The following is a 71,622-nucleotide window of genomic DNA, read 5'->3' as shown; positions in this document are numbered from 1 at the left end:
TTGCCCACCCTCTGACCTAAATCCCTCTCTCAATTTGCCTCGATCGTGATCGAGGCCAAGTTCTCATTCCCAGGACCCGGGGTTTTCCAAAAGAAACGGTATTTGCGCCGATTTCAAAAACACTGTGCTAGGGGCCATTTACCACGGAACGGGTGTGCAAGCCTCGAATTCACTTGTGTGAGATTCGGGGTGAGTATGAACTTCACGTGATTGAATCGGTTTGAGAACCGATTTTTTTGGTAGTGTGAATGGGCCCATAGATTTCCCATTTCTTTTTCCTCCTCTTCTTCTCTTCAGTAAAAATAAAACCAGCATTTTTCACAATGCATCTTAAGTGTCAAAATGCTTCGAATACTAGAATGCAGAGAAATATCTTCAGGGAACATTACATGCAGTACCAAATCTGGATGTAATAATAGGCTGCCTAGCAAAGCTTGTTCCTAGATTATGGCCTGTATTACTATAACCAACATTATTGCAGGCTCTCAGCATGGATAAGTGTATGGGTAATTGCAAACCTCTATGGCCTCATAATAATTTTTGAGCTTAGTGACAGGCTGGTTTTTTAAAAAGTATCATTTACATATAATGTGTGTGTAGGCGAACATAAGTTCATTTTCACCCAGATTTAACACTGCTTTTGTAATCTGGAGCATTTAGGACCCAAACAGCTTGTTCTTCCAAATGTTGTCATTTGTCACCCTTTGCTTCTGCAACCAGCTGTAGGATGAGCAAACTCCTTTAATTAAAAAGTGCATCTGCAGACGTATTTCACTATTTATGTGTGACAAATCATGCCACTAGCCCTGTGGGTTTCTCATGCTACTGAATAAAAGTGGTTTTTTTTTGGGGGGGGTGGCATATTTTGATGTGAAAAGTACGTACAGGGAAAATCAAGCAGGAATTCATTTTACACAGCTGTTCGCTGTCTTTTAGGGAAAGTGGAGAAGCTACTTTAAGTGCCAGTTTGTTAGCATTTATACAGCCTAGATGATTTTGTTGGTCTTTGCCAAGTTGATACCCTCCAGATATGTTGTAACTACAACTTCCATCTTTCCCAACCAGGCATGGCCAATGGTGGTGTTCCATGACATCTAGAGGATATCAGATTGATAAAGGCTATTTTATCTAGGCCTCAACCCTTGAAATCCTATCACATACTTCAGGAAATGTTCCTCCACTTTGTGAGTATCAGATGACTCCTGAGACATCAATGGGGAGCATGAATGGAGCTGGAAGGAGAGCAAAACTTCAGTTAGTTAATTCTTATCCAACCCAGAAGATTTTATCAATATTTACCAAATTAATATCCTCCAAATATGTCACAACTCAATCAGTTGTCCATCATCCCCAATCAGTTTGACCAATGCTATTAAGAGACTGTAGTTCCCCACAAGTGAAGGGTTGCACATTAGCAAAGTTTGTCTTGTATAAGCATTGATACTGTGACTAAGACAACTGATCCCAAATTCAAAGTAAATTCAAAGTTGGACACTTGATATACTGATGGTATACCACTTCAGAAATCAAGATGACTGTTGAAAAGTTCAGTATGTTAAATATACAACACAATAAGGGGAAAGTATGGTTTAACGTTTATGGATTTATAGGCATCTTGGAAGAGCCAATATGGTGTAGTGTTGGATGACAGGGTTCAAATCTCAGCTGAGCCATGGAAACCCACTGGATGACCTTGGGCAAGTTGCATGCTCTCGGCCTCAAAAGATGGCAAAGGCAAACCCACCCTTTGAACAAATTTTGCCAAAAAAACTCCATGACAGGTTTGCCTTAGGGGTGCCAAAAATCAGAAACAAATTGAATATATACAACAACAAAAACAACAATAATCTTGGGATTTCATTATTATCTGTTTTCGTATTTTATTTGAGTCTAGTAGAAAAACTTTAAGACATTACAATTTTTTTTCTTTTTTTAAAAAAAGTGGAAAATATTCCAAAGGGCTGTCATCATTTCTCTCAGTGCAATTAGAGAAGCGAATGTTGAAGTGACAGGTGATTGAATGCAGTGCCTACAAACTGTGAATGCAAAAGCAATGAAACTGAGGATGTAATGAGGTGGTAAGAAACCATTAATGAATTGCCCATGAGTTTTTAAAAGTGCAAAGGCAGGTATGAACTGCCTGCCCCCTGAATCAGGGCTATGACAGTGGATAAGGTTTAATTCAAAACTGGGCATCTGGTAAGGAGGAGTATCCCTCTTTCCATAATCCCCCCGACAGTCACACTGCAACTGGACGTGATGCCATGTAATTTCCCATCTTGTTTTTGGCTGATTTATGGCTTTTTGTATGAGGTTTGGATGTATGTTTTGAGGCTGTTTTTTGGGGGGGGGTGGGGGGTGGGAACGATCACATTGGTAACTTTGAGGTGTTTGGGGTCATTTCAGGTAAAAAAAAAATCACCCACAACTAAAAAAATAATAATAAAAGAATGGAGCCAAGGGGTCTTCAGGAGAACTTACAGAGACTTACATGAGGTCCCAAAAGCCACATGTACCTCATAGACTGCACTTTTCCCATACCTAGTTTAACTCTTTCCTACATTACCTTTTCAAGAAAATTTCTGACGTTCTGGGCAAAACACACAGGTATTAAAGAGCTGGTGTTTTAGTTCCAACTGCATTTTTAAAAAGAAAAATCTGGGAGAATAGGTTCTAGTGTGCATATTCTAGTGTCCAGTATAAGATTGCTTTCACATTGAGGCCTTGCAGTGGAAAGGATATCTCCAGTATCAGGCAGTATTTATTGTGGAAGAGCCAGACACCATCCCTCTCATATTGGGTTGTTTTCCCTTGCATTTCTGACTTTTTACAGATCTGATTTACAGTCATTGTTCTAAGTAAACAGAATGAACATGTGTCAGTCAAAACAGAGACTTTCTCTGTAGGTGTCACATTCTTCTCTCTATTTTGGCTAAGCCTTGGGAAAAAGCATCCAATTGTAATATACAAACCACAACCTTTCCATAGTTCAGTTAAGTGGAATTCTTAATCATATTCAAGCCACAATCCATTACCAAGTTGAACCTCACTTGGAACATAATCTTCAGATTTTGTCAGGATCACTGGCGGGAATGGATGTGTGCTGCATTTTCAGACTTTATGCCTTGAATTCTTGTAGGTTATTCTGGGATTGCAGTAGTGCTTAGCGTCTTTGATTCTAGAGCCGCTGACATGTCGGTTTCATTTCTCAGCCTTTTTATTTCCATGCTTAAATCCAGCAGAGTTCTGGCAAGTTTGCGGTTCTGGGACTTCATCTCTAGCTATGAGGAAACAAAAGATTATAATGGTTTGTAACATGAAATCATCATCCAGAAGGACTTAATTAGTACCAGAGATTAGCCCTGGCACATTTTCAGTGTTGTGACTGAATGAAATGATTGTAGTAAGAAAAGATAAAAGCACTCCTGAATAAGAGCAGACTGCATCTCCCTCATCACTGCGTCCAAAAAAACCCAAAACAAGGCCTGTAGAGACAGGTCAGATCTGGTAATTTTTCTGATGCTCTACCCTAGAAAATAAGTGACGTATGGCTTGTTTCCAAAGAAATTTTCCCACATTAACATGTGAGCCAATGTGATAGCTATGAAATCCAGAGAGCTTTCACAATTACTGTTTAAAAAGGAGTTTGTTCCTCTTATCATTCCAGGATCCCAAACAAAGTAGTTCATTATTATCACAATTAAATGTTTTAAAGGTTTATTGTTTATTTCCTTCTTTCCCAAATTTGGCTGAAGAATCATGAGCTGTTAATGTGAGACAATCTTATAGAACCTTAAAGACTAACAAGTTTATTCTTCAGAGTACATTCCATGAAAGTTTATGACAATACAAATTTGTTGGCTGCCACAAGATTCTTTGTTGGTTTTGATTCAGCAAAACTACTAACCAAGCTACTGCTCTGGAAATTGTTTTCATATAAGATATATTACTGTAGACCATCCTACTGAGGGACATCCCAATGAATTTTGCTGCCTGAAAAAGAGCAGCAATGAAGGCAGTGGAGAATAATTGTTTCCATGCTTATGGGACAGGAAATCTGCTCCCAGTTTTAGCTCAACATTTCAAGGAACTAATAATAATAATAATAATAATAAATTTTATTTGTATGCCGCCCTTCCTTCGATCAGGGCGGCTCACAACAGTAAAAGCAAACAATTTCAATAAAAATTACAATAAGAATACAATAAAAACATCCAATACACAATCCTACAGTAGAGGAAAAAAATTAAAAAATTAAAAAAGCCCCATGACCCAACCTCTTGGCCACGAAAAGAGGAGGGAGGCCCACAGGATATCTATTTGGGGAATGCCTGTTGAAAAAGGAAGGTTTTTAAGTCCTTCCTAAATTGGGCCAGGGTGGTAGACGAGCGGAGCTCAATGGGCAGCGCATTCCAAAGGGCTGGGGCAGCTGTGGAGAACGTCCTCCGCGAAGTGGAGGCTAACCTAGCCCCAGGCACCTTCAATAGCTGCTGCCCAGTCGATCTGAGGGTGCGAGGCAGAATATACGGGGAGAGGCGGTCCTTTAGGTATCCTGGGCCCAAGCCATTTAGGGCTTTATAGGTAATTACCAACGCCTTATATTGAGCTCGGAAACAGATGGGCAGCCAATGGAGGTCCTTTAAGACCGGTGTTATATGGCTGGTCCTGGGAGCACCAGTGACCAGCCGGGCTGCCATGTTCTGCACCATCTGCAGTTTCCGAGTTTGGTATAAGGGTTGCCCCATGTAGAGTGCGTTGCAGAAGTCCAATCTCGAAGTTACCAGAGCGCGTACAACAGTTTCTAGATCCCTCTGGGCCAGGTATGGGCGCAGCTGGCGAATCAGCCGGAGCTGATAACAGGTGCTCTTGACCGTCGCGTTCACCTGAGCAGTCAGGTGAAGCGACGAATCAAGGAGCACCCCCAGACTGCGCACAGAGTCCTTCACAGGGAGCGTGACCCCGTTCAGGACAGGTGGAACCACCGCCATTCCTGGGCCAGGGGAACCTATCACTAGTACCTCCGTTTTCTCTGGATTCAGCTTGAGTCGGTTTTCCCTCATCCAGCCCATTACTGACTCCAGACAGGCCGCGAGAGGAGAGACGCCATCCCCAGTCACTGCATCAGTCGGAGACATAGAGAAAATGATTTGGGTGTCATCAGCGTACTGATAACCCCGCGCCCCATGTCTCCGGATGATCTCTCCCAGCGGTTTCATGTAAATGTTAAATAGCATGGGAGACAGAATAGCTCCTTGAGGGACCCCAGTTTATCCAAGGTGCTGAAGCTATTTGGGGAGCTGAATACAGCCCTTTGGATAGCTCTGTTGAAGTTCAGACTAAAATCCAGAGTGGATTCACCATCCCATTGACATGGAAGCCATCAGGTGCCATTGCACTCAGGTCAAGATGATTAGTAACCAAAGCCAGCCAGGTACTTTTGGCACATAACACCCAAAATCCCACAAGCCCCTTTTCTTCATAGTGAAAATATAGTGATAACAAATTTAATGACTAACTAAATGCTGTCCTTACATGACACCCCAGTTTGGTTGCATGATGTGCTATCTCTCTTTGCCCAGTGGTTGTTGTTTTGTTGTCTGCCTTGAAGTCATTTCCAATTTATGGCAACTCTAAGGTGAACATATGGAGACCAACCTGTGTTCCTTCTTAGGCCAGAGAAAGAGTTACTGCTCCAGGGCTTGCTTTCCTTGCCTTGCCTTTCCCCTCCTCATTCCTTTTCCCTTTAATATTGTATCTATTATCAGTCACCCTATCATGAACAGCCATGCTCAGGTCTTGTACTCAGGACTGGGCTTCCATGATTGAATCTGTATGTAATATGGTCTTCCTCGTTTCCTATTGCCTTCTGCCTTGCCAGGCATTATTGACTTTTCTAGTGAGTCATTTCTTCACATGATATGACCAAAGTATGACAGTCTGAGTTTACTCATCTTGCTTTCTAGGGAGAGTTCGGGCTTGATTTGCTTTAGAAGCCATTTATTTGTCTTTTTAGCAGTCCACAGTATCCACAGAACTTTCCTCCAGTACCACATTCCAAATGAGTTGATTTTCTTCCTATCACTTTTCATCACTGTCCAAAAGGGAAATAACATGGTGCAGACAATCCTAACTTTAGTATTCAATGATATATTCCTACACTTCAAGATCTTATCTAGTTACTTCATAGCTGTCCTTCCAAATCCTAATCTTCTATTTTTGACTGCAGTCTCTATTCATATTAATGACTGAGCCAAGTTATGGAGAATCTTTAACTATTTCAATGGCTTCATCATCTGCTTTAAAGCTGACAACCCTACCCATAGACCAAAAAGAGATGCTAACGCTGCCACTCATAGAATCATAGAGTTGGAATAGATCACAAGAACCATCCAATCCAACCCCCTGCCTTACAGGAATACACAATCAAAGCACCTTTGACAGATGGCCATCCAGCCCTTGTTGAAAAACTTTCAAAGAAGAAGACTCCACCACACTCCGAGGGAGTGCGTTCCGCTGGTGAACAGCTCTTACTGTTAGGAAGTTCTTCCTAAGGTTAAGGTGGAATCTCTTTTCCTGTAGTTTCAATCCATTGCTCCTGGAGACTTGAATTCACTCCAACTACCCAACTTGCCCAAGCCACTCACCAGTTCCACACGAAGCCAGGCAATGGCTCCCTCTATATGCACCCTCTGCAGTTCCTCCTGGGCAACCTGTGCAGCGTTGCCACTGCCTGAGTGTTCAACTGCTCCAGGCAGTTGGGCAGTGGCAACTTCCCTTGATCCCTGTTCCCGGAAAGCTTGGAGAAGCCTCAGTTTTATGTCCTCCAGCAGCAGGCTGGAGAAACTCTCCTCACAGTGGCTCTTCTCCATGCTCATGCTTGCCCAGGCCTCATCAGACAAGGAGGCTGGGAGGTGGATGAGATGGAGAGAGGTAGGAGGGAGGGAGCCTAGTCTGCTCTCATCTGCCTTTCTCTCTTCCCCATCTCTTTTGTTTTCTGTCCCTGTGGTTCCCTTGTGCAGAAAATCTCCACCACCCCCCTTCCTCTTCCCTCTCTATCATGCCAAAGAAAGTGGGAAGCAGGAGAGGGAGGGAGCAACATTTCTGACTGTGGGAACTCCCCCCCACAGACACACACCACACACACATCCTATGCTTTGCTTGAAGGAACTCCACAAGCAAGTGAGCGTCTAAGGATGCCATGAGTTATTTTAAAGAATTGTTATAGTTATTATTATTATTATTATTATTATTATTATTATTATTATTATTATTTTAAAAAGCCCTTCCCTCTAGCCCTGTTCTTTGCTAACGTGCTCAACATTTCCAAAGTTCAGAATAGTGGTGATCAAAGCAGTAGCATGTTCCAAAATGTATAATCTATTAAAACGCAAGGGATTTCCAGAGCAGTAAAAATGTTCTCTGTGATGTTGTTGATGCTGCTGTTGTTAATATAATTCAGAAAGTAAAATAACAACAATAACAAAACAGCAAGATTTGCCAAAGGCATACAATCTAAATATATATATACACAGAGAGAGAAAGGAAAGAGAAATATGAACAGAAAGCTAATGCAATACAATTGTAAAACAAATGAGCTGGAAAGAAATGCAAAAACTAATGCAATGCAATATAAAGCAAGCTGACAAATATTTATAATCGAATCACAAGATTCTAAAATAATCTGAAACTAACATTTCAAACGCTTTGGGGAACAAGGAAGTCTTCCACAGATATTCAAAAACAGTGAGGGTAGGAGCAGTCCACAAATGTTCAAGGAGGCAATTCCAGGAGTAAGGAGCCGCAAGTGAAAAGAGATGAAGAGTTCCTTTGTTGGACTGCAATTCCCCAGAATCTCCCAGCCAGAAAAGATTCTGGAAGTTGTAGTCCAAAAAAGGAACTGATCCAGCCTGTGATCTTAAAGTAGTTCTCACTACTCAGTAGCACTAGCCACTCTTTATTTGTTCTTATTTGCCATCAAAGTTGACTTTGATTTACAGAGATCCTAAGAATAAAAGACTTTCAAGAGTCCTGGCCATCAAATGCTTTTGAACTTGCAGCAACACAGGATGTTGTTAACAAATTTTGTAAGAAATGGAGCTGAAGGGGAAAAGATGAAACAATCCACATTTTGGACTGTTGCTCCCAGCATTCCTCACCATTAGCTATGCTGGTTAGGCTTGCTGGAAACTGCAGTCCAACAACACTTGAAAGACCATATCAACCTTCTAGAACTAGAACTAGAAGATTTGATATTGTGTACCTTCAAGTCATTTTCAATGTATGGCAACCCTAAGGCAAACCTATCATGGGGTTTTCTTGGCAAGATTTGCTCAGAGGAGGCTTGCCATTATCTTCCCCAGAGGCTGAGAGCATGTGACAATGGGTTTCATGGCCAGCTGGGAATCACACCCTGGTTTTCAGAGTCTCAGTTCAGCACTCAAACCACTACACCATGCTGGCTCTCAGAAGCTTTGGTGAATCCCCCTTAAGAGAACAGGTGAAGTAGCTCCTTCCACTGAAGCATAGTTATTCAAAGTAGGTTTATCATTGCATTCCTTTGAGGCTGAGATAGTATGACTTGCCCAAGGTCACCCAGTGGGTTTCCATGACCGAGCAGGGATTCAAACCTTGATCTTCTGAGTCATAGTCCAGTGCTCAAACCACTACTCCACCCTGTCTCCATTTATTGTTGACGTTGCTGCCTTCAAGTAGTTTCCAACTTATGGCAATCCTAAAACAAACCTGTCATGGGGTTTTCTTGGCAAGATTTGTTCAGAGGGGGTTTTGCCATTGCCTTCTTCTGAAGCTGAGAAAGTGTGCTCCATTACAAGACCACAAAAGAAACTATGGTAACGTCTCACACATTTGTCCTCTTTCATGGAGCACCTCAGATAGCCTGGAGCTAATAAAAAAAAGGGCTGACAAGTACACAAATGGAATTGTGATGCAAAATGCCAAGGCCAGCCAAATCTGTTAAGGGAGGAACTAAGCCCTTGTTTTGTTGTGGAAATTAAGTGGCGATAAAGTTCCTTGTGACTATAAACTAGAAGAAAGGCATGGCACAGACTGTAGGAGCTGTACTCAAATTCTTTATCAATGTCAGCAGATTTTTCTCCTCTTCTTGCAGTAGTTTGGGGTGGATAGGAGTGGAGTGGAAGAATGTTGAAGTGTGTGAACAAACGGTTTCTGGTTAATCTGATAGGCAAAGGTTTAATTAGATTTTCCTTCTAAAATTAACTTTGTGATACGGGAGATATTCTGTACATTTAAGGCTGCCACCTGAAGATAACCCCAGGCCTTGGAGTTTGTGGTCCAAAACCGGAGACCTAGGGATGGCCCATGCCATGGTGATATCCTTAAAGGGACTGTTCCTAGATCAAGGAGAATGAAATGAGGGAATTATTCCTTCTCACCAATTTAAGGAGACAGCATAAAGAAGATTTAATCTAGGTCCAAAACACACTGCAGAAATAATCCAGTTTGAGATCGCTAAACTGCCCAGGCTCAGTGCTAGGGAATCTGGGAACTGTAATTTTGTGAGGCATTTAGCCTTCTCCATCAGAGAGCTCTGGTGTCAAAATTAACCACAGTTCCCAGGATCCCATAGTATTCAGCCAGGGAAATTAAAGTGGTCTCAAACTGGATTATTTCTGCAGTGTGTCTTGGGCCCTATCCTACTTGCTTGGAGAGAGAGCCAGTTTGGTGTAGTACTTTGAACATTGTACTACAACTCTGGAGATCATGGTTCAAGTCCTTGCTCAGCCATGGACCTTGGGCAAATCACACACTCTCAGCCTCAGGAGAAGGCAACGACAAACCTCTTCTGAGTAACCTTGCCAAATAAACCTTGTGATAGGCTTGCCACAAGTCAGAAATGACTTGAAGATACATAAAACAACAAGATAAGATTAATAATTTGTGGTTCTTTTGTGGCTTCAAGTCATCTGTGACTTATAGTGACCTTATCATAGATTTCCTTGATAAGATTTGCTCACAGCCAGTGTTGTGTAGTAGTTTGAGTGTTGGGCTAAGAGACCAGCTCCACCATGGAAAACCTTGGTGACCTTGAGAAAGACACTCTCTCTCAGCATGAGAAGAAAGGGATGGTAAACCTTCTCTGAACAAATCTTGCCAAGAAACCCCCCATGATACCTTAGGGTTGCCATAAGTCAGAATGACTTGAAGGCACACAAACTAAATTTGCTAGATTCCATCAAGGGGCCATTTCTCTCAGAGTTTGGGACAGGTATTATTATTATTATTACTACTACTACTACTACTATTAAAAAGGTAAAGGTTTCCCCTTGACATGAATGTCTAGTGGTAACCAACTCTAGGGGGCAGTGCTCATCTCCAGTATTAAACTGAAGAACCAACATTGTCCAGAGATTACCCTGGTAGTCATGTGGCCAGCATGACTGCACAGAATGCTGTATTATTAACCTTCAAAGTGATACCTATTCATCTACTTGCATTGGCCTGCTTTTGAACTGCTAGGTTGGCAGAAGCTGTGACTAGTGACAGCAGCTCACCCCGTCATGCAGAACTAGGGCCTCGAACTGCCAACCTTCCAACCTAATGATAATCAAAATTGGCATCTTAACCACTAAGCCACCATATCCTTTTATTATTATTACAGCTCCCATAATCCCCAAGACTCTGCCAGTAGCTGACCAGATCTGGAATGGTTGTGGCTGCTTATGTGCTGCCAAAAATGAGAGAAAGCTTGAATAGCTTTGCATAAAACCAGACCTCCAGAGCAGGCCTCGGACAACCCTGGCTCTTTGACTTAGAAACGGAGATGAGCACCACCCCCTACAGTCGGTTACGACTAGACAAACGTGTCAAGGGACTACCTTTACCTGTTTATCAAACGCTGCATCTACACTACAGTATTAATGCAGTTTGAGACCACTTTGGCTGTCATGGCTCAGTGCTAGGGAATTTGTAGTTTTGTGAAATATTTAGCCTTCTCTGTCAGAGAGCTCTGGTACCACAGCAAACTACAAATCCCAGGATCCCATAGGCAGTTAATACAGAGTCAAACTGCACTAATTCTGCAGTGTGGTGGCAGTCTTTGTCTGTGTATGTGGAAGTTCAATCTAAAGCATTCACTAAGTTGGAAACACAAGTGCAGCGGAGGAGTCAAACCCTGGGCACTGCCCATAGAAAGTGAGACATTTACATGGACATGGTACATTCTGACACTTTGCTTTTCATGTGCAAATGTGCAAAACCAGAAACAGAGATGGGCAGTTGCCAGATAACCAAGCGAGAAAACTTCCTCCAAATTTTGCTGCAACGAATAAACAGCACAAGCAGAGAATGCAAGAACAGAATCCCCGGGTGCTGTGTGAATCAGCATAGCTCATTTTGACTGGTCTGGCCTCTTTAATAATCTATGCAAAGATATGGCTTGGCAGACGTATCATTTGTTAAACAGAGGAAAAATGCTTGACCTTGCTTCTAGAAGGAGAGATAATGGATTATGACACATGGAAAGATGCCAGGCATACAGAAAAAGAATAGGGTTTCAAGACAAAATACCATAAAATCAGTCAAAGCTATGGGACAGTCTGGCCATTAACAGAGAAAAGAAAATATCAGAGGAAATTATTCAGACTGATTAATGATTCTTCATTCTTCTTGTGGTAGTAAACATGAAGCAGGGCATTGCCACAGCTAAGTTTCTTAACTCCCTTCCCTGGCACTAGGATAGAAAGGAGACTCATCATGCACACACAGCACTGCCCATGGGTACCGAGAGTTAAGACTGGAACAAATGCCTACTAATTAAGAAGTTGGCAAAATCTGGCTCTGTCTCATGGTGGCACTGATATACAAAATGCCAAAGCAAGAGCTTGACATTTTCTTCAGTATCTTGACTTCCTGGCATTTGGATACCACTGATGTCATAACAAGTGTTGTAGCTGCTCTATAGGCTACATACACAAAGGAGAGCAATGCAAGCTGCAGCTGGATTGCTCTGGGCACCAGAAGAAAGAGGTGGTGGACTTAGCTTCCCGTAATCAAGACAAAATAAAAACAGTAGCAGCAATAACAGCAATAGGAATAGGAGTAACAGCAATAGGAATTCTTCTGGTTACACAATGCTAGAGAGCAAGGGGAATCTGTATTTTGCTCTAACTCTTATAGTTTCTGTTCAAGATAATTTGTTGTTGTTGTTGTTGTTGTTGTTGTTGTGTGCCTTCAAGTCATTTCTGACTTACTGCAACTCTAAGGCGAACCCATCAGGGGATTTTCTTGGTCTATAGAGTCATAGGCCAACACTCAAAGCATTAAGCTCTGCTGGGTCTCCTAAGATAAACAGTGCATATTGTTTTCTTTCTCCAAGCACAGAGCAGTTTTCAAACTGTTTTTAAAAAACTTGCTGCAAATGCATTTAAGAATTTATATTTATCTACTCATACATGCATGCATGTGCCTTCAAGTTGCCTGCTGCCTTATGGTGACCCTATGAATTTCATAGGGTTTTCTTAGACAAAGAATACTCAAAGGTGTGTTTGCCAGTTCCTTCCTTCCTCTGGAATACCAGCAGCTGGTATTCATTGGTGGTCTCCCATCCAAGTACTAACCAGAGCTGTCCCTGCTCATCTTCCAAGATCAGATTGGATCTGGTGCCTTTAGGCTATGTAGGTGACCATATGAACTTTTTTTAACATGTGAACTTTTAAATGCCTTACTAAACAAACAAACAAATTCCCTTTCTGCACTATTCCACCAAAGAACTTTTTTTCCCTTTAACATTTCCATCTGTTCTCCAAAACTGAAATGGATCAGGAGGTAGGAAACCTTTGTCCTTCACATGTTATGGTCTACAACTCCCATAACCCCTTACCATTGGCCGTGCTAGGTAGCACATAGGCGATATGTAGATCAAAGCATCTAGGTTTCCACATTTGTGAATTATATTTAAAGTAAATGCTTGCCATCTGATCCAGTCAATTTTACAACTGCCTTATGTGAATAGGAAAATAGGAGTGTAGCTATGGGGGCAGAGCTGTGGGGGCAGGGGGGGGGGCCAAATGAGAACACTGATTCCCCAAATAGGAATTCTACCCACTCAAATGAATTTTTCCTTTCTTTAGAATTCTAGCATTGCAAAGACTGACACAGTGAAAATGGTTCACTGTAAGTTAGCAGTGCTGGAAACATGGGGATTGAAGGAAATTTTCATTTGGAGAAGTGGGCAGAACTCATGTAAGGGACAACAATACCCTCATTTTGCCACATTTGCTACACTCCTGAAGGTAGCTGCAATTAGGACCAATGAAGACCAGGAAAACATACCCCCCAACTGTCCTGATTTGGCAGGGACAGTCCCAGGTAATGATCTGTCATCCCACTTTTTCATCTGCTTCTAAAATGTTCCTCTTTCCCCCTTTGTTCTCAACTTATTTCAGTTGCTACAAATTGAGTTCAAAGTGCAAAAGTCCTTTGCTGTCCCTCTCAGCATATTGCCCACACACTGATGTTGCATGGCTATACATGTCCCAGTTCTCATCTGTGAAATGTTGGAGGGTACAGAAACAGAAGGTATTTCCACCTGCATAAAGACTTCCTCTCCATTTGGTTTTAATTGACAACCTATCAATGCTACACCAGACACAATCCAACATACTCCAATAGCCCCACAGATGAAAGACATTCCCTAGTTTTTCCCTTCCACTTCACCTTTTAATATCCTTTTCAGAGAAGTTTTGAGGCTGCTGTTACATTGCAGAAATAAAGCAGTTTGACATCACTTTAAGTCCTATGGCTCAATGCTGTGGAATTATAGGATTTGTTGTTTGAGGTGGCACCAGAGCTCTCTGATGAGCCTAAATAACTCACAAAATACAAATCCCAGAATTCCATAGCATTCAGCAATGGCAGTTAAAGAGATGTCAAACTGCAGTAATTCTGCAGTGCAGGTGCAGCCTGATGGGTGGCTAAGCCCATCTTGACTCTGATCCACATGCACATAGATGTATGAACATAGGGATTTAATTCATGCCCATTTAACATAGCTGTTCAAACCATAGCTTCCAACATTTTGCAGATGAAAACCAGTATGAATGGGACAAAACAACATTAGTGTGGTCAAACTGGCAAAAATTATGACTGTAATGAGAAAGAACACAAACTACTGCAGTAGTTTGTTTTTGCTTGACTCTACAGGGAAAGGCAAGTTTTCCCTTTGTCCTCTCCCACCCCAAGTTAACTGATTACCAACTAGATTTGCATTTTGAACTCAGTTTGCAGCAACTGAAGTAAACTAAAGGAATAGCAGTGAGATTGAGAGTTTATTGACAGGTTTTGCCCATCAATGTAAAGCAGCACTACAGTAACAAATGGAATACAAGACAGCAGCAGGATGGAGATGATGTTTTTATGGTAAGTACTGGGCAATGATGCCCCTGTTCTGTCAATACAGATGGCTAGCCCTCCATATCGTCAAGCTAGCTATCTGGGGATTTATGCATCATTGGATGGCCTTGCCCCATTATCATCAATGGTGGTATGAGCATGCAGCTTCACGGATATGACTATGTGCAGTTCATCCGTTGATACAATCATCCGTTGATAGTAACAGGACTTGGGGTTCCACATTTTTTTGTTTCTTCAACATCTCTCAAAATGTTCCCTTAAACTGAGAGCTCATCCAAGTTTAGCAGATGTTTTGGGACATGGCAGTTTTTCCTGTTGTTGTTGTGTACCTTCTGACTTATGGCAGCCCTAAGGCAAACTATCACAGGGGTTTCTTGGCAACTTTTGTTCATAGAAGGTTTGTCATTTTCCTCCTCTGAAGCCGAGAGAATGGCACTTGCCTAGATCACCCAGTGGGTATCCATGACCAGTTTCACTGCTGTACTTATCACTTTTATTTCCAAGATCCAAAGAACATTTATTTTGTCCCGTTTCATTTCTTGCTACTTCCTACATTACTACCACCTTAGCTGAATGAGGTATCTTCTCCAACCATGGCACATTTCAGTACATTTTGAATTCCAAACCCACATTCATGTTGATTGTTATGATTCATTTCATTTTGACTTTGGTCTGTACCTTCTTTATGCAATGATGTTGGCTGTGGGAATGAACTTTTTATGTTCTCCATTTGAAAAATTTAAGTTTCCTACTTGCTACAGCCAACTTCCCTTTTTTTTTTCCTTTTGGTGTAGCAGTAAAAGTCCAAGATTGAATAAAAATGTTAAAGAGCCTCTTCTGCTAGAGCACTTAAGTTTTATTTATTTTTAAAGTCCATTTTCCCCTTGTGCTAAAATCAATTTCCCTTTTCTCTCTCTTCAAAATGGAGGTGGACACACTGGTTTCACTTGTGTCCCAGTTTCAGAGGTGGATGTTCAAAGTTCCACTAAGATGTAAAATAATCTTCCTGCTCTTTAAATATATTTTAAATACTTTGTTGTTGTTGTTGTAACTTACATACTTTGTTGTGTTTTCCAACTTACGGCAATCCTAAAGTGAACGTACCATGAGGTTTTCTTGGCAGGATTTGTACAGAGGAGGTTTGCCATTGCCTCTCCCTGAGGCTGAGAGCATGTGACGTAACCAAGGTTTCATGGCTGACCCAGCAATCGAACCCAGGCCTCTAGAGTCATAGTCCAACACTTACACCACTACATCAAGCTGGACTTTTTTTTTAATAATAATATTTATTTCAGTTTTTCCATACCATATGAGAAAAGATTTTCACTTTTGAGCTTAATACAGATTATGTTTCTTCTATAGATTTATACATCCTATTCTTATTGACTGCTGTTACTACAAAAATGTTATTTTCCCCTCAAAACTGACTTTGTAGAAAAAAATGTAGAAACAGACTACTGGTAGACAGCCAACAGATCATGCATTTATGGAACCAAAGAAAAATTAAGATGAAAAGATGTATTGTAGTAGAACATAAACTCATAAGTCATATTCTGCTGCGATAAATGTCACATTACAATTTCACTCTACAATCAAGGGGAGAGATAGAAAACCAAAAAATAATTCCCTTTGCTGTAGTGTGCATTATTTAACATTGCAAATCCACCTTTCGTGCTTTTTATGTTTCTGCTTGTCTAATTAGATGGAAATATGTGCATTTTATAACACTCTTGGTACCACTTTACTGTATGAAATAAAACACTAGGTTTTGCATTTTTATCTCTTTGCATTAACAACTCCCAATTAATTTCAGTAAAAGGTTGAACACTTTTTTCATTAACAATTTTATGGGCATTTTCAGAGTTTCAGAACAATTTTGTTTTTCATTGATGACAAATACTTTAAGATCCAGTAAGCCCTCCCCCCAAGTCGCCAAACCCTGAAGACCTGAATGAGACAGCAGCTAAGAAAGAAAGAAAAGTCATCTCCATACACACACAGAGAACATGGATAAATAGTTGTTGGACCACAATCTCCATAGTTCCCCAGGCAGTATTGCCACTGGGAGCTACAGTTTTATTTTTACTAAGCTATGATAATTTTCACTGCCTCTCCTCGAAGTCATATGTGTCAGCATTAGATCTTGGCGGCCACAATCCGTGTTGCCAAAAAGCTTTGAAGATATTCCCTGGAATATTTTACCAAAATCCAAATTCCTCAAAATCCTCCAATATTTATTATTATTATTATTATTATTATTATTCAGTCAAAATACAAGGAAAGAAATTAATTAAATTCACTGGATTCCAGGGAATTCCCCAGAAATTGGCAACACTGCCCACGATGGCTTAGTAATAACTGCTTTGCTACTTTGCATTTATATATGAAATTGGAGGTGGTTGACCAAACTTTCGTTTGCCTCAGGCAGCAAAACATTTGAATGAGGCTGGTTGTGATCTCAGGATGGTGTGACAGATTCCAGGTGATATGTCTATCAAACTGTTTACATATTTATTTTCTTATCCCCTGAATTTGAATAGGCATAAAATTTCACAGCTTGTTTATATTTTTCTCCATTAAAATGTTATTAAAATATGAAATGTACACAGTCTTTTGGTCATAAGATCTTAAAATTCAAATAGCTCCAAAGGCAAGGGGGACTTCTTTCTGTGAAAGCAAACTTTAGAGAAAGGTATTTAGGCTCTGGTCTGTTGGTGTTTTTATGTTCCATTAAGGTTGTATCTGCACTGCAGCAATAATCCAGTTTGACACCACTTTAACTGCCATGGCTCAATGGTATGGAATTCTGGGAATTGCAGTTTGTTGTGGCACCAGAACTGGTGCCAACAGCATTCCATACCATTGAGCCATGGCAGTTAAAGTGGTGTCAAACTGGGTTATTGCTTCAGTGTAGATGCAGCCTAAATTATCTTGAATTTATTATAATCCCATGAATGAGAGACCTCCATAAGCACCCTGCGTAGGCCTTGCAAACTCAAGGCTGTGGCTTTCTTGACACAGTCAGTCCATCCGTGTGCTTCTTCTTATCCTACTATCTTCAGCTGTACCTAACGTTATTTTTTCCCAATGAGAATGGCTCATATGTCCAAAGTATGATAGCCTTAGTTTAGTCATTTTGGCTTCAAGTGAGAGAGTTCAGATTTTCAGTTAGGGAAAATATGCTTGCTTTATTTATTTATTTATTTATTTATTTATTTATTTATTTATTTTAGCCACTTTGCTGAGCCTTTATATAGGATTTTGGTAGGAAGGCTTCTCAAGCTGAGTGCCCCTTGCTTTTTGACAGTTCTCTAAGTTACTCTTATTGACATCCAAAATCCACAAAATGGTGGTACCTTTATTGGGCCAACTGAGATGTACATTATACATTTTGCAAATTTTCAAAGCTCCACTGGTTTCTTTATCAGGCAAGCTGTTAAAAATCATACAGGAGGGGTAAAAAAATTGACAATGTTAGTCATAGACCTGCATTTTGTCAAGATGTTGTTAGTGCTGTTTAGAGTATAGAGTGATGGAGGGATATCTGGCAGGCAGGCAGACGTGGCCTGTAAAAAAACAAACCCATAAATAACAATCATATTAAAACATTAACTTTAAACAGTTAAAAATGCAATTAAAACACAATGATAATCATAATTTAAAACACACACACACACAAGTTAGAAGACTCCCTATTATGGACAGTTAACCATCAAAGGTCTGGGTAAACAATTTTGCTTGGGATATAGCACCATAGAAATGTGATATTTTATATAGTTTTAAAGCACAGTTTTATCCCTTAAGGCTATAAAGATAGTTTTAAACAGATATGGACAATGCGAGGCAGGAATCTCTGTGTGTAGCAGTTATGAATAGACTATCTATGATTGCTTCCTGATTTTCTTCTAGGTTAACATGAGACTCAATTTTACTTGTTTTCTGGAGGTATGCATGCATGCACCATCTATTTTTATTTATATACTTTGCTGTTCTACTATGTTGTGACCAGCAGACCATAAATAAAAGATCAATCAATACTCTTTGAAGAGGTAGACCTGAGTGATCCAAATCTATCAAGCGTTTTAGCAAACACGGGTATTTGAAACCTCCAACTGAACCCCAAATGGTAGCAAACAATCAATCGATAGATTTAAATCAAGATATAACTGACAATTTATAGGGCAACAAGCAATTGATGAAGTCACCGGACTGACTTTGATTGTTACAGCACAAACCATTGGGGGACTAAGACAGCCACCTTTTCTCCACATCACTACTGTATTACAATTCTTTCCAAAGATTTTTTGTCATACCAGCATCACTTGTCATCTATCATTAATAATCTTTCATTGAGCTATGAGACAATAAAGGGCTCTTGTGCAAAAGTTATCATGTGAACCAGTTACTTTACTTTCATCCAAACAGCAAAACAAGAAGTGAGTGAAGATATGCAGCAAAATATAACAAAATCCAGATGTAACAGTACAGGGACTCCTTGAGAAATTCAATGTTCCCTACCTAAGAAAAGGGTTAGTTAGCTTTATACAGAACATGAACAGTCTAGATCTCAAGAGAAGCTATTTTTCTGTTGTTAATGGAGTTGAAATGTTATTTCCAGACTTTTATTGACCCTTATCCCCACATGGCTAAGAAGAGAGTGGGTTCTGCCTGCATGGATTCTCAAATACCTGGTCCTCCAGGTATTTTGGACATCAGCTCCTGGAAGCCCTCCAGTGGTTCTCAACCTTCCTAATGCCACAACCCTTTAATACAGTTCCTCATGTTGTAGTGACCCCTCAACCTTAAAATTGCGGTTCCTAAGACCATCGGAAATATGTGTTTTCCTATGGTCTTAGGCGACTCCTGTGAAAGGGTCATTTGACCCCCAAAGGGGTCGTGACTCAGAGGTTGAGAACCGCTGCCCTAGACAGTTGGCCAGCAGTAAGGAGTAGCAGTCTAAAACATCTAGAGGACTAAAGTTTGGGAACCACTCCTTTATATCACCCTGTCAACAGAAGTAACATTTCAGACATAGGAGCTTATTCCATTAACAAATAAGCCGGTTTACCTCTTCCAGTTTGAATGCAGGATCCGGGATGCCCCCAGTGTTATCATACCTAAATCAACATCTATCTAGTCGGGATGCCACCGCCTGGATGCATCCCAGGTCAAAGCCTTCGTCAGCCAGCACTTTTTCAAAGAAGGTTATCGCACCAGTGCGTGAAACGTTTCTATTCTGTTCCCAAAACGTTTCAAGATGTAACGTTATGGGAACGGATATTATCGCATTCGAAAATGTAAAGCGTTCCGAGAACGTAACGGGAACACAATTTACCGCATTTGTCCTTATAGGAAGCGTGATAAGTATGAGAACGTTTCAATATTCGCGCATGCGTATTTATTTCGGAGGACCTTGTAATGATGACGTAATCACTCTAATAATAATAATAATAATATGTTTTATTTTTATACCGCTTTTCCGAGGTGATCAAAGCGGTTCACAGAATCAATAAAAATTAACATATCATAAAAACAACATGCAATAAGACAAGCAAGATGGTGGTCGGGAGGAGGGCTTGTCTTCTTAGCAGGCCGAGGCCTGTTGTTGCTGGCCTGCTTCTCTCCCCCTCAAGATGGTGGTCGGGAGGAGGGCTTGTCTTCTTAGCAGGCCGAGGCCTGTTGTTGCTGGCCTGCTTCTCTCCCCCTCAAGATGGTGGTCGGGAGGAGGGCTTGTCTTCTTAGCAGGCCGAGGCCTGTTGTTGCTGGCCTGCTTCTCTCCCCCTCAAGATGGTGGTCGGGAGGAGGGCTTGTCTTCTTAGCAGGCAGAGGCCTGTTGTTGCTGGCCTGCTTCTCTCCCCCTCAAGATGGTGGTCGGGAGGAGGGCTTGTCTTCTTAGCAGGCCTAGGCCTGTTGTTGCTGGCCTGCTTCTCTCCCCCTCAAGATGGTGGTCAGGAGGAGGGCTTGTCTTCTTAGCAGGCAGAGGCCTGTTGTTGCTGGCCTGCTTCTCTCCCCCTCAAGATGGTGGTCGGGAGGAGGGCTTGTCTTCTTAGCAGGCAGAGGCCTGTTGTTGCTGGCCTGCTTCTCTCCCCCTCAAGATGGTGGTCGGGAGGAGGGCTTGTCTTCTTAGCAGGCCGAGGCCTGTTGTTGCTGGCCTGCTTCTCTCCCCCTCAAGATGGTGGTCGGGAGGAGGGCTTGTCTTCTTAGCAGGCAGAGGCCTGTTGTTGCTGGCCTGCTTCTCTCCCCCTCAAGATGGTGGTCAGGAGGAGGGCTTGTCTTCTTAGCAGGCAGAGGCCTGTTGTTGCTGGCCTGCTTCTCTCCCCCTCAAGATGGTGGTCGGGAGGAGGGCTTGTCTTCTTAGCAGGCAGAGGCCTGTTGTTGCTGGCCTGCTTCTCTCCCCCTCAAGATGGTGGTCAGGAGGAGGGCTTGTCTTCTTAGCAGGCAGAGGCCTGTTGTTGCTGGCCTGCTTCTCTCCCCCTCAAGATGGTGGTCGGGAGGAGGGCTTGTCTTCTTAGCAGGCCGAGGCCTGTTGTTGCTGGCCTGCTTCTCTCCCCCTCAAGATGGTGGTTGGGAGGAGGGCTTGTCTTCTTAGCAGGCCTAGGCCTGTTGTTGCTGGCCTGCTTCTCTCCCCCTCAAGATGGTGGTCAGGAGGAGGGCTTGTCTTCTTAGCAGGCCTAGGCCTGTTGTTGCTGGCCTGCTTCTCTCCCCCTCAAGATGGTGGTCAGGAGGAGGGCTTGTCTTCTTAGCAGGCCTAGGCCTGTTGTTGCTGGCCTGCTTCTCTCCCCCTCAAGATGGTGGTCAGGAGGAGGGCTTGTCTTCTTAGCAGGCCTAGGCCTGTTGTTGCTGGCCTGCTTCTCTCCCCCTCAAGATGGTGGTTGGGAGGAGGGCTTGTCTTCTTAGCAGGCCTAGGCCTGTTGTTGCTGGCCTGCTTCTCTCCCCCTCAAGATGGTGGTCAGGAGGAGGGCTTGTCTTCTTAGCAGGCCTAGGCCTGTTGTTGCTGGCCTGCTTCTCTCCCCCTCAAGATGGTGGTTGGGAGGAGGGCTTGTCTTCTTAGCAGGCCTAGGCCTGTTGTTGCTGGCCTGCTTCTCTCCCCCTCAAGATGGTGGTCAGGAGGAGGGCTTGTCTTCTTAGCAGGCCTAGGCCTGTTGTTGCTGGCCTGCTTCTCTCCCCCTCAAGATGGTGGTTGGGAGGAGGGCTTGTCTTCTTAGCAGGCCTAGGCCTGTTGTTGCTGGCCTGCTTCTCTCCCCCTCAAGATGGTGGTCAGGAGGAGGGCTTGTCTTCTTAGCAGGCCTAGGCCTGTTGTTGCTGGCCTGCTTCTCTCCCCCTCAAGATGGTGGTCAGGAGGAGGGCTTTACTTCATAGCAGGCAGAGGCCTCTACTGTTCCTTTTCACCCGGAACTGAATCGGGTGACCTTTTGCGGGGTGTAAAGATGGCGTCTAAGGAAGTGTTTTTGGAGCTACTGTGCAGTATTATAAAGATTGATGAAGAGCAAAGACGGAGGAGAAGAAGTCACACTGCAAAAACTCTATTTCTCTTGAAGCAACGAAAAGCTGCTTTAAGAAAATTGTTAATTTTAGCTGGCGGTGGAAATGTAAATATTACCGCTTGTCTCGCATGGATGTCCACCTGGCCACCTAAACATTGGGAGTAACTTCATGACGATAAGGGCTGTCATACTCCCATGAAGTGTGGTGGACTCTCCTTAAAGTTCTTCCCACAGAGACTGGATGGCCATGTGTCAGGGTTGCTTGGATTGTGATTTCCTGCATGGCATGGTGTTGGACTGGATGGCCCTTGTGGACTCTTCCTACTCCACGATGCTAGAAAATGCTTCATTATGAATGTGAAGAAAGAATTAAAAAGACACAAAATATAACGTCCCCATACAATTTTGTTATAACCGGCCTCTGCTGGCTCATGTTTTTTCAACCTTACATTATTATATTCCCTCCTCGACATGCAAAAATCTCCATTTTTAAAATGAAAGCATAGTATTCTGATCCATGTCATCAGGGAATACCGTGGTCAAGACCATCAATTAACACACAATTCATCTTGAGGATTGTTGTGATAAATTTAGTTAATTTCACTTTCCTAACAAAAAGCTCCATGTCAGGATCTTTTTAACTACTAAGATAAGGTTACATATTATGGATGACATGAAAATCTAAGAAAGGTGCAAGATAAGAAGTCAACAATCATCAACACTTTACGTATTTTACGCACCACGTACAACATACCAGTAATACAGGTTTTGATCGTATTGGACCTATTTGCTGCAGTACTAAGTTTTGGCCCATTGTTACTGAAATGATACCTCAACCACATTGTTTTATTTATTATCTCATCCATCATGTATTGTGACAACTAATCATTAATGCAAAAAAACTACTACAATCATCTTTATGACCATACATAAAGATGACATACAGTGTATTATTGCCCATGAGTACCACATGCACAGAAGGAAAGGATTTCCCAGAAAAAAATTGTTTTCAAACACTGCCTTGATTTTTTATATACACATATAGACAAACACACACACACACACACATATATATATATATGTAATATAGATATAATATATAAATATAAATATATATTGCCAGTTATCTATATATACAAACATTGATATTACTAATCTATATACAGTGCTACCTCGGGTTACGAAATTAATTCGTTCCGCGGCGCCGTTCGTAACCCGATACATTTCGCAACCCGAAAAGGCTTTCCGTTAGCACTGGAAAGCTGCTAGCCGCGCTTCGCATTTGAATTTCGCGCCGAAACGCGCCGAAATGAATTTCGTAACCCGAAAAATCTTTCGTTACCCGGAACAGTTTTTTCCAATCTAACTTTTTCGTACCCCGGAAATTTCGTAACGCGATCAATTCGTATCCCGGGGTACCACTGTAGATGTCATTTGTGTGTGTGTGTGTGTGTGTGTGTGTGTGTATATATATATATATATATATAGCATGTTTTCTATTTATTACATATTTCACATGTTTCTTATAGATATATATATATGTTGTATATACGTATGTATGTATATGTATATATAGAGAGAGAGAGAGTTTTCCATATACATATATATAATACCATAATTATACACACATCTATCTACACATAGCCCTCACAAATGGTGGGGCTTGATTTTTTTTCTCTATTTATTTTACTCGATGAGTCCCAGGGAGAGCAAGAAAACCGACGCTCTAGGAATGGGGAGGAATGCAGGGAGGGAAGTCCGTTCAGCCAATCAAAACAAGGCAGATCATGAGAACGGAAGTAAGAACGGTTACATTACCGCTCTCACATTTCTTGGACCGTTTTAAAAACGTTTCCACAAGCTTGGATCACTTTCTCATCCGTTCCCTCCGAGGAACACATATGGAACGCTTTGAGGGGTATGTAGAACGCGATGGGAACCCAATGGGGACATAAACGTGCGGTAAAGTTAAAAGTGTTCTGTTCCAATCGGGTTCCAATAACGTTCTCGGAACACGATGCGATAAGCTTCAAAGTCAAGGAGATTCTGAGTTCAAAAATTGGATGGCTGAGCAAGGCTTCCAACAGGGATGCATCCGGGCAGCAGCATCCCAACTAGATAGGCTGCGATTTAGGTATGATAACATCCGGGGGCACTGTGAATCCTGAACTGAAGTCAGAAGAGGCAAGCCGGCTTATTTGTTAATGGGATAAGCTCCCCATATATGCTAAAACATGGAGACTTCTTGAGGAATCCATTGTTCTCTGCCTACAAAGAGGCCTGTGACCTCACTGGAATAGAGACATATTGAATTGCAATAGAGGAATTCCTGTTGAGATGCAAATGGCCTTTAAATTTCCTGGACTTTGAAATTCTCCCTATTGCCCCATGGCCAGAAGGAGGAGGAGCCTGCCTGCAAAAGATATCCTCCTAAATTCAAAGTCATTGCTGTTCCAGTAAGAGGTTTGAAAAATAGTAATAATAGCAAGACTTTATTTAGCAATAGCATTAGCAGCTTCATTTATATACCACTTCATGCCACACTAAGCAGTCTCTAAGTAGTTTACAACTGTAGGCTAATTTATTTAATTAATTTTAATTAAATATTTAATTAAAGTTTATATATATATATATATATATGTTTAGATATATTTATTTAATAATATATGTTTATATAATAAGAATAATAAATTTAAAAGTTCTTTAAAAAATAAATTTGGTTTAAAACCAGCCAGCTCTTCATATTTGTTGAACAGTCTTGACTTTATTTATTTATTTATTTATTTAATATGTCACCATTCTCCCCAAAAAAGGGACCCACAAGTAAAGGCATTTTCCAATTTTCATCAAATTCCTTTTTTTCCCTTTTCAGACAAAAAAAAAACCCCAATTAAGAATCTGTAAACTCTACAAATTGTTATTAACTTTTGATATGGAAGAAGAAACAATCAAACATTACATGATCATCTGGGCACAAGATATAGGCAGACCTATCCTCCTGGAAGAATGGGAAAAGAACTGGAAAACCAGAGTAAGACTATTAAGTTTATCGCACGGGGCTTGAACCGTTCCCCAGTGCGTTCTAACGGGGGCGCGCAGGAGCGTGCACGGAACGCGATGGGCACCGGATGGGGCCCAGAACGCGACTTTATCGCACGGGGGGACGCCGCCGCCGCGCGTTCCCATCACGTCCCAATTCGGTTCCAGAGGGCGCCATTTCTGGGGACGCTTGGAATACACTAAGCTATGATATAAAAGAGAACCATTATAAAATCCAGTATCGCTGGTATCTCACCCCAGAAAAATGATCAAAAGTTTATAATAATAATAATAATTGTTGGAGCTGAATTAACAAAATAGGAACAATGTTGTATATGTGGTGGGACTTCAAATCGGCAAAAAAAATGTTGGCTTGAAATTCACACTGAGATAGCGAAACCTATTGATACTAAATTTAACATGGACCCAACTATGTATCTAGAGCTTGAAAAAAGGTCAGGAAAGGTTTTATTTTATTTGACAGCAGCAGCTAGATCAACATCCGCAAGGAAACGGGAAAGCACAGGAAACCCAGCTACGCAAGAACGGACAATGCAAACGTATGAATACATAGAAACGGATAAAGTTACCTGCTGCGTGAAAAATGAGAATGCTAGGAAATGCAAGAAAGATTGGTAACCAGTGACTGAGTATCTATCTAGCTGAAAGATTAGGAAGAAAGAGTACAGTGGCCTTTACAGTGTAAGAAACATGACAAACTGTTTTAACAACTCTGTTACACAATGAGACTGTAAGATAAAACTAACCCTTGATATAAAACTCTTCTTAACCTGGATTAAAGTAGGAACGGTTGTGTATTAGTAATAGGCTATGGAGTTCAGGAAGTTGTTTTGTGTGTTTTGCGTTTTTGTGATTAATGGACGTGGCATTGGGCTGTGTTTTGTTTTTCGTTGTTGTTAATGGTTGTGTTGCTTCAAGGTGGTTGTTATCTGTATTTATTCATTATGTGTTTGTGATTTTTTTGTCCTGTTTTTAATCTAATAAAATTTATTTTAAAAAGATATAAAATGGGGGGTTGAGACTGGAAATACAGTAGCATAATATGTTCATATTCTGTATATAACCTTTTGAATCGCAGGGAAAATTATTATAGTATATTTTGTAAATGTAAGAATAGCAGAAATTCTTGGACTGAAGCAATGAGTCGATAGACATATAATTCATATAAAATGCATAAATAAGCACAATATTCCAGACTGAAGTCCAACAAAACACACTGCAGCAGAAAATAATCCAGTCTGAGACAGTTTTTACTGCCTTGGCTCAAGGCTATGGGATCCTGGGAACTGTAGTTTTGTGAGACAGTGAGCCTTTTCTGTCAGAGAGAGGTATGGTACCACCGTAAACTACAATTCCCAGGATTCCCAGCAGTGAGCCAGGGCAGTTAAAGCGCTCTCAAACTCCATTATTATGCGGGAGGGGAAGGCCACAGTGTAGGAGAAACTGCGCATGCGCCTCAACCGCCCTCGCTCGTGCACGCGCACGTAGCTCAACCAACCTCAGCCAATAAAAATCCTCATCGGGCGCCGTCTCATTGGGCAACGTCAACGCTGGCCACCTGCGCATGCGCGATAGGGTGGGCCTGGAGCCTCCTTGCTGTGTTAGGGGCGGCGCGGCAGCTGGCGCATGCGCAGTTTCTCACTCTCTGTCCCTTTTCTCTTTTTTTCAACGGTAAACATCCTGCCGATTTTTGAACGGCTGTTTTGGGCGGCAGGAAGGGCAGCGGCGGCGGCCATTTTGTTTGTTTGAGGAAGGCTCCGGGGGCTGGAAGGAGGGGCTCGGGGGGGAAGACTCCGGGGAAGGGAGCGGCGGCGGAGGAGGAGGAGGCGGAGGCCCGAGCTCTTGTTCCCCCCCTGGCCCTGGGAGCCTGTTGCCGCGAAGGAGCCGAGGTGAGACCCGCAGCAGACGGAGGGCAGGCGGGGAGAGAGAGAGAGAGAGGAGAGAGAGGCCTGGGCCTCGCGGCTGCAGGGAGGAAGGGGCCATGGCCGCGGCTTGGGCTTGTAGCTTAATCCCCGCTCGGCGTCGCGTGTGTTTGTCTGTGTGAGCGCCATGCCCATGGAGGGCTATTGCTGAGAGCCCCGAGGCAGAAAGGACTCGCGCGTAGAGAGCCCCGGGTCCAGGCAAGGCTCAGCTACAGGGGCCGATTGCAGCCCCCGGGAAGCCGTCTTCGCCCATAAGGAAGCATTGGGGAAGGCTGGCCCAGGCAGGATAAGAGGAGGATACGTCCCCATAGAGAAGCATTGGAGGATACTTGCCCATAGAGAAGCATTGGAGGATACTTGCCCATAGAGAAGCATTGTGGGATGCTCGCACTTAGGGAAACATTGCAGAATACTTGCCCATAGGGAAAGATTGAGTTGAACTTGCCCAATGCTTCCCTATGGGCAAGTATTCTCCAGTGGTTCTCTATGGGCAGATGTTCCCCCGTGTTTCCCTATGGGCGAGTATTCCCCTATGTTTCCCTATGGGCGAGTATTCCCCTATGTTTCCCTATGGGCGAGTATTCCCCTATGTTTCCCTATGGGCAAGTATTCCCCTATGTTTCCCTATGGGCAAGTATTCCCCTATGTTTCCCTATGGGCAAGTATTCCCCTATGTTTCCCTATGGGCAAGTATTCCCCTATGTTTCCCTATGGGTGAGTATTCTCCAGTGGTTCTCTATGGGCAAATGTTCCCCCGTGTTTCCCTATGGGCAAGTATTCCCCTATGTTTCCCTATGGGCAAGTATTCCCCTATGTTTCCCTATGGGTGAGTATTCTCCAGTGGTTCTCTATGGGCAAATGTTCCCCCGTGTTTCCCTATGGGCGAGTATTCCCCTATGTTTCCCTATGGGCAAGTATTCCCCTATGTTTCCCTATGGGTGAGTATTCTCCAGTGGTTCTCTATGGGCAAATGTTCCCCCGTGTTTCCCTATGGGCAAGTATTCCCCTATGTTTCCCTATGGGTGAGTATTCTCCAGTGGTTCTCTATGGGCAAATGTTCCCCCGTGTTTCCCTATGGGCAAGTATTCCCCTATGTTTCCCTTTGGGCAAGTATTCTCCAGTGGTTCTCTATGGGCAAATGTTCCCCCGTGTTTCCCTATGGGCGAGTATTCCCCTATGTTTCCCTATGGGCAAGTATTCCCCTATGTTTCCCTATGGGTGAGTATTCTCCAGTGGTTCTCTATGGGCAAATGTTCCCCCGTGTTTCCCTATGGGCAAGTATTCCCCTATGTTTCCCTTTGGGCAAGTATTCTCCAGTGGTTCTCTATGGGCAAATGTTCCCCCGTGTTTCCCTATGGGCGAGTATTCCCCTATGTTTCCCTATGGGCAAGTATTCCCCTATGTTTCCCTATGGGTGAGTATTCTCCAGTGGTTCTCTATGGGCAAATGTTCCCCCGTGTTTCCCTATGGGCAAGTATTCCCCTATGTTTCCCTTTGGGCAAGTATTCTCCAGTGGTTCTCTATGGGCAAATGTTCCCCCGTGTTTCCCTATGGGCGAGTATTCCCCTATGTTTCCCTATGGGCAAGTATTCCCCTATGTTTCCCTATGGGTGAGTATTCTCCAGTGGTTCTCTATGGGCAAATGTTCCCCCGTGTTTCCCTATGGGCAAGTATTCCCCTATGTTTCCCTTTGGGCAAGTATTCTCCAGTGGTTCTCTATGGGCAAATGTTCCCCCGTGTTTCCCTATGGGCGAGTATTCCCCTATGTTTCCCTATGGGCAAGTATTCCCCTATGTTTCCCTATGGGTGAGTATTCTCCAATGCTTCTCAATGGGCAAGTATCCTATTACTCTATTCTCTATGGGGGAGTATTCTCCAATCATTCTCTATGGGCAAGTGTTCCCCAATGTTTCCTTGTAGGAAAGTATTCCCCAATGCTTCCCTATGGGCGAGTATTCCCCAAGGATTCTCTATGGGCAAATATGGTTTACCTATGGACATTTGTTTTAGTGTGTCCCCAGTAACAATCCGCAGACATTCTTCCAAAGGGCTGTTCTTGTCGTGTGCCTTCCAGTCACCTGTCGTTAGTTACAGAGAGACTTTAGAGAGAATCCACGCTGCAAGGCTTCTTCCTTCCACAGCAACAGCTGGGCCTTGCTTTTTCGGCGCAAACTATTGCCTCATCGGTTCTCCTTTTTCCTCCCAGGGAACCTTGACATTATTAAGCCCTTCTCCCCTTGGCCGCCTTTCTGTGGGGAACTTTTTTTTCCCATTTGCTTCCTGGTGGTTTGACACCATTTTAAAACAAGACATACAATGTCAAAGTCGGTTTTTGTTGGAGCACACCCTGTTGAAGTGTGAAACCTATTTTGAAGTTAATACGGACAGGATCCTGCTGGGAACATCATGACTGTATATTACTGTGTGGTGGAATTGAAATGTGGGCATGTAAAAGTTTTCTTTCGTGCCAGATGAGGTTGCTCCCTTCAATGTAGAATATTGTGTTTTGCTTTATGGACCCTGTCATGCAGTGGTCCCCAAACTGTGCTCTTTAAGGGGTTTTGGACTTCACCTCGCAGAATCCCAGACTATTGGCCAACATGGCTGAGGCTTCTGGGAGAGGAAGTCCAAAATCTCTTAAAGAGCACAGTTTGTGGACCGCTGCTGTAATGGATTAAAGTTGGTTTAAGACAGTACTTCTGAATAATGTTCCTGGGATAACTAGAAATTTGAAACATCAATGCCTGTATATTAGACTACAAACAAAATGAACTTGGCAGCAGATGCCTTTGCCATTGGACTGCTTAGTTTTCCTAAAACATTTGGGAACGGAGGAGGAGGGGGGGCCAGCTGGCTGGTAGACGGTGGTCCAAAACACACTGCAGAAATAATCCAGTTTGAGTCCGCTTTAACTGCCCTGGCTCAATGCTAGGGAGCTCTGAGAACTGTAGTTTAGTGAGACATTTAGCCTTCTCTCTCAGAGTACCTCTGGTGCCACAATAAACTACAGTTCCCAGACTTCCCCAGTGCTGAGCCAGGGCAGTCAACGTGGTCTAAACTGGATCGTTCCTGCAGTGTGTTTTGTACCAGGGTCTTCAATTCAGCAGGTTCCACGTGTGCAGATGAGTTGTGTGTTAGCCTGCTATCTTATGACAAGATCTTATTTGCCTCTGGTTTATAAAGTCAAGAGAGGAGTGGGTTCTGACATGTGGCTTTAGAGGTGCATAAGAATCTGTTTCATTGAGAAAGCAGTGGTGGAGAAAGGATAAATTTAGAGAGAGAGAAATAGTGATGGTTTAAGGCCAAACTCATATTGTCAGACTGTTAGCCATGTGTTGTGCATTGTGCTTATGAGGTACTTGGTAGTTTCTGTAGCCTCACAGTAGGCATGATAGTTTCCTTCTCATCATTTGTCTCTCCATCCTCCCAAGACATGCAAGTAGCAGCAGCTACCATAATAAGAATTATATAGTAACCATGGCCAGAATCCTGTATGGGAATTATGTCTCAGACAGTGAACTTACTCACTGTGTGTACTCAACTATGAGTCAATCTCATGTAAAAATTAAGGATGAGTTTTAGGGCCAAAAGTATGGGATTAATATAACCTGTGGATAAATTGAAGGTAAAACTTAAGGTTCATTTAACAAAGGATGTAAAGGATGAGGGGGAAGAAAATGATGCCAAAGCACACCACTATTTCCCACACATGGGCGCTACTGACCTCACACCGTGGCCCCGATCTGGCCTTCCAAGGGCGCAAAAAGAGGCTCCTTTTTGCGCCATCGAAAGGGAGCCCATGGTGGCGTGGCTGTATGGCTCCCCTTTGACAAGTGTCATCTGGACACAGCAGCAGAGGTGTGTCATGATGCCACACGCTGTCTGGAGTGGTGCACGACATCAGGGTAGAGTCGGGCATGCGTCGTCAGGACGCTATGCCCCGACTCTGCCCCTAGGCTGGCCTTTCAGGCCAGTCTGTAAAGGGCCATAGACATTCAAAAAAGTCAGAAACGGTGCTTTGGCAGAGAAAGTAGAGGTGGTTGATGCTTCTTTTAGGTTCTCCCAGGATGGACTGAGCCCCCCCCCTTTTTTTTTTTTTTGGGCCACTCTACTCAGAGTAGGGAATGGCTCCTGTTTTGATAACAGATAAGATACAGTGCATCTACTGACCCATGGATAAGTTGACCCCAGAGTTTTGGGTTGATTTTTTCACTAAAATTTGTCGACTTCTACATGAGTATATACAGTATGTGGGGGTTAGAACTGGCTGGTTTTGTAATGTCTGTGTCCAGTAGAGGGCTGTTACGCAATTACGTAAAGGAAGTGGCAAAGTAAATGGGGTGCATTGGGCACTTCTGCCGGTGTCCCATTACTCGTCTTCACAATTAAGTAAAAGGGTTCATAGCAGCCCTGTTATTTAGTTAAGTATGCATAAAGTTATGTTATGTAGAGGGTGATATAGGATTTTTGTCATCAATTGTATTAATTTTATTTATAAATATTTAGACACGCCTTGAACTTTACGTATACAGTGGTGCCTCGGGTTACGAAATTAATTCGTTCCGCTGTCAATTTCGTAACCCGAAAGGCTTTCGCAAGCCGAATTCCCATAGGCGCTAATGGGGAAAAGCCGCGATTCCGTGTGAAATCGCGCAGAAAAGCACCAAAAGTTTTTTCGTAACCCGAAAAAACTTTCTTAACCCGGAACAATAATTTCCTATGGGTTTTTTCGTATCCTGAAAATTTCGTAACCTGGGTATTTCGTATCCCGAGGTACCACTGTACAGTGTTAGTATTGGGAGATTGGGGTTTTCTGCAAAGTGTAGTTCTGTATATGACAGCGTATGGATGCAGTGGGGCTTTTTCCTAGGTAAGTGGATATAGGATGGGAATTTTACTCATTTAAATATTTGAATTCGAATAAATTCAAAACTTAATTTGGAAATTATTCTTAGTGAGAGCCAGTGCGATGTAGTGGTTTGAATGCTACAGTAGGATTCTGGGAGACCAGGGTAAAAAAAGAAAGGACTGAGAACCTTACCTATGTGTTCACTGGAAAGGGAGGATGTGTACTTTGAGGTAACAATTGTATGTGTGATGTGGAACTTTGGATATTGCAGTGGTTCCAGGCTTTCTGAAGATTTCTTCAGAAGACGTTTATCATTGGTCTCCTCTGGGGTTGAGAGTGTTACTTGCACTGGCCATTAGTAAAGATACTGTGGTTTGACAAAATATGTGTTGCTTTTGATGAAAACAGTGTGTTAAATCTCATTTAGTGATCCATTATTATTAGATCCAAGCCATAGTTTTTGATATTTTAAATGTGAAAAAATGATCTGGAGGTATGCATGACGATTTACTATGTGAGGAAAAGTCTGTAGGGACAGCTGCTGGATGCAGTCTGTAACCTGACATTGTGCACATTTGTTCTCAAGGCTCCTAGATATAGCACCTAGTATTTCCAAAGGACAACTCAAGCACCATTAATGTAGCTTGCTGCTAGGTGTTATATCTGAAATTTTAACTCTCTGAACTGGTCTTTATATAGGAATAGAGGCGGGGTACAGACCGCCCAAAAAGGGCGGTCTGGACGCGCCTTGTTTTGCTGCGCAAGGAAGCTGCAGCAGACAAACCACGTGGCTTCCTCACGCAGCAAAAAGAACCTGCAAAAGCGGGTTCTTTTTGCGGTGCGATGGTGATGCCGCAGTGCACCAATGGCATTGCAACGTGCGGATGCTACGTGCCCGTTGCATCAAAATTGCGGCACCCATCTGTACAGATGGGCGCCGCCATTTTGACACCCTCATCAGGGGTGAGCGGTGTCTGGAAGCACCGCCCCTCGCACGTAACAACAGCACCCCATGGCACCCGTCTGTAGAGTGCCAGAATTCATAGCTTCTACAAAGTAACTAGTAAGAATTATTGTTATGGCCTTATTGTTACATAATATTTTGTATACTTGTATATTTTTTTTACAGATTGTTGCATAGAGAGTAGACACCATGTTCTACGCTCACTTTGTCCTGAGTAAGCGAGGGCCACTAGCCAAAATCTGGCTGGCGGCCCATTGGGATAAAAAGCTAACCAAAGCCCATGTCTTCGAATGCAACTTGGAAAGCAGCGTGGAGAGCATCATCTCACCAAAGGTATTACTTGTAGAATTATAGTTTATTTAAAGATAATGGATTAAATCCCATTGTTAGTTTTTATTTAGAGTAATCCCATTAAATTAATAAAGTTTATACAAGTGTTGATTTACTGTGTTCGCATTGATTCATTGGGGCTGTTCTGGCTGATACAAACAATTGGATTTAGCCCAATTGGCTTTTGTATTCTTGTGATACTAGAAATATAGATTTAAAAACACACTCACACTGTTGTTGTATTATCCAATATAGTATAAGCTATTTTGCTACAATAAACAAATACTTAAGACAGGATCATGTCTCTGACTTCAGCCAGCCAGATGCCTCTCTGGGCAGTCAGAGTAAGATGTGAAGGAGATGGCTTTCTCCTGTTTATCTATAATATTGCATTCAACGGTATATTGTTGCTATTAAAAAAGTAAATCTGCTCTCACTATAGTGTTGATTATCTTCTGAGAGCTTCAAATAAAGCTTTGGACAGACTAAATCAGGGGTAGGCAACCTTTTTGAGCCGGGGGCCGGGTTGCTGTCCCTCAGACAACTGGGGGGCCAAACTCAAAATGGCGCCCGGAGTGGCACGGAAGCTGCAGCAGGGGCGGCAATCGGCGGCAGGACCGGGCTGGGGCCTGTCCTAAGGCCTTGCCGGGCCGGATCCGGGCCGTAGGTTGCCGACCCCTGGACTAAATAATTGGTGAGAGCCACTGGCCCCTCCAGGCTATTTTTGTATGTAGTCCCTGTCCCCTCATTTTAAAAAAGAAAATGGGAGAATGGCATGTTCAGGAGTGTTTGCGGATTTGATTCCCTTCTAAAATACAGGGTTGGTTTTTTTCATTTCAGAGTCACTTCTTTTGTGCATCCCATGGAAGATGGGAAGGTTGGGGTCAAAGATGTCATTCTAGATCATTCAGAACAGGTGTAAGCCTGATCTGTCCATAGTGACATATAACTTAGTTACATCCTCTGTGGATTTCCTGTAAAACACTCCACATCGAGCTCCCTTTATAAAATGTTTTGAAAGCTTACCTGGTCAAAAATGCTGTTGTCAGGCTATCGACCACCCCATATATGAAAAGCCACATGGTTCATTCACTGGTTGTTTTTGGGGCAGAATTCAAAATCCTTATTGTAACTTATAAGGCTCAATGTGACCTCAGTCATTCTGAAGGGCCATATTCTCTCATACAAGCCTGAGCAGGTTTTGATTCTTCAGCCTGATCATACTTTAGAAGTGTGACAAAACCATCTTGGCAGTCTGCGCAAATCCTTTGAAAAGGAGACTTTAGACTTTTTTTTTAACCAGGTGGCAAATCCATCCATATTAATGTGGGCTTTTGATTGGCATTTGACAGCCTATTGAGGAAAGTCCTTGGGTACACGCATACCTCACTTTAAGACACTTTGCTAATAAGTACTTTAAAATTATGGAGTGCAGTGCCAGTGTCTTACCCATGCTCATTCTGTTTACTGCTTTTATACGCTTTCAGTCTCAGATAATCTTTTAATTTTTCTTTTTGCATTGTGTTTTTAGCACTATTGCACACTTAATAAATGATAGTGTAAATATGTGTTTAGGTTCCTATATGCATTGGCAAGGGGAAAAAAACCATCTGTGCTTCATTTTAATATGGCAATGATCTGGGACCTAACCTGCCATATTAGCAAGATATGCCTGTAAATGAGTGCTGTACTTTTTTGTTCATATACACTTGAATTGCTTTTAATTTAAGTGTGTTTTAATAATTCTATTTTAAATCATGTTGAGATTTGTCTTATTAGCTTTGGGGGGAACCTGCAATATAAATTAAATATTTTTTTAAAAAAAGGAATTTTCTGTAAAGTTGTACAATAGTCCAGAATGAATAGAATTCTAGAAACAAATTTGTACCTGCTTGTCTTAACATTTTTGTTGATTGCCAGAGATGAATGTATTTACACATCAATACTAAATATTGTTAAAGAAATTTATGATTGAATACAAACTACCACAGCTAAATCAATTTTTAAAGAGGGACAGCATATCACAGTGTTAGTGATATAGAAAGGCTGGTTTTAGAAAATACTCCTCTGAGAAATTAAACATAATAGTAAAAAATATTTTTATATGTGAGCTCCAAGAGTGACCTGTATTCCAAACATACTGCTTCTTGGATGTGTATGATTGTTAAATACTAATGGTAGTGCACTTTTCAGGTGAAGATGGCTCTTCGTACTTCAGGACATCTTTTATTGGGAGTTGTTAGAATCTACCACAGGAAAGCTAAATACCTTCTTGCAGACTGTAATGAAGCATTCATTAAGATCAAGATGGCTTTCCGTCCAGGTTGTGTACTTGCTTTTTGCAAATTTATTGCTACTTCGTAAATAATAAATTGCTCTGGAATTTGCCGTTATTTAAGCATACTTCCTATAGGAAAAATGCTTTTCTTATGCAACTCTAGCACTGCATTATTCTGTTTGTATGCTTAGGAGTAGTCTATTATGCATAATGGGGCATAATTATAATATTTTAACTTATATGTTCCTTAGTAACTAACTCATGAATTAATACTACTCTTTAACCACAGCATGAGCTAAAGGGCACTGGAGTTCTGGTGTGTGTGCTTGCTCTCATGATATCCATTCATTGTGTTACATAAATACAATCAAGAGTTACAGGAGGTATTGCATATTAAAATTTTATCACAACTTAAGGACACAATTGATAGCCAGCAAAATAATGCATAAGTGTTTTTAAAAGCAGATTTTTTTCCTGATAAAGTAATATTTTGACTACCAAAACTCATATTGCGATATTTGAGGTGTTGAGATTGTTGCTTTTTCCCCTAGAAATGCCACCTGATAAGTCTTTAATGCCTTTTTTTTACAGGTGTGGTGGATTTGCCTGAGGAAAATAGAGAAGCTGCATACAATGCTATCACTTTACCAGAAGAATTTCATGATTTTGACCAGCCCTTGCCAGATCTAGAGTAAGCCTCTGACTGACTTAAAATTATTATCTTGGAGAATTAATGTTGGAATATTCCCTCATACATCCACTTGTTGGTCTTCTGGGGTGAAGGGAGTGCAAAATAACCTAATGAAAGAGTATTCCTTGTATTGCTTGGTTAGAAATCAAGTTTTGAGTGATTGAATCCCATCAGACATGGCTACTACATTGCTTTGGGGATGATTGATCATAATTGTCACCCTTTGAATTGTGTAATAGTCCATGTATTTCAGTTGTCTTTGAATTTTACAGTGGGATGGATACCACTTTTTAAAAACTTGCTGTCCTGATATGAGCTGTCAAATGCATAAGATTATGTCTTGTATCACTGTAATCAAAATATACTTTAGAAACATTTTAGAGCATTTAGTTATATCTGAAAATAGCTCCTTTGCCTTATGGATGCTTTTTCAAGTGTGTTTCTTTCTTCTTTTTAAAGTGATATTGATGTCGCTCAGCAGTTCAGTTTGAATCAAAGCAGAGTGGAAGAAATTACAATGCGAGAAGAAGTAGGCAACATCAGCATCCTTCAGGAAAATGATTTTGGTAAAGTATAATTGTTATCAAGCACATTTGCACTAGTTCTGCTACTGCTGTTAATAATACCATGGAAGCAGTTGGCATGCCAGTATGATTTGTTAGACTATGCCAGATAGTCTCAGCAAATTTTTATGTCTACAAACTGTAAAACACAAAGATCATCAATTCTCAAAATTATCTGGCCTTTGAAAATTGCTGGGGCTCTTAAAAGACACTTAACTTCTTCTGCAACCACATCATGTAATCAGGTTAGAGAGCTGGGCCAGAACTAACAAAATGAATTTCAACAAGGAAAAATGCAAGGTACTACACTTAGATGGAAAAAATGCACAGATATAGGATGGATGACATCTTGCTTGACATCAGTATGCATAAAAGAGGTGTAGGAATCTTAGACAAGCTATGTCCACAATGTGATGTGACAGCTAAAAAAGCCAATGTGATTCTAGGCTGCCTCAGTGGAAGTATAGTGTTTGAACTGAGGGAAGTAATAGTGTCACTCTATTTTTCTTGGGTCAGACCTCACTGTGTCCAATTCTGGCCACCACAATTCAAAAGGAATATTGGGAAGCTGGAACATTTCCAGAGGAGGGCAAGAAAAATTGTGAAAGCTTTGGAAATGATGCTTTGTGAAGACCGGTTTAGGGAGCTCGTTATGTTTAGCTTGAAAAGAGAAGGTTATGACATGACTTGATAGCCTGTTTAAATATTTGAAAAGATGTCATATGGAAGAAGGAGCATGCTTCCCCACCCCCCACTGCTGTAGAGACTAGGAGCAAACTACAGGAAAAGAGATTCAACCTAAGTATTGGGAAGAGTTTCTTGATGGTGAGAGCTTTTTGACAGTAGAATATTCTGCCTCAGATTGTGATGAAGTCTCCTTTGGGTGGTTTTGAACACAGGCTGAATGACTAGCTGTCGGGAGTGTTTTGTTTGTGTCTTTTTGCATGGCAGGGGGTTGGACCAGATGGCCCTTGTGGTTTCTTCTAACATGGTTTTATGTTTGCACCTTCATTATTCTAGTTTTGTCTTTCTAGTTCAATAAATTTGCCTGCTTTTAATGTGAAGTTAGGTCTAATATTTTCTATCTTAAGCTTCAAGGCAGATTCAGCAAAGATCCCTTTAAATGGTACATTTTTAGGGGGAAACTGATAGGCTATACTACACTGAGTTATAAAAATCATGTCATTAGACAGAGATGGTATTAGTGTGATTAATAATCAGTCCCTGGTCAAAGTGGCCTCAGTCTTGTCATTAAACAAGCATGTGTCTTCAGTCCTTTGAATATTGCTGATGGCCCTTGTATATGAGTTCAAAAATTCTCACTTAGATATGCTACAGTTTTTATAATTTAAATTGTACTAGTAAAAGTTCACAGCACTTAATCTTAACATGTAAATCAATGTTTGGGTAACATAGGTCAAGGTATGCAGATGTAGGTCTAATTCAATTGTTAGCTCTAACTAGAGTAGACCCTTTGAATTAATGGGATCTTGTTAAATCAATACATTTGTTAGCTCCCTTGGTTCAGTGGATTTACTCTACTTGGGACTTAATGTTAGGTTTAGGTTATAATATACTAATTGTACTGCAAGTACTGTGAAGCATTAGAAAAGTTTGGTACTGGGTTATTAAATTGGAGGCGTCATTCAATCTCATTTTTTTCCATTTATGATGGCTATTCTTAATAGGTGACTTTGGAATGGATGATCGTGAAATGATGAGAGAAGACAGTGCATTTCCAGATGACATGTTGGATAGTACCAGTGCTTCCAACCTTCTGCTGGAGCCTGAGCAGAGCACTAGTCACCTTAATGAGAAAGCTAATCATTTGGAATATGAAGATCAATACAAAGATGACAATTTTGGAGAGGGAAATGATGGTGGAATCCTGGGTATGTTGCCAGTTCATATTTTGCTTCACTTAAGGCATCCAGTCTTTCATGAATGTTGTTTTAAAGGGGGTATTGTATCTAAATCCGTATGCCTTATTAAACATCTTAGAAATGTTGCTCTTCAGCTCAAACTCTGAAATGATATATTTAAAAATTGCCCTTTTGTTAAAGGTTACATATAAGGAAATACTTTAAAATTTCTTCAGACTATTAAAATTAATTTCATGTTAGTAATAACTAAAACCATTTCAGTGTGAAGTCAAAGGCTTTCATGGCTGGAATCCATAGGGTTTTTTTGTGGAGGTGTCTGGTCTATGGGGCCATGGGAGGAGTTTATTTACAAGCAGAAATGTCAGGAATAAACTCTTCCAGAACATGGCCACATAGCCCATAAAAAACTAAAATAGGGGCTCTCCAGCCTGGCCCAAAAGGGCAGGCTGGAGGTGACCATTTTTTCTCTGGAGGGCCACCACAGCAGCCAAACAGTGCGGCGTCCCTCCGGACCAAAAAGAACCCAGTAAACCAGGTCTTGCCGCGCACGGACGATGTCATCAGTGTGTTATTGCTGCACTGTGGCGTGCCCATGAAGCAAGTGTGGCTCTTGGAGGTACGACTGTGGCGGCTCAGGCACGCCGCTTCTCGCCCATCTGTCTCGGGCCATAGGGTACAGAAATTGGCTGGGTTTTGAAGACATATGTATTTGGACCCTTAGTAAATGAGTTGTGGAGAGGGGGGGAACCCAACATTTAGCTTGTGAGTACCTAACTGTACCCAAGAATGTGTGCTATGTGAGTCAGTCCTGGCATTCTTTGCTTTCAGCAGGTTAGCTGAGTTGCTAGTGTAGGAGGTGGCTGAATCCAATCATCTCCCTAAAAATTGCTTGGATTCAGTAAACCATTAATGAAACTGTGCGAGTGGCACTTTCCTTTCCATTGCTATGCACCTTCCTACTAAAGCAGATTTTCAGGAATGGAACTTGGTGTTGTGGGGCTGTAATTTGAGGGGAGAAATAATTGTGGGGAGAAATCATAATAACACCCTTCACTTTTATTTTAATACCTAAGTTAATGGTTTTTTTTATTAGACAGAGAAATTGAAACTTTCATTTTCTTACTAGTGAACATGAAGATGCTCTAATGTGAGATAACCTTTCTGCCCTGCGTGATTGATTTGCATACCTGACTAAGTAAATTGAAGCTCATAAATTATTTGGTTTGACAGTGTGTCATAACTGCCAAAAGAAAAAACACAAATTTTACATTTCTAAAACTGTAATAACTAAGATAGTACTAACACTTTGATATGTTATACTGTCTCAGCCCTAACTTTCTTAAGTTGCCATTTCAGACGACAAACTTCTCAGCAACAATGAAGGAGGCATATTTGATGACCCACCAGCCCTTTCAGAAGGAGGTGTGATGATGCCTGAGCAGCCTCCCCATGATGATATAGATGATGATGATAATGTCTCAAGTGAGTGTTGAATGAGTTCTCTTTAAAGACAGAAAAGATATGCTGTGAATTGATATATTTATAGTAAGCACTACAAAGCCATTTTCCTGAAAATGACTTTTGCATGTATTGTATTGGGGCGGGCAACTTCTCTGGCACTAGAAGGTTGGGCAAAATGCTTGAGGGCCAGATCCCCAAAGACTGTGGCCTAAGAAGAAAAAGTTAAAAGACTTCTTAAATGAGTAAATAAAATAAATAAAAATCCAGAGCTATTTTTCCTTTTATATTTATATTTATTCATTTATTAATAAAAGTTCACATAGCAATAACAATGGCAAGTACATTTCTATACCACTTATCAGTGCACTTAAGCTTTCCCTGAGTGGTTTACAAAGTGTAAGCTAATTGCCCCCAACAATCTGGGTATTCATTTTAGCGACCTTGGAAGCATGCAAGTCTGAGTCGAGCTTGAGCCCTTTTGCTGGTATTGAACTCAAAACCTTATGGTTTGGGAGTGAGTGGCTGCAGTACAGGCATTTAACCACTGCATCACCAGGGCTCCTACTGTTAACAAAATCTTCCCAACATTATCTATAGCCCTCCCTTCATCCACCATCTTGAGGGAGAGAAAGGCAGGCTAGCTCCACCAGGCCTGCCTGGAAGAAGAAAAGCCCTCCCTTCATCCTCCATCTTGAGGGACAGAGAGGCAGGCTAGTTCCACCAGGCCTGCCTGGAAGAAGACAAGCCCTCCCTTCATCCACCATCTTGGAGAGAGAGGCAGGCTAGCTCCAACTGCCTGCCTGGAAGAAGACAAGCCTTCCCTTCATCCACAATCTTGAGGGAGAGGCAGGCTAGCTCCCAAGAAGCCAAGTCCTCCCTCCAGTCCATCTGCCTTGGTCCAGGCCTCGGAGGTAGAGAAGACTGCTGGACCTCATCCCCTTCCCCACAACCACTTCCTTCTCCTTTTGTGTCGTGTCTTTTTAGATTGTAAGCCTGAGGGCAGGGAACCGTCTAATTAAAAAGATTGTATATACAGCGCTGTGTAAATTTACAGCGCTTTATAAATAAAGGTTAATAATAATAATTAATGAAGTCCCCTCCACTCATTATTTACAGAACCTATCCATTATGTACTTCATCAATTATTATTACATTTTTATATAAATAAATCTTAAATATATTTAAATTTACTTTAATATGGTCACTAAAAGTGATAGTGCCAGCAAAATGCAATAATAATCAGCGTAGTCAAATGGTAGTTAAAATGTAGTCGAAGGGATGGGTCATTGTCAGTATAGCTTTTTAGGTTGATCTGCAGAAGTAATCCAGTTGCAACATTTTAACTGTCATAGCTCAGTGTTGTGGAATTCTGGAAATTCTAAAAATTCTGGGTAAATGTAAAAATCAAGCAATTTAACGTAAGCCAAAGGCCAGTGAAGACTCGGGGTGTTCAGCGAGCAGAAAATACTAGCTGTATCCTGTAGGTTGGAAAAGAACACCAGAAGATGAATGGAATGGAGAGCCCCAGAGGCGCACTTCCAGTCGTATTTTGTTAGAGAATATCAGTTGTGTTTACTATTTTGGCTGTCATAGTTTACTGGGACTCTTACCTTTTAACATTTTATTTCACAGTGGGTGGACCAGATAGCCCAGATTCAGTAGACCCAGTTGAACCATTGCCAACTATGACTGATCAGACAACATTGGTTCCAAATGAAGAAGAAGCTTTTGCTTTAGAGCCTATTGACATAACTGGTAAATAAGCATGCTTAATTTAACTTTTGTGCTTGAAAGTGTTTGTGCTAGCAAGGTCTTAGTAACTGCAAGAGAGAGCACCTCAATAAATTTTAATTTAATGTAATGTCCAAGAGTTTCACAGGTGGACTAGGCATTTCCTCCTACTCAGTTCTCTGCTGTTGCCACAGTCTTAATTCAGAGCAACAGTGAACAGCTTTATTCTGGTTCCTGGGGTTGGCTGTTCTCTTTTAAGATGGATAAATTATTGAGAGAAAATCATTCTCCACATTTCAAGTAACTAGTATGTAGTATATTATGATTTTGCTACTGCTGTATCATAAACTTCAGTAAGCGATTTTGATTATGCTCATGTGTACATACAACACTCAGTCATGGCTGTTTGTCACTTAACCTTTTTTTTAAAGTGATTTATGTAGTATCTGAATCCTGTTGTTAGTCCTAACTAGAATAGATGTGTTGTGTCGATGGATCAGTGAGATTTTTCTGTTGTTGGAATCCTAAAATTGTTAAAGCTGTGATTTTATTCTAAATAAGACTTGTTGTGTGCTTTCAAGTTGTTCCTGACTTATGGCGACCCTAAGATGACCCTATTATGGGGTTTTCTTGGCATAGCTACCTTTATTATATCCAGTAGCTTTAACTGTTCTTTTCTCTCTCCAACTAGTTAAGGAAACTAAGGCAAAGAGGAAGAGAAAATTGATTGTGGACAGTGTTAAGGAACTGGACAGCAAGACTATCAGAGCTCAACTAAGTGACTACTCTGATATTGTCACTACACTGGATTTGGCACCTCCTACTAAGAAGTTAATGATGTGGAAAGAAACTGGGGGTGTTGAAAAACTTTTCTCTCTCCCTGCTCAGCCTCTGTGGAATAACAGACTTCTGAAGGTGAACTGAACTTTACTATAAAATAAACAGTTAATTGCATGAATAGGAGATCCCTCTTTTTTGGCTTTTGTTAGCCGTATCAGTGTATCCATTCACTAGAGTTCTGAAACCATGTTCAATGAAATATAGTTCCATAGCCCTGTACGGGTTTGAACTCCGTGTGTGACAGTCTAGGAAACTGCCAACCATGCAGCAGCATTTTGGGATGAGGTTTATTTGCAGAGTCGTGTCCTTGCTCCCTCCCAGTTTAACCCTAAGTGATCTCTGCATAGGGCCTAAGCGTTACATGTAACTCCTTAAATTGTTGTGTGCTGTTAAGTTGTTTCTATCATGGGGTTTTCTTGATTTGTTCAGTGGGAGTTTGCCGTTGCCTTCCTCTGTGTGACCTGCCCAAGGTTATCCAGTGGATTTATGTGTGCTAACCCTTTAACCCCATTATTTAAAAAAAAAATTATACAGTGGCCTAGGCAAAGTTCCTTAAGCTTTTATTTCAACTGTGCTTACATCTTGTTTTTCTGTCTCTCCCCCCCCCCCCCCTTTCCGCTTTTTTTGGTAGCTTTTTACTCGCTGTCTTACACCTCTTGTACCAGAAGATCTCAGAAAGAGGAGGAAAGGAGGAGAAGCTGATAACTTGGATGAGTTCCTTAAAGACTTTGAGAATCCAGAAGTACCCAAAGAGGAACAGCAACGCAATGTTATTGGTTTGTATTTCATTAGTGTCTTAAATTATTTAATGTGCAGTTATTTTAACTGTTATAGACTTCAGTAACTACTATTACTACTATTGCTGCTGGTGCTTTCTCTTTCTCCTCCTGCTCCTTGTCATCTTCTATTTATTTATGTCCTGTTCTCTCCCCCCCCCCCCAAAAAAAAATTGAGACTCAAAGTGGCTTACAATATAAAGTAATACAGTTAAAAACATAATTTTAAAATTATGTAGTTTAATGCTCAGAACTTGTAACGGCTTCTTGCATTCTGGGTTTAGACAAAATGCAGTGTTGTGGCAATGAAAAAGTATGTTTATCTCCCCCCACCAATTTGTGGTAATTTTAATAAGAGGAATGTAGATTGTTAACAACTTTGAATAAGCAATCACTCATTGGTCCTTTTGTGTTGCAGATGAACCCATTTTGGAAGAGCCAAGTCGCCTTCAGGAATCCATAATGGAAGGCAGCAGGACCAACTTGGATGAATCTGTCATGCCCCCACCTCCACCTCAGACTGGCGTAAAGAGAAAGGCTGCACAAGTGGAACCAGAACCTGTACTACCTGTGAGTGAAAAAATATGTACATGTATTTGTCGAACAAACTTGGTGCATAATTGTTTTGTGTGGTAAGTCTCTATGTTAATTCCATAAAGATTAAAACATTAAAGGGCTTGTGAAATATGCATGGCTCTGGTGATTAGGGTTTAAGGCAAAAGCTTTTAACTCAGTGCTATACTTGAAGTTTGGCACAAGTAAAAGCACATTCTTTCACAAATTAATGGTTTGTTTTTCATAAAATCTAACATTAGCCCTTTTCCAATCAGTTTCATGTAACTCAGCAGATGAGTGACTGGACTGAAACATCCACTCTCACTACTGAACAGCAATTTTTCAGATTCAGTTTGTAATCTCGTGCACCACTACTGTAAAACAATGGTTCTTAACCTTTTCTTTACCAAGCCCCCTCTTGAAATATCTTTCCTTGCCACAGACCTACTTCTTGCTCTTCTGTGTCAGACAACAGCTGCCGCAACAGTAACATTTCTTACGTTGCCCTGACAGACTACAACTCCTGTTAACATTTATACCATCTGTTAAACCTTCATTCAGATGTGCTGGAGGTGGAGGGAAGACTTTTCTCCCACTTCTTCCCACCACTTTGTGACGAGTGGATTGAATGGCAACACACATGCCCAGTCTTTGCCTTGGCTCCTGTCATGTGGCCACTGCACTATTGTTCATCTGCTCAGCATACCCCTTTGCCGCAGTGGAGCATGTGGCAGAAGCCGAGAGACTGGCTGGCTAAGCCTGTGTGTTTCCTGTCACATGGCCATTTTGCTGCATGGAGGAAGTCATGGATCCTCTGTAAAGACATTGTGACAAGAGACACAAACCCAGGGGTTCTGCAGACTACAGGTTAAGAACAACATATGTCAGTTTGCTTAACAGATTAGGTTCACTGTATCACTGTTTCTATCTCTGCTATGCTTGGTTGTAATTCAAGTTATCTTTCCACAAGAGTACTCTTGACAACAGAGTAGTTGTTTAAGAAAAATATAAACGAAGTCCTTGGAACAGATTATTTTATCTTATTTGCAAATGAGGGACATATTAGACATCTGTGCATGACCGTATAAAGGTTTTGAAATATCAAATTTCTATTAAAATGTTATCAAGTCTTAATATCTCTCTCTATTATCAGAGTCAACCTTTGCAGCCAATAGAAATGCCACCAGTTGAATTGCCTCCAGAAGAGCCTCAAAACATCTGTCAACTGATTCCAGAATTAGAGCTTTTGCCTGAAAAAGAAAAGGAAAAAGAAAAGGAAAAGGAGGAGGAAGAAGAGGAAGAGGTATGTGTAGAGTTAGAAACTAATTTAGGTTGTAGTACTGTAAATATATGCATGAAATCAAATCATTTTGACCATAGTGGGGCTTACGTATGAGTAGATGTATATTGGATAAAGAACATATGAAGAGCCTTGTTTAGTATAGATGCAAATGCTTATCTAGTGCAACCTCCTTTTCCCACAATGACAGGCAGGAAGCCAATGTGGAGGGCAAGAACACAACAGCACAGTAGATAACATCCTGTGTTGTGTAATAGATTTGTATAAGGGCATTACAGTAATAGCAGTTGTATTTTCAGTTTCTTTAATAATGAGCTATAACATAGGTATCACTCTTTTCATATCTGAAACACACTGATTTTGCTGTTTATCCTTTTAAAATACTTGATAAATCACAGAGGAACACATATCAAAGAAATTAATTTACTTTCCAAATATAATAAAAAGTAGGAAATATAAGGCAAATACATTAATAATTATAGTATTTTACAACATAGATGTACACCTTTTTGAAGCTGGCAATAAATTAACTACTGGCTCTGCTTGTGTATTTTTAAAGATGTTGACTCAGTTAATTCCTTTTAGCATACAAGAAAGAAACAAAACATTGCTTTTACATGTAGCATTCTTCTAGAGAAGTGCTAGCACTATCCTGTGAGAAAAAAATACTAGATTCAATTATTTTTCAGACCATTTAGGCATATATTTTTGTGTATTTCATGGTCTTTAATATGCATTACTTAGTATATGCTTGAAAGACTGAGATTACTCTTGCAAACTGGTTTTAAGTGTGTTATTGCATACAATAAGAAAGGCCTGAGCTAAAGCCTAGAAAATTGTTGGGAACATTTGCATTCAAAGGAAACCAAATATTAAGATGGTCATCATTGCTTGGATAATTGCTATTTAAAGTATTCCTGTTTTGCTAGCAGAATTGGGACTATTACTCCCCTAAGGAAGAGGAAGACATTTGTATGCTATACAACTAGAATGCTGATTCATAAAATCTAAAGTTTCCCCCTTTCCTGTTTACACCTAGTGTTAAATTACAGAACACATTTGGCAAACTGCTTTTGGAATCTTTATGAAAATCCTGAATCACTTTTTTGAATTTTCTGGCAGAGGGAATTGAGACTGTGAATGTGACTCATCTAAAGATACACAAAAGAAATAATGGTTATGTTGGGCCCATTAATCCCAGTGTTTGTCCTGGTTTTCACACGTGCATTCACTCTCACTGTTCACTAAGTCCTTGGCACATGGTAGAGGACGTTCTTGCCTTTCTGTGGAAGAGATGACACATAATTTAAATTGAATCACCCTTGTTATATTTTGTGTAGTGGTGGAAGATCATTTTAATTGTTCGTCTCAACCTTTTCTGAAATGTGATTGGTTGCAGGAGGAAGATGGTACAGGAGGTGACCAGGATCAAGAAGAAAGGCGATGGAACAAGAGAACTCAACAAATGCTTCATGGTCTTCAGGTATGGAATGGTTTTTGCATGAAAAGTAAGCTTAAATATCTCCAATCTTAGCAAATGCTTCCTGAAAGTGCACAAGACAACTGCCCACTCCCTTACTTCTCTTGTACTGGCTGCTTTAATAAAAATTGTAGCCCCTAATTTGGGAACACTTTAATTCCGCCAGTCTTTCAAATGGAGTCTTTATCATCTTGCAATATAAACTTCCTTTTGGCACACACTGCTTTAAAAGTCTTCCTGAGAAGCACACTTTCTTGATCAGTTTCACATGTAGTATCAAAATGTTTCAGTGGAAGCTGCGGTGAATAGTTGGATATGTTAATTCAAAGCTTGTGCATGTAAGCAGGTAGATTTTTAAAATACATGTACAAAGACTTGAATGTTTAAATTCCTACTGTAATCAAGCTGATTATTTATTTCTTCCTAGCTTGCTTGTGTCTTTACTTGGTTTCGTTTTAGCTTCTGTACTAATTAAGGGTCCATCCATCTGTGTTGATATAAGAGCCAGCAAAAAATGATTTCAAGCAACAGTGCTCCACTGATGTGGAGGTTGGGGTCTTAACTGATATCACACTGCATTCTGGAAATGTTGTGAGCCCCAACACTGTCCACAGAGCAAATCCCTGCCCCTGTCTTCTGCAAACTTTGGCTGTGGGAAGGAAGTATTGTGACTTGGGGGAGAGGTTCAGAAGGGAGTCTTCAGCCTTCTCAGGTGTCTCAGAATAGCAGGAATCTTGCTTAATGACTAGGCAGTAAGCTCATGTATGACATGGCTAGCTTATACAAATAAGTGTTTGGTATCAGTTTAGAAGTGATAATAACTAATCATTTTCTGTATTTTCAGAGAGCACTTGCTAAGACCGGAGCAGAATCCATCAGTTTGCTTGAATTGTGTAGGAACACAAATCGCAAGCAAGCAGCAGCAAAATTCTACAGTTTCTTGGTACTTAAAAAACAGCAGGCTATAGAGCTGACACAGGAAGAACCATACAGTGACATCATTGCAACACCTGGTCCCAGATTCCACATTATTTGAATGTCCAACTTGCTGTATAGGTAGCATTGTTAGTGCTTACACATTGTCCCATATGTAGGGCCCACAAAAATAAATCTAGATTTCCATTGTCTGTACAGTCATTGACTTTTGTGTTGGGTTTTTTTTTATTACATTTTACCATTTTTGCTTTTTAGTAACTTCTGCACTGGGTGACTTGAGTTCCAGTTGCAGTGATGAGAGAAAGTTACTCAAGGATCTTATAAAGAGTGTTTTTAAAACAATTCAGAACAGATGTGTGCAATATTGGTGCATGTAACTATGATTAATAAATTGTTTTACAGTTATCTGCTTAATAAACAAGAATGCGATTTTAATCAACTCCACAAGACCCAAAACGGCCAACCTATTGTCTCATTACAGTTTTTTGCCAAATGTCTAAAATGTGCTCTCTGTCTCTCCCTAAAGGTAGTGAATTCTTCCTACCCAGAATGTCTGTCTGTTTACCATCTTCCTGCTTCCGATGGTGCTCTTGGAGCTGCCAATATGAATGTTAGTGCCTGGCAGGAGTCCTTGCTGTGCCATGGTATCTCTAGAATAGGATTTAAGCAGCTCTGGGGCAGAATTTAAATGCCTGTCTTTGGAAAAATACTGTCTGTCAAAACCTTTTTAAGTGCACAAGATAAAACATTTCTGGTATTTAATATTTCATTCCTTCTAACTGTGGTCCATTTCCATTGACAGATAGTTATGAGGACAGAACAGCTCTCTTAGGCACCAATAGGCTTTTCCTCCTTGTTAAAATTTCTTGAACGTAAAGACTTTGTAGAAATTGCATACTTTCAGATTATAACTAATAGCTAGATTAGTCTCAAAAGTTTGAGCAAGTCATATTTCTAAAAACAAAAAAATAAGTGTGGGACACCACTGACCTGAAAGGACAGCAAGCTACAGATGTATATTTAGAGGCAGGTAAATTTGCATTTATTGAACATAATCGTGTGTAATAATAGATCTTCAGAGGCTTTTTCAGCTTTTGTAACAGTGTATTTTCCAATAATGCACACTTATGGAACACTGAATAGCTTTTCAGATGGCCTGCAATTTGGTTTTACATTTTTTTTAAGAATAAAGACTTTATTATGACCAGGCCATACCAGAAATCATGTGAATATGTTGATGATAGATAGGTCAACATTTTAGAGGGTCTGATTTTAAATGTTGGCACTTTTGTGAAATTATTATCTCCTGGGATTGAGATTTGAGTGTATTCCCAAGTGTAAAATTATGTGAATGTTTTAAAATTTGCAACATGTTTTAATAATCCTTGAGAAAGTTAATTGTATAAAATAGTTACTGCGGCTTTATTTTTGACATGATGTGCCTGTACAACCATTATTTCCCCCTTTGTACAAAGAGACATTGTAGATAACTTGAATGTTTAATTATAGAGGTCATTAGTTTCTTGTTAAAGTTTTAGTCTGTTTTTGTTGCTTTTCAAGGTTAATATTCTTGAAAATAGTTGCTGTTATGTATAACTTTTCTAATAAAAGTTGTGTTATAAGCAATTATATAGTGAAGCTATTGCATTATTGTCTCCACATGAGCATGCAGCAGGCCAGCTAGATAACAAATGATCCTGCTCCCATGACTGTGGGGTAGTATCCATTTCTTTCTTCCCATGGGAGATGCACTCCCCTCCCCTCAGACCACCAATTAGTGGGAGGTTGAATGTGAAGTTGACGGCTTTCATGACCGGCATCAATAGTGTTTTGTTTTGTGTGTGTGTGTGTGTGTGTTTTTTTTGGGGGGGGGGGCTATTGGGCTGTGTCCTAGAAGAGTTTATTCCTGATTTTTCACCAGCATCTGTGGCTGACATCTTTAGAGAATGCTGGCATGAAGGAGAGTTGGGTATTTGCATTTGATAGGTCTTGATTTTGGTGTTTTTCATGACTAGTGGTCAAACTTTCTTTACTTTAACGATTTCTTGGAACTGTCTAGGTGTTTATGTATTTCAATGGCTTTCCTGTGTATTCTGACCTGATAGTTGTTGGCATGGTTCAGATTTTCAGTGTTTGCAAACAGCATTTTTATGCCCAGGGTGGTTTATAATGTGTTCTGCTACTGCTGATTTTTCCACCTGACCCAGTCTGCAGTGTCTTGTGCTCCTTGATTTGTGTTTGAACACTGCATTTGGTGGTCCCTATGTAAACTTGTCCGCAGCTGCGTGGTATGCGGTAAACTACAGCTGTGAGGGTCTCTCTTGCTGAATGAAGCATTTGCTGGATTTTGTAGACCATTTGGATGAACGAATGAATGAAAATTTATTTCTAGACCGCTATTCCTTGCAGATCACAGCGGTTGTGTTTCATCACCAGTTTCCTAATTATGTCTATGATTCCTTCGATGTATGGTAAAAATACCTTCCCTTTGGGTGGTTGTTTGTCTTCACTCCTTTGGGTTTTTCTGTGTCTCCATCCAGGAAAGCTGCCAACACTGCTGATAATGGCTCAAAACAGCCTAGCAGTACTTTATAACCAAAACTAAAGGACTTTACAAACAAATAATGTACAAAATCCAAGTACCAGTTCAATGTCCAATAGAGTCAAAAAATCCAAGGGTCCAAGATTCCAGAAAGGCAGGTTTAGCAAGGCAATTCCGAGTGCCCAGGTCAGTCAGTAGTTCAAGAGACAAGGTTTCAGGCCACAGTCCAAGGGAGTCAGAGAAACATGTTTTCACCAGGAAACCAGATAATCTCTGACAAGCTCAGCAACCTGCACCTGTTTATATTACCCAGTTCCCAATCACAGGTGCTTCCTGATTGTTGAGTGTTTCTCATAAAGCCTGAACTGGTGGAAGCATGCCCTTTCAGACTTTCGCTGGCTAAAGGTAGGTACTTCATTGTTCTGCTCATCCATATCTTCTGTGCTTGGAATCTTGCCTGGTGGAAGGCTGGGCTGCTGAGTTTCCTGACACAGAACAGGCTCCGCTTGAGCTGGCAGGGCAGAGGTAAGACCTGGCTCAGCTTCAGGTTTACCTCCACATGGGGCTCAAACTCAGCCTCCTCATTATCTGAGTCCTCAGCCTGGCTGAGCCCTTCTGATGTCTGAGCTGGAATAACCATTAGCCTGTAGGGCTCAGTCTAGGTGCTTCAATTCATCCTCCAGGCAGTCAGGTTCACAGGTCCTTCTTGCCCAGTCTACTAGTGTTTTTATTGTGCTGCTTTTTTGTCCTGGGGGATGGTTGGGGTTCTTGTGTAGGTATCTGTCCATGCAACTTCCATCTTGGTCCTGAATTTTCCCACCTGAAGTTCAAACTTGGTTCAGAGGATTTTGAGCAGGGCTTTCTTTAGAGTGCTGAGAATGTGCTGTCTCAAGACAATAACACTGAAAGTCTAGTAGTCATCATGCCAACCAAGAGAGTCTCCCAAGTTAGAAGCATTATCAGTAGACAAAAATATCTGAATTGTTCACAAAAATAAGATAGTCTTAAGGCTAGATTCCATTGTTCATTCTGAATATTAACGCACATGGTACAGACTTCAAGAGATAGTCATCCTATTCTCTTCCGCACAGCTCACTATGCCCATACAGAAGGAATGGTATGCCTTAGTTGTATCTGAAGCATATGAGTTCTACTCCAACTGGACAAAGCCATATACTCTTTTATCACACTAGGGGGCAAACAGGATTTAAACGAGTTAAGAGAGTTAAACAGGAAATGCCTGATGTTTATCACACAACATTTCCTGTTTTAACTCTCGTTTATCTCTAGTTTAAATCCTGTTTGCCCCCTAGTGTGATAAAGCAGATAGTAAACACAGCAGCTTTCTGTCACTTACAGACTTTCAATCACTTACAAAATATGGATACTAGTGGCTGTCTGCACTCCTTAGTGCACTTTAGAGCCCACTTTAAACTGATGGCTTTGTTCTTTAAAAACTTAAGGAGTCTGGAAGATCTTCACTCATGCCACCTTATCCATATTGTGGAATTGTCAATAGAGGCCCTACCCTTGTCCATCAATGAGAGCATTTAGGTCTTCTAGAGCCACATGGGATGAGTTGCCATGTTGATTTGTCAAGCTTCATCTTTACAAGGCTATTGGAATGCTCTGAAAACCTACCTGTTTTCTTTGGTCTTCATTCCAATATAGTTTTATCTTGAGGGTGTCATAGGTACATTTTAAAAATGCTTCCTGAGCTGAATGGTTTTTTGTTTGTTTGCATTAGCGTTAATTGTTTTTTTTTTCCCATATTACAGGGTTGTTTTTTTAAAAAATAAGTAACTAATTCTAAACTTAATTTATGGTCTTTCCTTTTTTGGATTTTGTGAATTCTGGAGTCCTCACCAAACACGTTAATATTTCTTTCTTATGCCCTAGATCAGTGATGGCGAACCTATGACACGTGTGCCAGAGGTGGCACTCAGAGCTCTCTCTGTGGGCACATGTGCTGTCGCCCCATCACAGAGTTTGCCAGAGTTTGTTACTAGAAAGCCAGAGGGACATGGCACTTTGCAATAAATCAGTGGGTTTTGGGTTGCAGTTTGGGCACTAGGTCTCTAAAAGGTTCACCATCACTGTCCTAGATGATGCCATTGTGATTACTTAAGAGATCCTCACTTGGGAGAACATAGTACAAGCACACCTCAGTTAACAAAGCCTCTGATAAAGAAGCTCCTTTTTATAAAATCTTCATTTGCCAGCCCACCTTTTCCTTCTTTGTTCTCTGTCTAGCTGGAAGATGTTTGCTTTAGCAGCATTGGCATTAGGAGAATGTGTGAAGGAGAGCTTCAGAAACATTTTCGGTGTCAGGGTGCAGCAGCTTGTCTGTAATATGCAATGCAAACTCCCCCTCCCCCCAATACTTTTCAGCTATAAAACTTCTACTTTAGCAGGATTCTACTTTAATGGATTAGTGAACTTAATAGCCAAGTTAAATATCAGTTACTGAGCATATTATTATTATTATTATTATTATTATTATTATTATTATTATTATTATTTGTATCCTACTATCCCTGTATTGGATCGAGGCGGGTAGCAGCAAACAAAAACAATAAAATCAAACATGACTATCAATCTCCCTCCCACCCTAAAATACCATTAAAAACAATTCTCAATAAAATGGTTAAGAAAATAAAACGAGATCAAAGTCCGGTGGGTACCGCTAAACAAATGAAGGGGAAATTCTGAGGAGATCAGTTTGGGAAGGTCTGCCGGAAGTGATCCGTATTTATTGCTTTCTTAAAGGCCTCCAAAGATGTTATATGGAGAATCTCTTCTGGCAGGTCATTCCAGATTTTTGGAGCAGCAACAGAGAATGTCCTCTGGGAAGTCATCTTCAGTCTAGTTCTCTCTAACTGCAGTTGGTTCTTCCCAGAGAACCTGAGAGTGTGGGAAAGATTGTATGGGAGGAGGCATTCCCTAAGGTAAGCTGGGCCCAAGCCATGTAGGGCTTTATAGATAATGACCAACACTTTATACTGTGCCCAGAAGCTAATGGGCAGCCAGTGTAGGGATTTTAAGATAGGTGTAATAGAATCAAATTTGGAACTCCCTGTCACCAATCTGGCTGCCATATTTTGGACCAATTGTAGCTTCCGAACGTGGCATGAGGGTTGCCCCATGTAGAGCGCATTGCAGAAATCGAGGCGAGAGGTTACTAGTGAATGTACAACCGTTTCTAGATTTTCCCGTTCCAGGAAGGGTCGTAGCTGGCAAATCAGCTGAAGCTGATAATGGGCGCTCCTGGCTGTCGCAACCACCTGGGATGACAGCTGAAGCGACAAGTCCAGGAGCACCCCCAAGCTACGGACACAGTCCTTTAGGGGAAGTGTGACCCCGTCCAGAACTGGAGAACTTATCACCATACCCAGATTGGGATTGCCTATAGCGAGTACCTCCGTTTTATTTGGATTCAATTTAAGTCTATTTTCCCTCATCAAATCCATTACTGACTTCAGGCAGTCATTCAGAGGGGAGATGCCTTCCTTGGTCACTGAAGCTGTCCGAGACATGGAGAAACAAATTTGGGTGTCATCAGCGTACTGATAACACCCCACCCCATGTCTGGATGATCTCACCCAGCGGCTTCATGGAAATGTTGAATAGCAAAACTGGAAAGGAACAACAGATAAGCCTTCCTCACCAGCTACCTCAACATGTAAAAGAATATATCTATACATAAATGTATGGATGTATAGATCTACACATTTGGTCACCAAAATGAAAATTGTAAGAAAGGTAGAGGCTAATAAAACCATCTTCCCTGGATGCATTTTGGAAAAAGGCTTCCAGTGGTCTCCAGAAGACTCAAATCCTTTTCTTCAGTTACACAAGGTTTACCTGACCTGGTTGTTAAACAATTGCCACACGTGTAAATTGTCGGGTTTTGTTTTGAAAATGTGACAATTTGTTTTAAAAATTGTTGAACTGCTCTATTTTTCATGTTATTTCTGGTATCAGATTTTCTGTTAATGAAGTAATACCCAGGAACATATTTATTTTGTTAAATCAGGTATACCTGTATCCAGCATCTGGTTTCCCACAGTGGTCAACCAAATGATACCATTGAGGGCACAAGGAGGATGTGAAAGGAAGAGTACTTTTGTGAGTTGTATATTAGAAACTAGTACTGAATTGCACATTCCCCCCCCCCTAATCTGGAAGTCTTTTATACTTGTACTGAGTAGTAGTGTCCACAAATATACCTGTACTCAGTAGTAGCATCCACGAATACAGTATATGCAATCTCCTTTTAAAGCCATGAAAGCTATAAGCCATGAGAACAGCCCAGAGCAACAAACTGGATAAATTTTGTAGTATGACAGTATTTAATTCTCCTGCTAGTACTGTGGGATAATCTCAAATTTATAGTATAATAAAATTATGGAAGTTGTACTCTAGCTCATCTGGAGGACCACACATTCTAACCTCCCTGTGACAGAGGCTTCTGGTTCTCAGTGGTGCACAGAGAGAAAAGTGCCATGGAGTTCTTTGCACCATGGAGAATTTGAAAACTTCTCTCACAGGGATGGAGAATTTGTGGTCCGCCTGATAAATTAGAGTGCAACTTTCATAATCCCTTCCCATCGGCTACATTAAAAATGTTTCCTCTCTCCTATGTTATCATATTCAGATTATAGAAAGCTTTGTGAGGGCTCAAAAAGCAGGGCACGAGGGGACCATCCATTTAACTAAAGGAAATTACTACAACTTCAGTGCTTCCTATGGAGAACATAAAAGTGTCAAAGCAACTTTTGTTCCAGTTATCATGGCTAGTTAAATAGTGGCTCAGAGTATAATATAAAAATTACTCTGCTGAATTAGAGTTATCAGCTCCTATTTCCCACAGTCCCAACCAGATCACCGTGAAGCCTGCAGAGAAATAAAGGCTGCTTCCTCACAGCAGAAATAATCCAGTATGGCACTTTAACCATGCTATGGAATTCTGGGATTTGTGGTTTTGAGAGACTTAGCTGCCTCTGTCAGAGAGCTCTGGTGCCACAACAAACTACAGTTCATAGGATTTCATGGCATGGAGCCATGGCAGTCAAAATAATTTCAAACTAGATTCTTTCTGTAGTACTGATGTAGCCAAAATCTCATTCATTTTTATTTTCAAATGCTGGCTGTTTTTTGTTTTTACAAAAATGTGTGCTTCCACATGAAAAAGAAGTTTTTAGGGGAACATTAAAAGCTATTTAAGAAGGCAAGTTATATAATCTTGATGGTTTACTGAGCTTGAACAGAGAATTGGAAATCTTGGGACCTCTAAGCGTGAAATTACAACATCTGTCAGGAGCAATCCCTGTTTGCAGAGACAGTCTGCTCTCTCTCATGTGAACTGAAGCATGATACGGCTACGAATGTGGCTGTCACTCAATGTCCACTTATATATGTAATTACAGAAAGCGTCTGGCTAGACTGGCATATGCACTAAAAGTAAATGCAGAAATTTGAAAAACAGACACATGGCATTTTTAACGGAGAACAAGAGCAATTGCCAATGAATTTTAAGTTTTATTATTCCAATCTGAATGAATGCCTGATCTAAAAAAAATATTAGATACATTAGTTTTAGACATACATAAATACTAAATTCTCTCTGGATTGAAAGGCGGGGCTCACCCCAGCTAGTATATTTTAAACAGTGTGTCAAAAACATGTTGATGATGACAAAGTATTGCTCGTGACTTGTTTTGGATACAGCATTTTTAAAGCAATTTGCAACAAGTAAGACAGAGGTGGGCAAAATGCAGAACACTCCTATGCCCCCCTCATCCATTTTATTTTTAAATTCAGAAGGGGTATTTGCCACCTGCTGGAGGCAAGTGTCAAAAATAATATTATCTCAGAGGATCTTGACAGAAAACAAAATGACTCCAGGATGGGTTAGGAGGCATTCTTACCTGATCCACTTGCAATGAATTCTGTGGAAAATATGAGTGTTTTTAACTGTGCAAATCAAACTTCATGAAATTATTAGAACTTTATACTCCCTGGCTCCCTCATTTTGCTACTAAATGATTTTATTTCTTATTGAAGAAGATTTCTGGAAGAAGATCGGTGCTACACAAAGTGCTGGTCCATGGATTGGTGATGGTCTGCAAGCTATTGGCAAAAAAGGAACAGGCCAATGGGCACAACTATGATACTGGTTAGGAAAAAGATTGCTAGTCTGCCACATCAGAAACCCTGAGCACCACAGTAGACCACTGGGTACTTGTTCGGATGGATTAGTTGCTGCTAGAAAAAGAATCCAGTAGAGAGCATACTTTGCTCCAGAGGAGTAGCATCTTGATCCAACCACTAGATTTAAACATACTTTTTTATAATTCCAAGTAATGGTTTCTGGGGGCTGATGAAGTCATTGGATAATCTGATGTCCCATCAATAGATGACAAGATGTAGGACTTTGAGGTGACAGCTTCATCACCTGAATTTATGTGTCTATTCAGAATATGGCCCTGTATATTTCCTTCTCTCGACAAGAGAACTGGGGGTACCACACTCCCACACCTCTACTTTAATAAAGTAATAATTGGGAGTGCTATTGGGTCCCGGGAACCTCAAAAGCAGGTTTAGGGTCTTGCATGCAGCCTGAAGGCCACACTTTCTCTATATTGATTATTGCTTTCCCACGTTTATGAGTGATTTTTGTCACCTATTCCACAAAGTAACATCTGGAAAGAATCAGGTGAAAAAGCTCTTTCCCATGCACTGTTGCACACAATGAATGCAGCGTTTCACTAGAGCGACAAAGCACAGGTAAACTGAGATCATACAGCTGCCTTATGTAAAGTTTTACAAGAGTTAGATGAGGATGACAACTTGCTTGATACAGAGAGGGGGTGAAATTACAAAGTATTCTCCTAGCCGTAGAAGAGGTACAGAATTTTGAGCCAGTCATATTGACTGGAATGGTAACTGCAGTTAAGAAATTAGGAGACCAGGACTGGCAAGGACAGCTATGAAAGTACTGGACAAGATCCTGAAGTCCCCATCACCATGTACAGATGCGAACTGAACAGTGAAGAAAATGGATAGAAAGAAAATAAAACTCATTTGAGAGTGTTGGACTAAGACTCTGGAGACCAGGGTTTGAGTCCCAGCTCTGCCATGATAGCCAATGGGTGATCTTGGGCAAATCGCATGGTCTCAGCCTCAGAGGAAGGCAATGACAAACCTCTTCATAACAAATCTTGCCAAGCCAAATAGGCTTGCCTTAGGGTCAACATAAGTCAGAAGCTACTTGATGGCACACAGCAACAAGTGCTGAGCATACTTTGGATAGCCAAGAAGACAAACAAACTGAATTCACTCTGGAAGCCAAGATGACCAAATTGAGGCTGTCATACATCTGCCACATCATGAGAAGGCATGGCTCATTAAAAAAGACAATAATGCTAGGAAAGTATAGGGCACTAGACTGAGGAAGACCACGTGCCAGATGGTTGCACTCAGTCAGAGAGGGCCTGAGCCTGCAGGACCTGAGCAGAGCAGTGGAGGGCAGGGGTTCTTGGAGGTGTCTCATCCACAGGGCCGCCATGGGTTGAGGTTGACTTGAGGGCAGTTAACAACTACTGTGGCTCTTTCAAACCATATACTGAAGGGAATGTTCACAAATACATGGCCTATAATTGGTTCAGTGTCATGAACACATGAAGGTGCACAAATTCCAGGATCGCTCCCATTTTGTCACCTGTCAGCTCAAACTATTCCTTAAAACCAAGACAGTTTAGGTAGATGACAACCCTCAAGTGTACAGCAACCACTGTTTGAGAAATAAAGTGATTTACATGAGAGCTACAGGCGGGATTAAGAATCCTAGTTCCATGACTGAACCTCCTTAGGCCTTACATGCAGCCTCTGCTCCCTCTCCCTCCTAAATCAACAATTCACTAGTAGACCTTAGAAATATGGAATTGCAATAGGATTTCTAGTTGTTTAAACCAGCCCTTGAGGACTACTATAGTTATTTGCAATATCAGCTATACAAATTCTATACATTTCAGCATTCACTTTCTTTTCCACAGAACACTCTACAAAGTAAATTTCCATTTAACTGCCTTGGCTTAAGCCTAAAATAAAAAGCTATGGATGCAGTTCTAAGCCTGTTTAGCTAAGAGTAAGCCCAATTTAACTAATGGAGAACTATTCCTTGGTTGTTGTTGTTGTTATTATTAGACTAGACTGTAAGTTGCTGGCTGGCATAATGGATGACTTTAAGCTTTAATACTTAAATCCAATCCCTGTACTCTTCAGAGATCTCTGTAATTGTTTCAGTACTGTTTGTTCCAATTCCAATGCTCTGTAATAATTAATACTATGGATTATGCCATCTTCACAGAACCCATTAATCGCTTTTTTGCTGAAAGGCCAAAATGATATACACAGAATTGCCCAAAGATTATCTCACTGGCCCTAGAATTTATCACTCAGTATTACAAATAGTCCTTTCAGGGAACTCTTCAGTTTCCAGCAAACAAGACCCTGACTGAGAAGGCATTGTTAGTTAAAAGAGAAAGAGATAAAGGATTTCTGCTGAAGGGTTTTTGCCATTTCAGATCTTGTAATCAAATAAACTGGATATGGAATGGGACTATAATTAATTTGGGTGGGATCTGTTTGGTCACAGGTGGGAAATGTGCAGGTTGCATACCCAGCCAGACATATGTATGTTTAAGTTTAGCCCAGCTGTCTTCAATTTGTAATAAATAAATAAATAAGGGCATTTTTCACCCCAAAGTAGCCAAATGGCACTCCACACCAGCAGGCAGAAAGAACCTTAACTCTCAAATTTAGCAATTCATGATTTTCAGTGGAAGAAATAACCAAGCGCAATAGAACCTTGTGAAAACAGTCACACATAGCAATATATAGATTGCACCAGTTAAGCCTATATTTAGCTCTCTGCCATTTTTAAATCAACAGGATACTGTATGAGTGTTCAAATATATAAATGAGAGGGACATAAATATGGCTGAACTTATGCTTTCTTGCTTTCTGCTTCTGTATATGGCTTTGCAAAAGAATCAGTGGTTACAGTAGACTCATAGACTGAGCTACAGAGTAAAGTGTACATGGGCTATGATGGCCCCCTACCTTTTGCTCCTGTGTGTGCCCACCATACACACTCACACCGCACACACGCACCCCTCCCTTCTCCAGAGCTTTAAGAATACAATGCTCTGGCTCTGCTGTGGCCTTGAAGGGAACAAGATCATCCTAGCTAGTATCTCTTTGCATTCCAGACTCCAAGCAAATGTAGAGCCAATAAGAAAATGCGTGACCTTTGTGTGGACAGTGAATGCAACCAATTATTTGTTGTTTAGACAATAGCCAATTAACTACCTGTTGTATAATCATGTGTGTGCTAAATAGCCAATTAAGCTAATGCTATGTAAACAATGAACTGTGTTTTACTATAAAAACTTTTGGAAATGGCTATTGGGTGCGGCAGCAATTTTATCACCATCTGCTGGTGTATTGTCGTCTTGGCCAAAATAAAGTGCGTATTGCCTATGGAGATTTCGGTTTCTCGTATCTTCACTGAAGGACACTCCTTTCAAATGAACATGTTGGGAATGTTTCCCTAACATAAACAGGTACAAGTAAATCACTATTATTATTATTATTATTATTATTATTATTAACCTTTATTTATAAAGCGCTGTACATACAATCCTTTTAATTGGACGGTTCCTTTCCCTCAGGCTTACAATCTAAAAAGACATGACACAAAAGGAGAAGGAAGTGGTTGTGGGGAAGGGGATGAGGTTCTTCTCTACCTCCGAAGCCTGGACCAAGGCAGATGGACTGGAGGGAGGGCTTGGCTTCTTAATGGATGGTTAATCTTCTTCCAGGGAGGCCTGTCGGAGCTAGCCTGCCTCACTAGTAGCATAATACATATAAAATGCATAGCAATACAGGAAATGATTAAATAAAACAGGGAACAAAAGAGGAAAGTGGAACGTGATGGGAACGCATTTTACCGCACAGCGCATCCCTTTTTCTTGAGAACTTTCCCAGAACATTTTGCTGTAGTGCATGCGTATTTCGTTTGGAGGACTGTGTAACGATGACATCTCCACTCTGTGGTTGTTTACATAATTTTCCCTGGGTCCTATCCACTCCTTGAGTCTCTGCTTTGGTCTCTGCTTTCTCCGCTGTCTTTCTAGCTTGCTTCGATCGTTCCCTTCATTTCTTAGCTTCTGCTCCCTCGCTGTTTCCCTGGGTCCTCTCCGCTCCTTGAGTTTCAGCTTTGGCCCCTGCTGTCTCCGCTGTCCTTCTGGCTTGCCTCGATCGTTCCCTTCGTTGTCTTAGGGTTCATTCCCACTGGCGGTTTTTAACTGGAAGGAACTGGGAAGATTCGGTTTCTGCCCCTCTGAATGCCTCTGGAAGCAAGTGCCCACTACAAATACCTCAATTGGGGTATTTAGCCCTGGCAGCCACTGCAGCTCTTTAAACCGGTTTGAAAGGAAGAGTCCTCTGCTGTCACTCCAATTCCCCTTTTTGGCAGCTTGTCATCCTTTTGCCTCCTGTTTGTGTGCATGTACTGTGTGCCTTCAGGTTGTGAGCTTCCCTCCCCACTTTAACTCGTGTCTGGCTCTTTGATATGGAATTCTGGGAGTTGTTTGCTTGCTTTTGTGTGATCCTTCAAACAGAGTAGCTTTTGTGGGTTCCCTCCTGGAGGGAAGGAGGAGAGGGTCCTGGGCATCCCTGGCATCCCTGCCTCCTGCAGGCTGACAGAAGCCCCACTGGACACGACACCAGAGGCCCCCACAGAAGCAGCCAGACCCTCTCCCTCTTGCTCTCTGCCCTGGTCCCCTCCTTCCGTTCCTTCTCTCTTTTCCCTCTGTTTTGCCCTCCTCCTTCACTCAGTTTCTCGCTGCTTATCCTTCCTTCTCTCTCCCTCTTTCCAATTTCTCCTTCCCTCTCTCTTTCCCTCCTTTCCTCTTCTCTCCCTTGTCCCACTTTCCCTCCCTTTTCCCTTCCTTCCCTCCCTCCCTCCTTCTTTCCCCCCTCACACACACACACACCTTCCCTCACTGCAGTCGCTCGCCTGCCTGCCTCCCTGCCTGTCATTCTTTCAGCCAATCAGGAGACGGAGGAATGAGAGAACAGATTTGAGAATGGAAGAATACTGCACAGACCTCTTGTGGAACGTTCTGAGAACGTTACAGCTCGCTGGGAACTCATCTAATCCGTCACCTCCCTGGAACACATGTGGAACACATTGGGAACGTTCTGGGAACACGATGGGAACACATATGTGCAGTATACTTAAATGCGTTCCGTTCCCATCGGGTTCCCAGAACGTTCTCAGAACGCAGTGCGGTATTCTCCTATTATTCTACATTCTTGTGGTCCTGTGGTTTTTTTAATTGAAATTCCATTCCAAATGTAAGAGAAATAAAAGATGTCTTTAACCTGTAAAAACTTAATTGGCTTTTTGACTAATTCTCAATATTACGAAGAGATTGGAACCTAAGTTTTATGTCGTGCTTAGCTTTAGCAAAAGAAACGGCAGAAATCAAGGGGTGGAAATAATTAGGAGGGGCAGAAATAGTCCAGTTTGATACCTATTTCAAGAGCTGCGTCTCTATGCTATGAAACAATGGGAACCAGAGCTCTCTTGGAGAGAAGGTAAAAAAAAACCCCTACAATTCCCAGAATCCCATAGCACTGAGCCTTGGAAGTTAAGGTGGCGTCAAAGTGGGTTATTCCTGCAGTGTGGATGCAGCCAATAGTGGGATATGAGTTAAATAAATGAGTGAAGAAGGTTGCAGAAATAGTCCATTTTCACTGCCTTGGCGCCATGCCATGAAACAACAGGAATTGCATGACTGATAAGAGAAGGGCAAGGAAGGAACTATAAACTACACATGCCAAATAAATATATATGTTTTTTGTTATATATGTTATGTTTGTACTATCTTGCTTGTAAATATTTATGTCTTGTCTGAATTTATCAATACATTGCAGTTGCTTGTGGCACCAGAGCTCTCTCACAGGGAAGGCCAAAATTCCTCAGAAACTACAATTCCCAGAAGCCCACAGCGCTGAGCCCTGTCAGTTAGAGCGCACGCGGGGTCAGGGGTCAGACCCTTTCCCTCGGCGCTCTCAGACACACCCCTCCCGTTGCCATGGAAACCCTGCAGCCAATCCCAAGGCGCGCAAACGACCGATTTTCGAACTAAGGATTCCTTAAGTGTAGGACAGGGGTAGGCAAACTTTTTGAGCCGGGGGGCCGGGTTGCTGTCCCTCAGGCGACTGGGGGGGCCAAAGCCGGGGGTGGAGCTTCAACCCTCCGGGGCGGGGCCGTCTGCCGGGGTGGAGCTTCCACCCTCCAGGGGCCAGGCCTCCTCATCTTTGCTGGCCCCTGACGGGGCCCCAGGCCCTGTCAGAGACTGGCAAAAAAGCTGGTGGGGGCCACCAGCGCTGGAGGGCCTCCTGGAGGGCCCCAGAGGCCGCTATGGGCGCCGCCATTTTTTTGCCCAAAATTGCGGGGGAGGTCGCGCGAGACTTCGCCGCCATTTTGCCGCCCAAAATGGCGGCGCCCAGAGCGGCGAAAAGCCGTGACCGGCGGCGGCGGCAACAGAAGCCAGGGGCCAGGCGGTAGGCCTCCACGGGCCGCATCTGGCCCGCGGGCCGGAGGTTGCCGACCCCTGGTGTAGGAGAGGGAAGGAGGGAGCGCGCGCCAAGGGTCACGTGCACAACCCTCCCGTCACCATGGAAACTCTGCAGCCAATCCCAAGGCGAGCACGCGCGCAAACGGTTGAGGGAACCCCCACTAGCGTGAATCAGAGCTGCGTCGCTCTGGCCAAGTAAGCGGGCAACTCTCTCCAGATCTGGATCCTGTTCCTCAATCCAGGTATTTGCCACCAAAAGTGTAAAAACAAAATGAAAACCACCACAGAAACTTTTTAAAATGTATTTTAAAATGCTAAAGAAAAACGCAGCAAATATCCTTTTCAAAAGTTAAAAAATAACAGCCACAGTCTGCATCTGCGCTGCGGAAACGATCCGGTTGGGCACCGCTTTACATGCTGTGGAATTCTGGGAACTGCGATTTTTGTGAGACGTGGACTTCTCTGTCGGAGAGCTCTGGCGCCACAACCGAACTACAGACCCCAGAATCCCTTGTAACAGCGGTTCCCCAAACTGTGCCCTTTAATAAGAGGTTTTGGACTTCATCTCCCAGAAGCCTCAGCCATGGTCGGCCGATGGCCAGGGATTCTGGGAGCCGAAGTCCAAGCTCCCTTTACGGGCACAGTTAGGGGACCAGTGCCTCTAGACTCTCTCTGGAAGAACCACTCCTCTGGGGGCTCTTGGAGGCCGAAGCGGAACCTTTCTTCCTCGCCTTGGTTTCCGGCCGGAAGCTCTTGGCGGAGGACGCACTTCCGGCCCCTCTTCCTTTCCCGGCCGGTGCGCTCTGTCTCTTCCTCTCACGCGGCTCCTTTCCGCAGCCATGGCTTCTCGCAAGGAAGGCTCCGCCGGCAGCAGCAGCAGCACCGGCGGCGGCGGCGGTTCTTCGGGGTCCGGCAGCAAAGCCAAGGCCAAGGCGGCCCCGGGGGAGTCTGCGGTGAAGCAGGTCCAGATCGACGGACTGGTGAGGAGCCGCTTGGAGACCCCCTGGACTCTTTGTCTGCCTCTTTGCTGTGGCATTCTGGGAACTGGGGTTTCTTGTGGATCCAGAGCGGAGCGGAGCTCCTCTCTTCACCCCACAAGAAACCCCAGCTCCCAGAATTCCATAGCAAAGAGCCTCACAAAGAGTCTTTAACTGCATTGAGGACACTGGAACTAAACTATATAGATGGCAAATCGATTGATGGATACCCCCACGAAGGAGAGAGACCTATGTCTGAATATCCAGTAAGGGTGAAAGGTGTGTATGTGTTTAAATTCATCATACGGAAGCGATGAAATGTGATTTCTGGTTCCCTTTATTCAGAGTATACTACAAAAGCTTGGTTCAGCTTGAGAAACTGGAGCCTTTCCAAAGGCGGTGAAGGGTCTAGAAACCATGAAGCCCTATGAGGAGAGACTTAGGGAGCTGGGGATGTTCAGCCTGGAGAAGAGAAGGTTAAAGGATGATATGATAGCCCTGCTTACATATTTGAAAGGATGTCATATTGAGGAGGGAGCAAGCTTGTTTTCTGCTGCTCCAGAGAACAGGACCCAGAACAATGGATGCAAGCTCCAGGAAAAGAGATTCCAGCTCAACATTAGGGAGAACTTCCTGAGAGTAAGGGCTGTTCGACAGTGGAACAATCTCCCCCGGAGTGTAGTGGAGTCTCCTTCCTTAGAGGTCTTTAAGCAGAGGCTAGATGGCCATCTGCTGGAGAAGCTTTGATTGAGATTTCCTGCATGGCAACTGCGCAAACGGTTGAGGGAACCCCCACTAGCGTGAATCAGAGCTGCGTCCCTCCGGCCAAGTAAGCGGGCAACTCTCTCCAGATCTGGATCCTGTTTCTCAATCCAGGTGTTTGCAGCCTGTTTCTCAATCCAGAATGGGGTTAGACTGGATGGCCTTGTGGTCTCTTCCAACTCTACGATTCCATGATTCACTTTGAAATCAAGGTCCCAGTAATTTGCATGTATTTCCTCTGGGAACGCTGCAGCAAAATAACCTGTACTTTCCTTTTCAGTCAGCTCCAGATCTCCCTGCTAATGCTGATAAAACCTAGTTTATTTTGGCTGCAGCGTCTCCAGAGGAAAATCCTGGAGCTGGATCCCAAAGTGATTTAATATAAAGGCCGCCTTTTCTGGGTCTTTCCACATAATTATGCCTTGGATGATATATATAGCTGGCAAGTGTAACAGCTAAGGATGTGAAACTGGGACTTTGTGGTTCAGAACTTGGCTTAATTGGGAACTGGGATAACCTACTTGTGCTCAGACTCAACTTACTATATGTAAAGCGAGGATGGTCATAATGAGCTTCCCAAACAGGACTAGGAATTTTGTAGCAAATTTTAGATTTGAATCGCTTTTGGAAATTGGGAAAACCTGATGCTACTCCAAATAGTTGGTCTGTCCGCATGTGGAAAAGGGTCTGTTTTCTGCTCCAGAACCTTTCACAGGCTGCAGCCCACTGCTGCCCCGTTGCTGAAATTCAGGAGTTAATTAGATAGTTGGATTTTGATGGCACACCAGGGAAATGGCTTTAAAGCAGGCAGGGAGTGTTTTCAGAAGTTGTACACTCCTACAGTACATCTTCCTCATCCATGGCATAAGTACTAGTTTTGCTGTCTTCTCATGTCTTTGCACTGTTGGTTAATTTTAGAAATGAAAATGTCTCCCCATTCTGCCTCCCCAGAAAGCTTTCCTGGCTGTATTAGCTTAATCCTCTTCTGTGTAGAGCCTGCAGAGATAGTGTGCTATATGAGAGAGTCTTGCCAGCCCTTTCTGGCTGAAGCATTTGCTCTCTTTGGATTGGTGTCCTCAGTTTGAATAGGAGATGATGAGTCCTGCTTGCTGGGCTTAGGATAAGGGCAGAAGGACCCACCAAAAGGAGTGTCAAGCTGTCCCAGTTCACTTAAGAAAAAGTTCATTTTATTGCTTTAGTTTGATCACTGCAGTGTGATGGTGATAGTTAATATTCATCTGCATGCAAACTCATAAAACTGAATCTCAAAGCACGTGCTTCAGAAATGTTTCTACATGGAAGTCAATCAGGAGTTTACATGGCAATAAACTTCTCTTGCAGATTTCTCATCCTCATCCCTCAAGTTAGATCAGTTATTTACAATGTCGCTTACTAGAATCTTGAATTGTGTTTCTGTTTTAACCATCCATACCTTTCCCAGTGAAGACTGCCTAAGGGCTTACCTGCCGTGGGTTATCCTAGTGTAATGTTAAGGCTATGGGTGTCCTTTAAAATAATGCTTCAGGCCTTCTGCTTATGTACCTGGTCTCTGGGAGATCAATAAAACTTCAGTGCTGCTTACACAAGATTAATAGCACATGTTGTAAAGGTAAAAAAACTCAATAGCTTTGTTTCCTACGGACCTAGGCACTTACAAAGGTAGCGTAAAAGTGATTGATAGCAAGGAGGTTTTGAGAACGTATAAATGTCTTGCCACTGTCATGTCACATGTTAGATGGCCTGCGAGCAGGGACTTGCAAAAACAAATTCCACTTATGTGGGGCAGTGCAATACAAATTGCATTGAAAGAAGGAGCCACTTCTTTCTTTTACTCTTCTTTCCCTCCTTCCATTAATGTTTTGGATTCTGTAGATAGCCGCTAAAGCCCATTAACAAGTGCAGATGGAACGTGGTTCACTGAGAGGCTTAAATGTAATTGCTAGTGAGTCAGAGCTAGAGTAGGACTATTAAATAACTAGTCTGCATAAATATTGATTTACCAAGTTCCTATTAATTCCTTGGCTCCATCCTTGCCGGCAGTTTTAATAACATTTAAGCTGGTTGACTGTGTTGTAACTCTCTCCTCTTTATTCCATAGAGAAAGGGTAGGCACCTTGAGCCGATCCAAAAGTTGATTTTGACCCCCAGCAGCTCATCACGGACCATGTCCTGGCTGTACATGTATTTTAATATTTCCCCTCTACTACCAATTTAGACACCCCAACGCCTGAAAAATTTCCCCTCACCATTAAGGAAAGATCTGTTATTAGAGTAAAATAACTGTTTGGGGGGATAGCAAAAATGAGGTGGGAATGGATGTGGCCTATGAGCTTTTTTTGCACATAGACTCGTGAACCTAAGGCCTCTTACAGACTGCCAAAATAAAGCTGCTTCGGGTCACTTTGGAGGTATACCACTTAAATGATGCATGCATCCTAAGAGTCCGGAAGCTGCGCCAAAGCTGTGCTCCAGTCTCTAGAACTCTTAGGACGCATGCATCATTTAAACAGCATACCTCCAAAGTGACCTGAAGCAGCTTTATTTTGGCCTGTCTGTATGGGGCCTAAGTTATCTTTCTGGAAAAGCAAGCATGTTGCAGTTGTTCCTAGCATGGAGCCAGCTCTGGGAATAGCTGCTCCACTATTTGAAGCCAGTTGATATTACCCTGAACACTTTCCTTTGAACTACTAGTGGGGGCTTTTCTCCTTGAAGTTCAGAGTATCTGGGGGAGAGCATGTGGATTAGGTTCAAAACACATGTTTTCTGAGGCCCGCTCACCCGCTCTTAAGGTCTCAGCTAGAAGGGCCTGCTTGATTTTTCTTGTTTGCTAGCAGTGTGAGGATGGTATACATGAAAAGCCTTCAAGCCCAGTTTGATTTTGGGGCAGGTATGAATCTCTTTCCTGCATGTCTTCTCTACTAATACCTTCTACCTCCCTTGGCCCTTTTTGGTTTCTGCTCTGTCTTCATGCGACATCTACCCTTTTCAAAATGGGTATGAAACTTTATTGTACTCTCTTTTAAATGGGACTGCAACTGGAAGGCAGAGCTTGCTACTGTTGGAAAAAGTTGGCTTTTGTCATATTTAGTAATTCCATTCAATAGAACATGACAACCTAGCCCTCAGACTGTGTTGAATTTAGGTGCCAAGGCTTGCGATCATTTCCTTGGGAATGCATCGATGCATCCTATAATGGGGTTGCATATCTATTACGTATTTCAATTAACGGAGGGGGTGCTAAAGTATTTGAGCAGAAGGTTAATCCTCATATAAATTTCCTTAATGAAACCTTCTCTTCTGCTTGGCAATTAGTTCAGCTTGAGCAGAAATTTGACTCTGGGTTCTCTTGACTATTTTGGAAGGGCTCTGTATTTGATTACCTTTGCTCTTTTTTTTGAACCTGGCAGGCCCTGCATTCTGCTTAGTTGACGTTATGCTTGTTTTCACATGTAGGCCATGATCCCTACCCCCGTCTGTAGGAAACGTTTCAACTAGGTTCAGTGTTTGGGAGGTGGATGAGAGAGGATGAACATGCTGGCATCTTACCACTTAGTCCTTTCATTTGGGACTAGTGGCCTGCTCTACTGAGACAACAAATGAGGTGGTAGTAACCCAGGTTTTGAGTGCTTTTGCACGCTTGAACCTTGTGTGCCAACTGTGCCTGTTCCTGGAGATGCTTAATGATATGAGCCTTCCAAGCCCTTGAGATCCACAGGAGACACTCAAGTATGATTGGTGGGAACACAAGAAAGGGCCTTCTCAGTGGCTGGCTCTTTACTTTGGAACTTCCTCCATAAGGAAGCTAGAATGGCCACCTCCTTGCTGTACTTCTGGAGGCAGACATGTTAATAATGAAGAGCTGCAATATAATTTGTGTAAATTATATTGTATATTTTAATTGCAACATTTTTAATGCCTAAGTTGCCTTGAGTTCCGGTCCTGGGAAAAAGGTAGAATATAAATAGTAATAGCAATCATCACCACCATTATTTATTTATTTGATTTGATTTCTATGCCATCTTTCCCCCAGAAAGGGACCCAAGGCAGCTCACAAATAAAAAGTCTAACAAACATATTAGAATAAAACAATTAAAAACATCAGCTTAAAACAATACACAATTACGAACATTAAAACCACAATAAAACCACAATACCTACCCCATATAATGAACAACCCATATAAAAGCTATCCCATGGTTACACTTTAAAAACCTGCCTGAATAAAACTAATTTTGCTTGCTGACAAAGGGCAAGCAGGGAGGTGGCCAGCCTTGCTTCTCATGGAGGGGCATTCCAAAGGACGGGAGCAGCCATTGCAAAGGCCCTCTCTTGTGTCCTCATCAGGTGAGCCTTTGATAGTGGCGGGACTGAGAGTAAGCCTTCTCCTGCAGATCTTAGGACTCTAGCAGGTTCATATGGAGAGATGCGGTCTCTAAAATAGTCTGGTCCTAAGCCATGTAGGGCTTTATAGGTCATTACCAGCACTTTGAATTGTGCCTGAAAACGAGCTGATTGCCAGTGAAGCTGTTTCAGCAAGGGAGACATATGCTACCTATAACTAGCCCCAGTCAGCATTCTCACTGGTGTTTTGCACCCACTGAAGTTTCTGAACAGTCCACAGGAAGCCTCACATAGTGTGTGTTACAGTAATCCAAACAGGATGTAATCAATGCATGTGTCACTGTAGCCAGATCTGATGTCCCAAGAAATGGATGCATCTGGCACACCAGTTTTAGCTGTGCAAATGCACTCCTGGTCACTGCTGAGACCTGGGCATCCAGGTACAGGATAGTGTCCAGGAGCACACCCACGCTGTAAACCTGAGATTTTATAACCCCATCCCGCACAGGCAAAATCCCTATTCCCTGATCTGCCATACAACTGACCAGGAGCACCTCTAAGCTTCACTTTGTTTGCCGTCAACCAATCCATTACTGACTGCAGACACTGGTTCCGTACAGAGACAGCTTCCTTGGATTCAGATGGGAAGGAGAGACGGCATTGGGTGTCATCTGCATATTGGTGACACTGCATGCCAAAGCTGCGGATGACTTCTCCCAGCAGTTTCATATTAGAGACTGTCCTATAGTTATCCAGGAGGCAGGATCCAGGAAGGCCTTTTTCAATAATTGCCTTCTTTAGACAGGATGGAAATCTGCCTAACTGCAGTGAGGGATTCACTGGTCCCCTTACCCACTTGGCCAGTCCACGTCTAGCTGCTTTCAAGAGGCAGGAAGGGCAAGGGTCTAGCATGCATGTGGTGGCCCTCACTTCTCCAATGACCCTAGCTCTCTGGCTCTGGCTCTGGCTCTCACTTGTTGTTTTGTTCCTCCAAATCATTTCCGACTATGGTGATCTATAGGGAACCTATCACAAAGGCAAACCTATCATGGGGTCGTGGAACATTTAAATCTGGCACAGCTATGCTCATAGCATACATTGAATATAGGCCATTGATGGACTAAGGATGTATCCCTCTCCCTGATCCTTAATTCCTTGCCATATTTTTCTTCTTCAGTTAACTGTCTTGTCCATCTTCAAACAATGGGATGCTTCAATCATATTTTAATTAAATATTATGTAGTGCCTCAAAATTGCTGGTTAATTGAATTGAGTATCACTCTAAATCTGATGTTGGCCAATGTATGTGAGCCACGGGCCAGTTTCCATCCAGACCCTCATGTACTGAAACTCCCTGAGCAATTCCACTTCCTTGGGGAGCCCTGGTGGTGCAGTGGTTAAATGCCTGTACCACAGCCATTCACTCACTCACAAACCACAAAATTGTGAGTCCAGTACCAGCCAGGGGTTCCGGGTTGACTCAGCCTGGCATCGTTCTGTAGGTCACTAAAATGAGTACCCAGCTTGTTGAGGGCAATTAGCTTACACTTTGTAAGCTGCCTGGTGCATTGGTAAGCAGTATAAAAATGTGCTTGCTATTGCTATAGCTGTCACCATTTTAAGAGAATGGAATTATCTGGGGGTAGTGCAGGGTTTGTAGTGTTTTGAGTGTTGGACTATAACTCTGGAGTTCAGTGTTTGATTCCCAGCTCATTCATGAAACCCTCTGGGTAACCTTGGGCAAATCACATGCTTTCAGCCTCAAGAAACAGCAATAGCAAACCTCCTCTGAATAAATCTTGCCAAGAAAACCCCATATAGGTTTGCCTTAGGGTTGCCATAAGTTGTAAATGACTTGAAGGCACACAAAACACACACAATACAAGGTTGTAGGGTGCTTGTGGAGATGTGTTGGGGATATACCTGTTTTCAGGCATTTTGAGTGCTTTCATTGTGATTTGAGGGCAAAAAATGGAATAGAAATAAGAGAAGAACAAATTGGCCTCAAATCATGCCAGATTTTTAGAATATTTTATTTTTTTGGGGGGGGGGAGTTAGAGAGCTCTGAGGGGGTATTTGGGGCTTCAGAGGCCTCAGAAGTGAGGTCCAGGGGCCACACTGTGCCCAGAGGCTACACTGCCCATCTCTGTTTTAAATAAAGCCATTCTGATCAAAGCTTTTTGTTTCAGGTTGTGCTGAAGATCATCAAACATTATCAAGAAGAGGGCCAAGGCAACGAAGTGGTCCAAGGTGTACTGCTGGGTCTAGTAGTGGATGACAGGCTTGAAATCACCAACTGTTTTCCTTTCCCTCAGCATACAGAGGATGATGCTGATTTTGATGAAGGTAACCATCTGTGGTAACTCTGTAAAATTATTTTTGGGTTTGTTGTCATTACTGTACATGGAAAACTATGTGTGTTGAAGCCCATAGATTGGAAAGAAAAGAGCCCTTAATGTTTCATAGAGAGAGAAAGCTCACTTCAAACAAAAGCATGGAATCTCTACATTATATAAGACTAACATAAAAGTAATACATGGAAGAATTAAAATTCCTTTGCCTCGCATCAGAATGATATCAAGTTAGTCATGAGATAAGCCTCCCTGCAGAGGACATTCCACAAGCTGAGTGCCACAACCAGGTGAAGTGGGCTGGGAAACCTCAGGTCTTGGGGGTCAGTTTCAGAACTGCTGGATTTCCAGTCTGATTCTCCAGAGATGGCCAGGCCTTGTTCTCCATTACATCATTGTTCAGTAGTTTCACAGCTTTTCTGTGAATCTTAAACCATTTTAAAAAGTTGAATTTTTTGTTCTGATGCAAGTTTTTAAAATGATTTGTTTTAGTCTTTGT

General features: G+C 42.0%; 3 protein-coding genes across 3 annotated transcripts; 2 read left to right on the top strand and 1 right to left on the bottom strand.

Annotated features, from left to right (window-relative positions):
- Positions 1–2,890: 2,890 nt before the first annotated feature.
- On the bottom strand, positions 2,891–6,875 carry AARD (alanine and arginine rich domain containing protein). Its single transcript, XM_089518942.1, has 2 exons — positions 6,645–6,875; positions 2,891–3,281 (listed from the first exon to the last, which is right to left on the bottom strand). Exons 1-2 carry the CDS (start codon positions 6,873–6,875, stop codon positions 3,141–3,143), a joined length of 372 nt encoding a protein of 123 aa, XP_089375068.1. The 3' UTR covers positions 2,891–3,140.
- A 19,857-nt stretch (positions 6,876–26,732) lies between these two features.
- RAD21 (RAD21 cohesin complex component) lies at positions 26,733–49,120 on the top strand. The gene is made up of 14 exons (XM_089517868.1): positions 26,733–26,824; positions 32,836–33,003; positions 35,194–35,323; positions 35,870–35,969; positions 36,429–36,535; positions 38,221–38,424; positions 39,772–39,897; positions 41,509–41,631; positions 42,299–42,522; positions 43,079–43,223; positions 43,642–43,793; positions 44,932–45,081; positions 46,478–46,561; positions 47,403–49,120. Exons 2-14 carry the CDS (start codon positions 32,860–32,862, stop codon positions 47,592–47,594), a joined length of 1,881 nt encoding a protein of 626 aa, XP_089373994.1. The 5' UTR covers positions 26,733–26,824; positions 32,836–32,859; the 3' UTR covers positions 47,595–49,120.
- A 13,920-nt stretch (positions 49,121–63,040) lies between these two features.
- On the top strand, positions 63,041–71,151 carry LOC149317589 (eukaryotic translation initiation factor 3 subunit H-like). Its single transcript, XM_089518941.1, has 2 exons — positions 63,041–63,672; positions 70,962–71,151. Exons 1-2 carry the CDS (start codon positions 63,532–63,534, stop codon positions 71,133–71,135), a joined length of 315 nt encoding a protein of 104 aa, XP_089375067.1. The 5' UTR covers positions 63,041–63,531; the 3' UTR covers positions 71,136–71,151.
- Positions 71,152–71,622: the final 471 nt, after the last annotated feature.

This window comes from Sceloporus occidentalis, unplaced genomic scaffold (genome assembly GCF_023333645.1).
Source record: "Sceloporus occidentalis isolate IW3139 unplaced genomic scaffold, rSceOcc1.0.p SCAF_3, whole genome shotgun sequence".
In the NCBI taxonomy this organism is placed as follows: domain Eukaryota; kingdom Metazoa; phylum Chordata; class Lepidosauria; order Squamata; family Phrynosomatidae; genus Sceloporus; species Sceloporus occidentalis.
Note: the sequence above shows the minus strand (reverse complement) of the source record. Positions and strands in the feature narration are given on the sequence as shown.

Bases quoted from the DNA above. Each gene is read 5' to 3' on its own strand.
- LOC149317589 (XM_089518941.1), top strand. From the start codon at position 63,532: ATGGCTTCTCGCAAGGAAGGCTCCGCCGGCAGCAGCAGCAGCACCGGC. The intron at 63,673-70,961 runs GTGAGGAGCCGC...TTTTTGTTTCAG, and splicing joins AGGTCCAGATCGACGGACTG to GTTGTGCTGAAGATCATCAA.
- RAD21 (XM_089517868.1), top strand. From the start codon at position 32,860: ATGTTCTACGCTCACTTTGTCCTGAGTAAGCGAGGGCCACTAGCCAAA. The intron at 36,536-38,220 runs GTAAAGTATAAT...TATTCTTAATAG, and splicing joins CCTTCAGGAAAATGATTTTG to GTGACTTTGGAATGGATGAT. The intron at 46,562-47,402 runs GTATGGAATGGT...CTGTATTTTCAG, and splicing joins AAATGCTTCATGGTCTTCAG to AGAGCACTTGCTAAGACCGG.
- AARD (XM_089518942.1), bottom strand. From the start codon at position 6,875: ATGAGCATGGAGAAGAGCCACTGTGAGGAGAGTTTCTCCAGCCTGCTG. The intron at 3,282-6,644 runs GTGAGTGGCTTG...GTTTCCTCATAG, and splicing joins CCTGGCTTCGTGTGGAACTG to CTAGAGATGAAGTCCCAGAA.